This window comes from Engystomops pustulosus, chromosome 6 (assembly GCF_040894005.1).
Source record: "Engystomops pustulosus chromosome 6, aEngPut4.maternal, whole genome shotgun sequence".
Taxonomy (NCBI): domain Eukaryota; kingdom Metazoa; phylum Chordata; class Amphibia; order Anura; family Leptodactylidae; genus Engystomops; species Engystomops pustulosus.
In genome coordinates, this window is record NC_092416.1 from 167223051 (window position 1) to 167280833 (window position 57783).

The 57783-nt window shown below is 45.4% G+C and overlaps 2 protein-coding genes across 2 annotated transcripts; both read right to left on the minus strand.

Annotated features, from left to right (window-relative positions):
* Nucleotides 1–19302: 19302 nt before the first annotated feature.
* On the minus strand, nt 19303–32364 carry SLC25A10 (solute carrier family 25 member 10). Its single transcript, XM_072112256.1, has 11 exons — nt 32197–32364; nt 28850–28969; nt 26987–27101; nt 23952–24000; nt 23532–23573; nt 23207–23250; nt 23052–23122; nt 21660–21752; nt 20368–20445; nt 20234–20290; nt 19303–20148 (listed from the first exon to the last, which is right to left on the minus strand). The coding sequence occupies exons 1-11, from the start codon at nt 32284–32286 to the stop codon at nt 20047–20049; spliced, it is 861 nt and encodes a 286-aa protein (XP_071968357.1). The 5' UTR covers nt 32287–32364; the 3' UTR covers nt 19303–20046.
* Nucleotides 32365–44016: 11652 nt separating this feature from the next.
* MRPL12 (mitochondrial ribosomal protein L12) lies at nt 44017–53585 on the minus strand. Its single transcript, XM_072112257.1, has 5 exons — nt 53382–53585; nt 48564–48741; nt 44847–44930; nt 44618–44755; nt 44017–44449 (listed from the first exon to the last, which is right to left on the minus strand). The coding sequence occupies exons 1-5, from the start codon at nt 53435–53437 to the stop codon at nt 44333–44335; spliced, it is 573 nt and encodes a 190-aa protein (XP_071968358.1). The 5' UTR covers nt 53438–53585; the 3' UTR covers nt 44017–44332.
* Between the last annotated feature and the right edge of the window lie 4198 nt (nt 53586–57783).

Consider the following 57783-nt stretch of genomic DNA (forward strand, 5'->3'; position numbering starts at 1 on the left):
TCCCCTCGGCTTATACACGAGTCTATTAAAAAGAAATTTACCCACTTAAAAAAAATAAACATATATACTCACCCTCCGATTTCGGCGCGGCTCCCCGATGTCCCCGATGTTAGTGCGCCGCGTCTTCTTTCTTCTCCGAGGCTCCTCTCCTCTCTTCTTTCTTCTGTCATGGACGCAGCCATGTTTTCTTCGTGGCCGCGCATACTATGACGTCAGCAGCGGCCGCGTCCATGCTGGAAGAAAGAAGAGGAACCGCGGAGAAGAAAGAAGACGGGGCGCGCTGACATCGGGGACATCGGTAAGCCGCGCCGACATCGGAGGGTGAGTATATAAGTTTATTTTTTTAAGGGCCATGGGGGCAGGCTGGCTGTATACTACTAGGGGCTGCTGTATACTACTAGGGGCTGCTGTATACTACTAGGGGCTGCTGTATACTACTAGGGGCTGCTGTATACTACTAGGGGCTGCTGTATACTACTAGGGGCTGCTGTATACTACTAGGGGTTTGCTGTATACTACTAGGGGTTTGCTCTATACTACTAGGGGCTTGCTGTATACTACTAAGGGCGTGCTGTATACTACTAGGGGCTGGCTGTATACTACTAGGGGCTTGCTGTATCCTACTAGGTGCTTGCTGTATACTACTAGGGGCTTGCTGTATACTACATGGGGGCTGGCAGGCTGTATACTACTGGGGGCTGGCAGGCTGTATACTACTGGGTGCTGGCAGGCTGTATACTACTAGGGGCTTGCTGTATACTACTAGGGGCTGCTAAATACTACATGGGGGCTGGCAGGCTGTATACTACTGGGGGCTGGCAGGCTGTATACTACTGGGGGCTGGCAGGCTGTATACTACTGGGGGCTGGCAGGCTGTATACTACTGGGTGCTGGCAGGCTGTATACTACTGGGGGCTGGCAGGCTGTATACTACTGGGGGCTGGCAGGCTGTATACTACTGGGGGCTGGCAGGCTGTATACTACTGGGGGCTGACAGGCTGTATACTACTGGGGGCTGGCAGGCTGTATACTACTGGGGGCTGGCAGGCTGTATACTACTGGGGGGGTTTGACCAATGCATTTCCCACCCTCGGCTTATACTCGAGTCAGTAGTTTTTCCCAGTTTTTGGTGGTAAAATTAGGGGTCTCGGCTTATACTCGGGTCGGCTTATACTCAAGTATATACGATAATTTACATAGTTAGATCTTTTTCTTAAAAGTCCTGAGCAAATCTTTGAAAATTTCCAAACAAGAAAATGATGATAATGATGGAGGATGAGAATACTTATTGCATCTAAATGCTGATAATGTGTCCGACCAGTACAAAAATATTTACTTCAAAGGCAAAGGTCACATCTGCCACAAGAAGACGCCTGCTCAGTACTAATGCAGCGCTATCATTTTAGGTAAAATCATAGACACCATGGGGGGCGGCCATAATATAGTATTATAATGGGATGGATCCGGCACTGCCCCATACTGCCATATACACTTTCCTGTCTAATGTGGTGGACATTGAGAATAATATGTCACCAGACTATGATAATGCTATCTTTATTATGTTACTATTTATATTATATAAGACACATATAATTAAATGGATCCAGAACCGCTGTTCTGTGACTGTTTTATGTATCACACTTTAAAAAAAAATAGATTTGCCATAAATTAATGGATGATGGCAAAATAGAGAAATAGATATATAGAAAACAGATATATGATTGATGGAGAGATGGATGAACAGGTTGATAAATAGATACATAGTTAGATGATAGATAGATAGATAGATAGATAGATAGATATGAGATAGATAGATAGATAGATAGATAGATATGAGATAGATAGATAGATAGATAGATAGAGAGATGATAGATATGAAATAGATAGATAGAGATAGATAGATGATAGATATGAGATAGATAGATACCGTATATACTCAAGTATAAGCCGACCCAAGTATAAGCCCTAATTTTACCACAAAACTTGGTAAAACCTATTGACTCGAGTATAAGCCGAGGGTGGGAAATGCATTGGTCGCAGCCCCTTCCCCCAAGTATATAGCCAGCAAGCCCCCAGAAGTATATAGCCAGCAGCCCCCAGTAGTATATAGCCAGCAGCCCCCAGTAGCATATAGCCAGCAGTGCCCCAGTATATAGCCAGCCAGCCAGCCCCTGCCCCCCAGTATATACCCTGCCAGCCCCTGCCCCAGTACATAGCTAGCCAGCCCCTGTTCCCCAGTATATAGCGTGCTAGCCCCTGTGCCCCAGTATACAGCCTGCCAGCCCCTGTACCACAGTATACAGGCTGCCAGCCCTTGTGCCCCAGTATATAGCCTGCCAGCCCCCATGCCCCAGTATACAGCCTGCCAGCCCCTGTGCCCCAGTCAATAGCCTGCCAGCCCCTGTGCCCCAGCCAATAGCCTGACAGCCCCTGTGCCCCGGTCAATAGCCTGCCAGCCCCTGTGCCCCGGTCAATAACTTGCCAGCCCCTGTGCCCGGTCAATAGGCTGCCAGCCCCTGTGCCCCTTTACCGAGCCGGACCCCCGCCCCGTTGATGTAAAAGAAAAAATAATCAAACCTCACCTTTCCGGCGGCCCCCTCGGGTCTTCTGTGTGATCCCGCAGTCAGCGGCAGGTCCGTGCCGCGCACAGCGCTGACCTCAGCCGCAGCCGCTGACATCACAGTGTGTGCCGGCTGCCGGCACACACAATACTATTGCAGCGGCGGCGGCTGATATCAGTGCTTGTGACATCGCACAGACCGGCCGCTGACCGACGGATCGCACAGAAGACCCGAGGGGGCCGCCGGAAAGGTGAGTTTTGATTATTATTATTTTTTTTTTCTGCTGTCTTGTTTGACTCGAGTATAAGCCGAGTTTGTGTTTTTCAGCACATTTTTTGTGCTGAAAAACTCGGCTTATACTCGAGTATATACGGTAGATAGATAGATAGATAGATGCTGTTTTTTCTGTTCTTCAGATGGATAGATACAATAGGAAAGTCCAAACAGCACACTCAAAGCAACTCTAGGATGGGACTAGGCCTCAAGTCCTCCAATTATAAATGCAAGTAAATGAGCAGAGCTCCAGTTGTAGATAGATAGAGATGGTAAGTACAAGTGACATCCCATGATCAGGAGGACACTGCTTGGGGAAGAGGGACTCAGCTTGACTTGACCCTGACCTGTATTTGTCTGCCCAGCTTGGATTTTGTCAGATTGCTGCCTGCCCTGACCCACAACTATTTCTGGCTATTCTATGCATGTCCCTATCATCCTCAGACCTGACTTCACCAGCTGTACCAGTGGTAGCAGCCATGTCATTCTTCTGGAGTAAAGTCCAGACCCCCATATGGGGAGTCAACCTAGTCTAGTGGTAGCGTGGGTCTATAGATAGATAGATAGATAGATATTTGACTAGTGTATTGCCTACATGTTTTCTGTCCTTCCTCCTGTACTGTGTAAGGGCAGCCCCTCCTGGGTGACAGCTATTATTTACAGAATACATACCTGCTGGGCGCTGTGTACCAGGTACATGCCAATGCAGCCTCCCACACACAGAGGTCACAGCGCGCTGCGCACACTCATCCCTTGTTACACAATTGATTTACACCCATTGACTTCACGCTGGCTTCTCTATCACAAGTGTTTACTCAGCCAGATTAACCAATTAATCCACCGCGGCCTGGTCATCCCCGCTGCTCGCTCACCATATGCCCACCCACTCTGGGCGCTGAGCTAATGTTACAGGTGCAGGTGCACTTCTCTGCAAATATTCATGGTTATCACCGCGCTGTTGCGTACACGGATATTAAGCTAAGTGCTTTTCATCACATACAGTATTAAATTGTGTGTAGTCAGCGCTGCACCTTTATCCGGTACTCCATTAACCCCTTACTAATTGCAAGAGCCCTATGGATATAACTCCATACACATAACGACCTCCATATCCACCGACTTCCGCCGAACTGGCCAACCATCTAATGTGCATACGGATGTCACAACTTCCCAAAACAGGAGGTGGTGGAAACAAGTCGGTTGTTGAATTGCATCCTTAATGCCTCTTCACTTTGTGCTGCAGGAGACAAGATAGGCAGGATCACATATCAGAACATCCCATTTTACTGTCATATATGTTTAGTCTTGGTTTTACATTTGGAGTAGTCCACTATCTTGTCTATGGGACCCTGATACCTAACTTGAATTTCAATGGCCCCAATCCAGAATCCCCAATAGGGTCCCAAACTACAATGTACAGTTACCAATGTTTCTCATGCTGTATATGAGCGTGGTACCAATGCACCCCTTAAAGTAATTCCTTATAGTTAGATGGACCCTTTAAACCCAATTACTTTTCATGTATTGTAGATGCCATAATGAACATATACTCTACTTTACGGCAATCATGCAAAGTATCAGAACCCAATTCACTGCCCAAAATAGACAAAGACAAGAAAACTACGGCCCTGTTTTACCTACGTCATGAGACGTGCAGTGGGGTTCCATTGATCCACTCTCCATTGATCCCCATGAAATAGATGCTAGTAGTGCCCGTAATGGATAACCTTTAACGAGACATCTGGGGCCAATGATTGGGTTAGATCCTGGACCCACCGTAGGATTCTCTGGTTCTCTGGTGGGACAGTCCGACCATAAGGATAAGCCACCATAGCGTCACGTTCCCTGTGGTCTTTCAGTAGCAATGTCGGTGGCCCTGTGTTATGGAGCTCAGCGTTATAGAGTCTGTGATTTGTGCTTCCTGTGCCGTGGACTGGTATAAAACACATTTGACTTTCTGTTTAGTGCTCAGGGTGATTGAAGATGTGCAGCTTGTTACTTGCAGAGAGGACAAACTCCTATAACAACCATCTGTAATGGAGACGAGCGTGAAGCAGCAGCCAGTCATCCGACATAGCGCTCCTGCCAAGCGTTCTTATCTGTTCTGAATTTCCCAGGTGGATTATTGAAAATGACGGATTTCACTAGAATTCAGATGCCTGATATGTCTTGGTGCACATACTATTGTATGGATTCTTCTATGGACACATCTATGGAATCAACAAATGATAAGTAAGACCAACTAAGAACATTCCAGACCAAATCAAGTCTAAACTAGGGCTATCGTAAGGCACCCTGACAGTTTAAAGGGTTTACCAGGAATCCGTGACCCCTGGTTGGAAGTTCCCAGGGGTCACAGGACCTGTTCTGCCAATGAGTGGCCTTCTTGGACCAAGCGACAACAAAGGAAGTGAAGTACCCTTGGAAACAGAAGTGACGACTCCGGGTACGAGGAAGCTATAATAGGCACGCATCCTCTATGGCAGTGATGGCTAACCTATGGCACTGGTGCCAGAGGTGGCACTCAGAGCCCTTTCTGTGGGCACTCAGGCCATCACCAGAGATGACTCCAGGTATCTTCCTGCAGTCCCAGACAGCCCAGGACGTGCTGTGCACAGAGCTATTTTAAAGTGACAGCTGTACCTGGGACTATCTTCTGCATTATTGGTGTCCTCAGTGCTGGTATCAATGAAAACTGTGACAGAGAAGGGAGTATAATTCACAGATTAAATTTCTGTGTTGGCACTTTGCGAAAAATAAGCGGGTCTTTGTTGTAGTTTGGGCACTCGGTCTCTAAAAGGTTTGCCATCACTGCTCTATGGTGTGATCTGGACAGGTGGACTCCTGGTACGAGGAAGCTATAATAGGCACTCATCCTCTATGGTGTGGTCTGGACAGGTGGTTTGTCCAGTATTTTACGACAACCCGAATAGTTAATAGTAAAGGGAAAAGGAAAATAATAAACCACTTAAAGGGGTTTGCCCATGAAAGAAAATTCTCAAATTTTAACCCCTAGTGATGTATACACAATAAACATCATTTTTACCCCCTAACTTTACAATTTTATTCAGTTTTATTGCAGTTTTAGCTCCTATCACTCAGTGATGGACAGTGTAAGATTCCAGAATGTGGGCGGGACTCTCTGAGCAGAAACTTTATGATTCCTCTGTGCTATGAGATGCTGTGTGCTGACAATGTGCTTAGATTATCAAGGTACAAGGTTTGTATACACTTTTTTTTAGCTTCTGAACATTCACTAGTATCTGACACATAGAAATCATGCAAAACACGAAAATAGAAGTCTATGGGTCAGCAAAAAAACTGATGAAACATCGTTTTTTTTTCCAATGAGGCTGAAAAACCAGGTGTGATGTTTTCAAAGCAATGCTAATCCTTCAGGGGTTTTTTTGCGGATACGGGGGCAAAATGGAAGAACAACAGAGACACAACGCAGCGGATGCGCAACTGAAACGGAATATCAACACCAATGTGAAAGAGCCCTTGCACACACATTAGAAAAACATGAGGTAAAGTTGCCAACCCCTTTAAGTAACTTACCAATATACATGTGCACCGTGTTTTTGAAGTATAAAGTGAAACCCCTGGTTCCGAAATTTCTTTTACCTGATCAGCCATATATTCCGGTCCTTTCAGGACCTTAAGCATGTATTCATGAACACATCGTTAGGTCCTAGATAGAGATAGAGATCACATGACCCTCCATCTGGCGCTGTTTTTTGGACAGTAATGTCCGGCTGATGAGGTAAAAGACGTTTCTGAAGTAGGGGCTTTATTTTACATTTGAACTTTTAATAGATGTATATTGGTAAATTACCTAATGTCCTGCCTCTTACACATTACAAGATACTTGAAGTAAAGAGCCATATAATGAATCCTCATGCCATGGTCTATGACAGGGGTCAGGAACCTTTTTGGTCGAGAGAGTCATGAACGCCACATATTTTAAAATGTTATTCCGTAAGAGCCGTACCTTATGCACATGCCCCCCCCCCCCCAGTAGATAGGTAGTCCCAATGTCACCGGTGCCCCTGCGATCTAGGTCTCGGAACGTAGGCACACCAGTGCCCCTCTACGTGGCAGCGCCCCTTTTCAGAGCTCACTCAACCCACCACTTTCCGGCTCCCGTCATGGGTGGCCAGCGCGCGGACACTCACAGATTTAAAGGGCCAGTGCCCTGCTGATTGGCGTTGCCCACTTCCCGGGTTCCAATAAAGACCGGCGGCTACCAGATAGGTAGCCACAGCACATGCCCCCAAGTAGATATGTAGCCACAGCTGTCTAAGAGCCAGATGTAGACGACAAAAGAGCCATATCTGGCTCCCGAGCCATAGGTTCCCTACCCCTGGTCTATGATAAGATACCTGAGTACTGTACTTAAAGGGATTGCCCACTTTCAGCAAATAATTGATATGGTTTGTGTAAGGAAAACTTATCCAATTTTACAATATACTTTCAGTATCAATTCCTGAGAGTTTTCTAGATCTCTGCTTGCTGTCCTGCTATAGAAAGCTTCTATGTTTACTTCCAGTGGATAGAAATCTGTCCATGGTCATGTGATGGACACACAGGTGCACGAGCCATTAGTATCGCACAGCTCTGATTACTCTCTATGATACCAATGGCTCATGCACCTGTGAGACATCACATGACCATGGACAGATTTCTATCCACTGGAAGTAAACATACAAGCTTTCTATAGCAGGACAGCAAGCAGAGATCTAGAAAACTGGGAGGAATTGGTACAGAAAGTATATTGGAAAATTGTATAACTTTTCATTACACAATGAAATGTTGAGAGTGGACAACTCCTTTAACCGCTCTGAATGAGTCTTATAGAAAGTGAATGTTACCACGCAGCCAGTGGAGCTAGGAGTAGTGCGTCCATGACAGGCTGGGCTGGGAGGGAAGAAATGATGGGTGGAGTTATTGGGGCGGTTGGAGTAGTAGTGTGAGGTGATAGGGGGGTTTGAAGAAGAGGGAGGAGTTGTGAGGGGTTTATATGCCAGTGCTAAGAAGGGAGGCCATCTTTTGGCCAGAAAAAATTGTCCCACCCACCGTCCCTTAGTTGTTTATGTATTAGGGCCACTTTTGTGATCCAGGGAGTAGGGATACAAGTAGTATGTTAGTTCCTTGTAAGGATGGGGTAGTGGTAGGTTAGGGTGTAGGTTTTGTAAGGTGAGGCGGGTTCTTGACGACAGCAGCAAAAAATTGAAAGAGGTGGTAACACAGGCTTGAAGTTTAAGTCCGGTGGTTATGAGTTGGTTTGAATTTTGAGGCTCCTTTGAGGGGGAAAAACCCCCAAGGAGTTGGTGGCTTGAGTTAAGTCGCATCTGCTCTCGCCACTTGCTAGGAGTTTGGCGGCTAGTGGATTTCGGTAGATGTGGCTTTGGCACGCCGAGCGTGTCTTTGAGAATGAGCTTGAGGCAATGACCGGAATATCTGTTGATTATGGATTTGAGTTTGAATAATTTGGCTGTTGTCAAGAACTTCGCTTTTACCAAAAAGTATTTGTACAATGTTAAAGTATTTTGCATGTTAATAAAGTTTTATATCTTACAGATTGTCAAAATACGAAATAATAAAGCTGTGACCAATTCACCTTTCCAACATATTTGGTTGTCTGTCTTTTTTATTAGAGAAGGGGGTTGGTCAGGCAGGTTAATTTCTTCCTTCTTTGGTTCCGAGTCAGCCCTCGCCTCGGTCATGGAGCTGCAGGGAGCTGTAGGTCAGTGTAGGAGGGTGGGATTCCTAGAGATCAGACCTCCTGCCATTAGATATATTTTATTCTGTAATAATTTGTTATTCTAGGACAACCTCTTTATTGTAGGAACAAAGGTTCGATATTGTTTACAACCTGGAAACCTTGAGGAACATCTGACCCTATTCAACCTTTAGGAAGCCGAAGCGGAGGGTGTATATGGATGTGTACTCCAGAGTAAGTCGTTGGAGGCTTGAGGAGCTCCTTGGATCGGAAATGTTAAGGAAGGAAATTAGGCATTAGAAGAGAGAAGCTGGCATCCCGTAGTATAAACTCCCCAGACATGGCACCACGGTGTCTTTCTAACATGGCACTGCTATATTTCCCCTATGCCTCCTCTTAAAGCCTACACCATCATATTAAAGGGGTTGTCGAGGATTGGATATTAAAAACAGCTCTACTCCCGACTTATGGTGTCACTTTCCCATATGAGAAGACTATTACTATAAACCATACATTATAGTCGGGGGCCTGGAACAGACTTTGCACTGGGGTCCATCAGCTTCTAGTTACACCACTATTGCTCCAATAATATAAATGGAGCTGGAGGATAATACCAGACACAACCTATGGACAAGTAGGATGTTTATTCAATTTCGGAAAACTCCTTTCACCAAATTTTTCAGAGCTTACTGTATCTACTATTAAAACCTGTGGATGGAACAACCTTATACATGTGCCAGAACCAAAGTGAAATAATAAGTCATCCTGTTTTTCCATTGAAAACATATCGGTACTTGCCTTTTAAGAATGATTTTCAAGGAGACTGATAATGACGTGGTACATATCGCCCGGGACTTGATGTTGTGCCTACATAATGACAGGTAAATTACTTCCATTACCAGTCCATTACAATTATCCTATTATACCAGGTCCAAACAAGCAGTAATAGCAGCCAAGGTAAAATTGCTGATGTATAACCCACTGCAATGTATAGTAACAGCATTATAGATGACATTTTATAGGGGGTCTACCAGAGCCCGAAGCACCCTCCACGTAAAACCAGCATAGGGTACTGTATAAGTTCTCCACAAGAAATGTGGATGCAAATCTCTCAAGTATCAGCACGGTGGGACACAGCAAGACTTACTTGTACTCAAGTCAATTGGGGGCAGGTATGATATTTTGGCGTATGATATTTTTGGCTTTCAAAAGATCACCACCTTCAAATGTCCACGTCTTGCAGCACTTTCTCTGTAGATGGCCTTAGTTTAAAGGGGTTTTCCGATTTTGGGTAATTAGGATATATTCATAGGATATATAGATGATAGATGATAGATGCGAGTCCACCTCTGGGGGTCCAGCCTTATCTTGAAGGACATCTACCACCAGATCCTGCCACAGGGGGCACACACTATTATGTCAGTGTAGTTGGTTTACAATCCTTCATCCTGGAGGTAGATGTTCTTTAAGAACAGGGTTCTGCGTGGCTTCTCTCCCATCATATCTATGGGAGCGCCATAGCATAATGACCAAGCGCTCTGTCGCTGGACTTCCTTTCTCGCGATAGGTGCTGGTCTTAGATGTGGGACCCCACCATTTATCATGTATTTATGTCACATCCTATGAAAGTGTCATAAATACAGAAAATGAGAAGCCCCTTTAAGGTCCTCCAGATGGGCAGAATCAGTAGGATAAAGATTGTCAATGTTTTGGACACAATATTGAAAAATCAGGCATTGAAATATCAGCCGAACTGACCTACAGTGTGTACGAGGTAGGTGAATGGGTTAGCTTTTAACTAAATTTCATATATGGGTAAAATTAAATAAAATTATTATTATTGTGGGATCACATTTCAGTAATAGATCGCTGTCCGATCTAGAAGGAAAACTTGTGGAAAGTTCAGAAATATTTACACTTCACTAACATTCATCTTCAGAGTTTTGCATTAACAAAACATGTTGTCAGAGGGGGAGGGGGGCTGAGATTTTCTAGAGATAAGAAGGATGTGTTTTGATTGCCTTATTTAGTCGTTTTTCATGTGTTCAGTAAACAGCTCTCACTTTTCCACATTTTACCACAAAGGGCAATAACGTTATAGGAATGGGAAGACCCTGAAGCATGGAAACTATTGCAAAAACTAGAGCAGCCAATCAGGTCGCTGCTTTGAGTTTCACATGAACAGTATAGAGAATGAGAACTCGAATCTGATTGGTGAGAGAGTCTTTGTCCATAGTAACCAAAGTATACAGTATCTAACCCAAACAGATAAAAATTATTAGGGATCAGATTGGTTTCGAGGGGCAACAAGGCCACTTTCTACCTAACGCTCAGCATAGAGGATGCTCAGTATTCATGGGGACGTCACTCATATCCTGAATGTTATAAATACATCTGTGTGTACTGCACAGTAAGACTGGATAAAGACATATGTTCATCTAGTTCGGCCTACTAATTTTTGGAATTGCTTTAAATTGAGGTCATCACTGATAAAACAGTCACAAAAATAACCTAAACAATGAAAATCGTTGACCACTAAATATAATGATCAACCAGGGACACTTACTCCTAGAACCGTGATATTTGTTATCCATGGCCTCCTTCCTTCTAAAATCTACTATTAAAATTATGCTAATAAGTCAGTAGAAATTTAGGAGCCCCTCCATGCTGTAGCTTCACATGCTATTACACTGTGCAGGAACACTTCCCCCTCTGACTGTGTGAGATTACAGCAGGCATAGGAAGGGAGGGGGGGGGGTGCTGACGGAGCAGAGTGCTCCTGCTCCCCGCTCATGCTTGATTTTGATGGTAGATTTCCTTTAAAAGGGGTTTTCCATGAATCAGGGGTGGAAAAAAAAGAATACATGCTCCAGTTCCTACGTTGCTCAGGTACTTTTTCGGCATAGGACCCACCTTTGGCAATGAGTGGTCTCCTCAGAGGAGGTCACTTATTGACTGAAATGGGTGTCATGACCCCATGCGGTGCAGAATACCGGAAGTACAGAAGCAATGTGGGAATGGGGAGCCCGAGTGAAGGGTAGATCACCTGTGGGGGCACAGCGGCCATCATTATAGTCAGCAAATTTGTGGGTGGAGCTTATTCCTAAGAAAATAAAAAAAGTGCCTCCTCCTTCTCAGATCGTAAATGACACTAGTGTGAATGACACCGTAGCTGTACAGGCAGAGGTAATCCTCGGGTTGTGCCCTGCTGCTGGCTGTATCCTCCATAGTCCATGGTACAGCGTCTCGCTCAGAGTAAAGGTCATTCTGGCCTCAGGTCCACAGGACAAATATCTCCACTAAAAAGAAAAAAGAAAAATCCATGACTCTTAACCAAGATATTCTTCTCTCTCCTGACAAATCGAGCCAATGAGTTATTGTTTGTTAATGTAAGCAGCAGTAAATATTTAGGCTGGCACGGTCCCGCTCCCTTCTGTCCATGCCAGCGGCCTCCAGGCTGGGTACTTCAGAAGATAACTCTGGCCCCGTGCCCTCGCACTGGCTGGTTCCTTCCAGAAACTCACTTGGATGAGAATTAAGGGTTTTTTTTTTTGTAACATTTATTTTTAGCGCTGATGCTCCACATACCCCCCTCTGCAGGTGGTATCCCCATGAGCTGGGAGTGTTACCCATACATATTCCAGGGCTTAGAGGTTGGCATTGCGTTGCCTGGAGGCAATGGTTTGTTATAGGTATAAACAGGATGATAAGACTACAACCTGATAGACAGACAGCAGTCACCTTGTACTTATAACGCTGCAGGGGGGGTAACAGAAATGGGGCAAGGGCCAGGGTCATTCTCTATAAATAATATGTAAAAGTGGGCGCAGATGGGCAGATCAAACCATGAACCAGTGGAGTTTTATAGGTTCCCCCTTCTAAAAAAATAAAAATTAAATGCAGTTACCCATTCTAACTCTTCTTTTACAACACCATTGTAACTTGAAAAAATGGATTTCGGGATTTAGCTCAGTTACTTAGCTAAAGAGGATGGCATCCATATGAAAGGGTGTAGCCATAGAGGATGCCATCCATAGAAAGGGTGTAGCTATAGAGGATGCCATCCATAGAAAGGGTGTAGTCATAGAGGATGCCATCCATAGAAAGGGTGTAGCCATAGAGGATGCCATCCATAGAAAGGGTGTAGCCATAGAGGATGCCATCCATAGAAAGGGTGTAGCCATAGAGGATGGCATCCATAGAAAGGGTGTAGCCATAGAGGATGGCATCCATAGAAAGGGTGTAGCTATAGAGGATGCCATCCATAGAAAGGGTGTAGTCATAGAGGATGCCATCCATAGAAAGGGTGTAGCCATAGAGGATGCCATCCATAGAGAGGGTGTATCCATAGAGGATGACATCCATAGAAAGGGTGTAGCCATAGAGGATGCCATCCATAGAAAGGGTGTAGCCATAGAGGATGCCATCCATAGAGAGGGTGTATCCATAGAGGATGCCATCCATAGAAAGGGTGTATCCATAGAGGATGCCATCCATAGAAAGGGTGTATCCATAGAGGATGCCATCCATAGAGAGGGTATAGCCATAGAGGATGCCATCCATAGAAAGGGTGTAGCCATAGAGGATGCCATCCATAGAAAGGGTGTATCCATAGAGGATGCCATCCATAGAAAGGGTGTATCCATAGAGGATGCCATCCATAGAAAGGGTGTAGCCATAGAGGATGGCATCCATAGAGAGGGTATAGCCATAGAGGATGCCATCCATAGAAAGGGTGTAGCCATAGAGGATGCCATCCATAGAAAGGGTGTAGCCATAGAGGATGCCATCCATAGAGAAGGTATAGCCATAGAGGATGCCATCCATAGAGAGGGTGTATCCATAGAGGATGCCATCCATAGAAAGGGTGTAGCCATAGAGGATGGCATCCATAGAAAGGGTGTAGCTATAGAGGATGCCATCCATAGAAAGGGTGTAGCCATAGAGGATGCCATCCATAGAAAGGGTGTATCCATAGAGGGTGCCATCCATAGAAAGGGTGTAGCCATAGAGGATGCCATCCATAGAGAGGGTGTATCCATAGAGGATGCCATCCATAGAAAGGGTGTAGCCATAGAGGATGGCATCCATAGAAAGGGTGTAGCTATAGAGGATGCCATCCATAGAAAGGGTGTAGCCATAGAGGATGCCATCCATAGAAAGGGTGTATCCATAGAGGATGGCATCCATAGAAAGGGTGTAGCCATAGAGGATGCCATCCATAGAAAGGGTGTAGCTATAGAGGATGCCATCCATAGAAAGGGTGTAGCCATAGAGGATGCCATCCATAGAGAAGGTATAGCCATAGAGGATGCCATCCATAGAGAGGGTGTATCCATAGAGGATGCCATCCATAGAAAGGGTGTATCCATAGAGGATGCCATCCATAGAGAGGGTATAGCCATAGAGGATGCCATCCATAGAAAGGGTGTATCCATAGAGGATGCCATCCATAGAAAGGGTGTAACCATAGAGGATGCCATCCATAGAAAGGGTGTATCCATAGAGGATGCCATCCATAGAAAGGGTGTATCTATAGAGGATGGTAATATAGCAATCACACACCAAAGAGTCTCTGGTGCCTAAGGAGGAGCAAAAGATCCCCTGCCCCCATGGTCGGCTCCAGATTTCAGAAGGCCCCTGGGCGACAGATCCTCTGTAGGCCCCTTTGCAGTGAACTCACATGGCAGCATTAAAAATTAAGAAACTTAAACAGTCTCCTGTTCCCTAAAACATTCCCTAGTTTATCATCCCAAACAGCCCCTCACTCCCTATGGATTCATTAGATACAGCTCCCCTCATGGATATTTTATATAAAACCCCCTCAAACCTTTTGGATTCATTAGCTACATCCCTCTTCACCAGGTTTTAACCCACTAAATTTCCAGATCCCTCAGGTAGGGGTTGAAATGTCCTTTCTAAACTCCCTTTTTATGTGACATCTCCTTTGCCCATAAAACAAATCCACTCCACCCCCCCCCCCCCCCCCCAAAGTCAGACAAATATGACTCTTCTCATCCCATTCTCCAGTGAGATGAGTCAAGTTTAGTGGTTGCAGGGGGAGTGTCCCTTCACGCCTCAATCTTTGGTTATGTAGCAACGCTTTTTGTGTCACATTAAAGATAAGAATCTCATCTTTCATTTCAGTTCTCTGCGCTACAGAACTGGACAATACAGACAGTAAAAGAATAAGTGTGAATCTGCAGCTCACATTTCCCACCGTGTCTATAGCTGTCTGTATCTCTGTCTTAGTAGCTCAAAATTCGTTGAAAACAGCCTGTTTCTAGGTGCTACAGAACAGAAGACAGGGGCTTCTGAAGTGTCGCTACTCCTGCAACCACTAAACTTGACTCATCTCAGTCAACTATGAGAAGAGTCATATTGGCCTGACTTCAGGGGAGATTTTTTATATTTAAACGCATGAGATTTCACATAAAAGAGGGAATTCTAGAAAGGACTTGACCTAAGGGAGCTTGTAGTCTAGTGGGGTAAAATCTGGTCCTCTTTAAGCCCCCCTAGACCTCCATGATTTCCCTCCATGTTATACTCTGTAACATGTCCATTGCAATATTATGGTCACCGCTTATTTTATGCAGGAAATAGATAAACCAATAGACAGACAGTGATACTGGATTATAGGGGAGATGGAGGTCCGGAAAGCCGCAGAGAATTTAGGTTCTATTGGGATTTTATGATACATTGACACACAGTGCCACCTGCTGACAGTATTAGGATATTGCAGTCCTCATTCTGGTTTTTTCCAATGGTGCAAAGGTGTGTGTCACAAAAATTTACTACATAGCGCCACCTATTGGGTCTGTATGCAATGTCCTTCATCAGCCCCTAGGGCTGCCATGTAAGCGGTCAGCACCCCCCCCACACACACACACACACACACCGCCATGATCGCGGCAACTATAGGGTTAACCCCTTAACCCTTTTGCATTTCCATTTTTCACTTCCCACCTCCAAAAATCTAGAACTTTTTAAATTTTTCCATGTAAAGAGCTCTGCGAGGGCTTGTTTGCTGCGTAACAAATTGCACTTGGTAGTGACGGTATTTAATATCCCAGGCCGCGTACTGGGGAAAAAAATTCCAAACGCAGTGAAATAGGTGAAAAAATGCGTTAGCGCCATTTCCTTGTGGGCTTGGTTTTTTCACGGCTTTCACTGTGCACCACAAATGACACATCTCCATTCTTTGGGTTGGTGTGAACACGAGGATAACAAATTTATATAGGTTGTATTGTTTTTAATACATGTAAAAAATTATTAAAACATTCTGTACAAAAAAAATAAAAAATCTTTTCGCCATCTTTCGGTAGTAATAACTTTTTCATACTTAGGGGTACTGTGTGAGGTGTCAATTTTTGTGGGATGAGCTGGTGATTTCTTTGCTACCATTTAGGGGACTGTACGGCCTTTTGATCACTTATTACATTTTTTTATGTGTTGCAAAATGGGGACAAAAGTGGCGTTTTGGACATTGGGACGCTATTTTCCAATTCAGGGTTCAAGGGTGAGAATAGCCATTATATTGTAATTTGACAGATAAGACATTTTGGAACTTGAGGATACCTAACAAGTTTCTGATTTTTACAGGTTTTTTTTTACTAATTTTCATACCCCCTAGGGTACTTTAACTCTAGGTCAGGGCCACATCTGCCATGAGGCGAGATGAAAATCTCGCCTCAGGCGGCAGAATGCGGATCCCTGTAAAGGGGAACGAAATTCGCCGCTCTAAAGTGGGCGATTCGGGCGCCGTTAACGCCCGAATCGCCCACTTGCTAAATAAATCGCGCCCGTCTCTTTAAGACACAGGCGCGATTTATATGCGGAGCGACGCAGCGCATTTCTGGCAGCTGCGTCGCTCCGTTCCAATCAGCGACACAGGCGTCATGACGTAACGCCGCCTGTGTCGCTGTGCGGAGCCGGGGCTCACAGGAGAGCCGTGTGAAGACCGGAGCCGTGCCGAGGGAGCAGCTGCCTGCAGGTGAGTATGATTTTATTATTTTTCATGTACTTTCATTAATTAAATGTGGCCAATAAGGGGGAGTGGGGAGGTGTCGTGGGAGGGGGGGAGTACTGTATACATTCTATGTGGCCATAATTGTTGCATACTGTGTGTGTGTGGGGGGGGGGGGGGTGCTGTATACATTATATGGATATTATTGGGCCAGAATTGTTTTATACTGGGGGGGGGGTACTGTATATATTTTATGGGGCCAGAATTGTTTTATACTGGGGGGGGGGGGGGGGGTACTGTATATATTTTATGGGGCCAGAATTGTTTTATACTGGGGGGGGGGTACTGTATATATTTTATGGGGCCAGAATTGTTTTATACTGGGGAAGGGGGGGTACTGTATATATTTTATGGGGCCAGAATTGTTTTATACTGGGGGGGGTGCAGTATATATTATATGGGGCCAGATTTCAGCTGGGGGGCTGTATATGGGATACAGTGTATTACTAAGCTGGGGGGGGGCTGTATATTAGGGGGTGCTATATATTCACATTGGTCAGGGTAGCACTGTATGTAAAATCATGTAACATAATAACAGGGTGGGATATATTAGTTATAGGATACCATAGATTACTTTGCATCATTTAAACCAAACATTAGGGGGTCTGTATTAATAAATTGGGGGTGTTGTATATTGATTGGTGCTGTACACGCTATAATTCCAGTAGAAATATATATATATATAAAAGGGATATTTTATATGTGGGGAGAGTGCGGTCAGTTGTGTTATGAGGGGTATATAATATTTAGGAGCACAGTGTTGTTATCCAGGAGACTTTATACTGTAAGTGACTGTGGTATTTTTAGGGACGCCGGGTGGAGATGCTGCACGGAGCTGAAGATATCCGGCAGTGAGCTCAGCAGTGATATGTCATGGATTGGAGAACCCGGAATAAAGTCCTCCTGATGGAAGAGATTGTCATCTATAAGGTACTAGATGCCACTAATGCCTCTCAGATCCTGTAGTCAGTCACAGTGTCAGGGAGCTGCCTGTGGCGATGTTAGTTGTTAGTAAAGTCTTCAACATTTACTTAACGGGGGGGGGGGGGGGGGGCAGCATTTTAATATTTGCCTCAGGTAGCAAATATGCTAGAATCGGCCCTGCCCTAGTTTGTCTGATTGATTATACCATATTTAAATATTTACATATGTAAGGATTTTACACATGATGTATTACACTGTGCTACTGGCATCTTCAGCAAACATACATACAGCATCACAGGGAGCGACAATCTAAACCAAGGTAGCAGCACCGCGGCCTTTGACTGGGTAAACACCAGCACTGATCATGGGTGTTGCCGATGGGAATTTGCTGCAACATGCAGCAAACACCCACATTCGGGCTCATTTAATTAGGGGTCCGAATGCCGCACTTTCGTCGGGTTTCCCGAATATTTCCGTTTTGCGCCGACATGCCCCGGGATCTTGGTGCACACGATCAGATTTTTGCGCTTCGGCGCCGGCTTTCACGTGACAGAAATGGGGGGGTGTAGCCGTCGGAAAACTCGTCAGATTCGGAAAAACGTGGAATTTAAAAAACGATGTGTGTCGCAAGATCAAGCACTTACACGAAGAAGGTGAACTCCGGCGGACCTCGGCGCAGCAGCGACACCTGGAGGATATCTGGCGCACAGACCTTATTGAATCCCGGCAGACCCGAATCCTCGTCGGGCAACGCGCAGCGGGATCGCGACTGGACCGGGTAAGTAAATGTGCCCCAATGTATGGAGAGGGCTCAGCCTGTAAGCCCTCTCCATACACCTGCAGCCGACATGTGACATACAGCTACGTCAAACGTTGGTTAGCGTTAAACAGCCCGGCTCTGCTTCAGAGACTGCATAATCGCAAAGATGTACATGTATATGAGGATGCAGCAACAGACCACATTTCCTGACATACACGTTCGTCTTATTGCATCAAGGGAAATCTACCAACAAAATCCATCATGATGAACCAGGGACATTACTCATAGATCCGGGCACCGGGACTGTGATAATCATCTTATATGTATTATCCATGGCTTCCTTCCTGCTAAAATCATCTTTTATAATTATGCTAATGAGTCAGAAGGGCTATGAGGGGGGTGTCATATTCACATGCTGTTACACTACTTACTCCCTCTGTTTGAGATTACAGCAGGAAGATGGAGGGGGAAGTGCTAAAGCAGCAGAGGGGGAGGCCGTGAAATAATCTTTGAAGCTACAGCACTGAGGGGCTCCGGTAACACCCCCTCCACGCCCCAGAAACTGTCTGGATCAAATCATGATGGATTTTGATGGCAGATTTCCTTTCAAGACTATCGTGGGGATGATATGTGACCTGTGCGAAGGGAGAGGGGCTAAACTGTGACATCGCATATTGTGATAAGTGGTGTTATTTTTATGCAGGTGTTATCTGTCGTTATAATACTGTATGCAAAACAAATGCCAAAAAGTGATTTTTATAGAACAGGAAGTGTCGGCCTATAAAAAGGCCATGTACAAGGATTATTAATGCAGAAGACTTAACTTTCATTAAAGGGAATGAAAGGGATCAGAGTACAAAACTCACTTTCAGGAGATAACTTGTTGATCATCGATTCCCGATCGTGTTCAAATGAGTTCAATAAGGGATTTTTATTGTTGTAGTCGGTACATAAGGCCATCTAACAGGATGTTAGGATTATTAGGTGGTTCCAAATTTTATATTCCACAATTTACAAAATAAAAAAGCCCAAAAGATGTAATAAAACCGTTCATTTTATTTATTATATTACAGTAAAATACAGAGATACTGATTTGAATAACACTATTGTTTCCATTCCTGGCGAAATTAACCATATGTTTACCTAATCACAAGTGCTTCCTATTTAAACATACGTCATTCCAATTCATTAAAAAGACACAAGGTTACTGACGAGACAATTACGCAGGCCAGGCATGTATCCAGCCAACCCGATCAGCAGGTAAGGACAACATAGAAGGTGTTACGAGTTATGACACATTATTGGCTACCACGGAGTCGGTTTAACACTATTAATCCAGAGAAACACATTGTGGATCTGCTTCCATTGTGTCCAACCTCTGGAAAGATTCGACAATTGGCGGCTGCGCCTTTGTGCAACTTTGGCACCAAAATACGATTCTAGTCATAAGGTCAAAGTTGTCTATGGCTCAGGTCACATACAGTAAAGGGTTACTGGGAAGTTTCCTAGTAGTGGTATCTAGCGAGGAATCATGAATGCCCCATAATAAGTAGCAGATCTACATGGTTCTTAATCTAAGCGCTAGTCGTTGGGAGAAGTCTTCTCCTTCACATGATCATTGCTGTTATAAATTCATCCGTTTCAGTCTTGGGCTCCGACTTCACTGAAGCATCTGCCCACAAGGAACCAATGATCGAAGGACACTTGGTCCACATGTCCCGCTCAGTCATGGTTGCAGGATGGAGCGATGTAGGACCAGTCATGATCCCACAAATCAATATTATGCAGGAACGCGGATCCCAAAGTATTTCCGTAGCTGCTCCAGGAAGACGAAGGTTAAGACAGTGTGAGGGACCAGTCTGATGCCCGCTGGAACCAGACCCTGAAACCAGAAGTGAGATGGTTAGATAAATGGAATGTCCATTTCACCCAGTTTAACCAGAAATCCACTAAATCAGCACAATCACCTTATAAAAGGCCAGGGGTCCCAGCTTTGCCGTTTCCATCGCGCAGTGTGCAACCCCCTAATGTGGAAAAAGCAGAGGTTATAACAGAGTAATAAAACTTATAATGCAGCCGCCTGTACAGACACCGATCTTACCCTGTACTCCCCCTTGGAATTCATCAATCGTGTTTTTAAGACATCCAAGGGTTGACAAAGGAATGTAGCGCATCCGCCCTGCATGGGACAAAACATTAGGAGATATTACTGCCAAAGCTTCTTGGGCTACTTAGGGGGTAGGGGGGGGGGGGGGAGTATGCGACTCCAGTTCTAGTTTAGTAGGGGGTCACCGCTTTGAGAACCTGTGATCAGACAGGATATGTGGAAGAATTCCAAGGTCTGGAATTGAAATCTATGCCATGTTCAGGCTGGTGCAAGGTTCTAGTAAATTTGGCCAGCCAAATCGTCAATGTCCTGGCCCCCCTTGTACCACAGCCTGCTGCGCTTTCAAAGTAATGCATGCAGCGCAAAAAAACTAAGAGGTGATACATTGGCCTCTATACCTACAAATTCAGGGACATTACCCCTTAACGACCTGTAACATAACAGTAGGCCAGTAAGGGAGAATAGAGAGGGCCACTGACTGAGCCCTCTGCATGTTGCAGCAAACACCCATGATCAGTGCTGGCACCAATTACAGGATTTAATCCTTTTTTGTCCATTCCGGGCTGGGATCGTCAATGAGCTGCTCCCCTAACAGTCTGGAATCTTTATGAGACTACAGGACCTGTCTATTGTGAGATCTAGATCTGGTGGGTATAGTACTGCAGTATATAGTATGAGCGATCAGACCCCCTATATATCTAGAATGACACCTTTTCGCCATTTAACAACTCATGAAAACTATTTATAAAAAATGGTCTCCAAAATAGCTGCCATGAAAAAGTTTGCTTGTCCCGCACAAATGACACCACACAGCTCTGTACAGCAAAGTATGAAAAAGCGTGCACTGCCGAGTGCGAGTGCTTGGCTCCTTCAGGTGCGTGCACAGACTCATATCTATGCAGAGTGCAAGTGCAAGGCACCCTGCCCCATTAATTACTGCGCATGCGCTCTGCATACATAGGAGTCGCAATCAGTAAGGCGGCGCAGCGGTAGGTAGGGAGGGACAGCAGAGGCTATTATGTCGGGAGTAGCCTTTGCTCCCACTCCATGGAGAGGCTACTCCATGCCCTAGTAGCCTCTCCAGAAATTAGCATATTAGCTAGATAAGCTGTAGTTTAGTGTACATAGTAATTTAGCATCAGCTAAAGATAGATGGGGGTTTAGAATGTAGGTGGCAACCTACCACCAGATCTTCCTTAACAGGTAGATTTCTGATGGTGGCTTCCTTTAAGACGTTGCGAGAGAAGGGGAAAAAAAAAAAAAAAAAAAAAAACACAACAACTTACAGCAATGGAACTGGCCAAAAAGTGTGTGAAAATGTTGTCAGACAGAAAACCTGTTGTCAGGACCAACTGCTTGGCTTGGTCATAACAGGCGAGCTGCAAAACAAGAGAGAGAACAAGGAAATACAAGTCAGAGAATAGGAAATCACATGTTCTAGGGACATTGAGAAACCTAGGATGACCTTACTCCTTCCCGGCCACCAGATAACCTAACACAAAGATGGCACCGGGGCCAGTGCTGGCATCATCAGTATAGTATAGCTATTACACAGGCTGCCTGGTCCTAAAATAATCATCAGATCATTAATAGGGAACTCAATGATATCATAAGTAACGGTTAGAAAGGTCTTGGATGGTACATGTCTCGGGTCTGCAAACAGCTCGGGTCACGAAAAGCTAAAGGTGATGGACTGCCCAATGAACATTAAAAAAAAAAAAAAAGTGTCATTTCACAAAACATATGATAGGTTTGATGTTTTTTGTGAGTTCTAGGGTATGGGACCCCAAATGACCACTGCCTGGAGGTGGGAGAATCGCTCAGCGGAGCTGTGCAGCCCTCTCAGATTTCTCTTACTTTAGGGTTAGTGATGGTCACACTATACTGTAGGTCTCATGAGGTCATAAACCTCTCGCCCATCAGAAATTAGGGATTCAGCAGTGAGCTGAGCGATTCTGCCCCCTCCTTGGTACAGTTTACAATAGATATTTACTACCGTAGGTTTGAACTTCTGACATTAAAGGCGTTGTCCCAATTTATGGTTGTTATCCACTATCCACAAGACAGGGTATAACAACCCTGCAGCAGGATGGTGGTCCCATTCTTACTAAATAATGGAGCAGCATGTGTCCTGCCACTCTTTTTAATTCTACGGATGAGATTTATTAGAAGTGTCTGATAGCAGGACCAATAAGAGCTCAGCTTTCGTTTTCCCACAGCTGTTTAAGAAAATGAAAGCTGAGCCCCGATTGGTTGCCATTGGCAACTAGAACAGTTTTACCTCAGACACTTCTGAGTGCATGAGTGCATCAGCTATTGCTGAGCACAACGCTCAGGTATCTCTAGCACTCTCATAGTCATTGGATGGGAATGCTGTAAACACCCAAGGGCTGTGCTCAGCAACTTCAAATCCTCTCATAGTATTGATTGGGGCCATAGGACAAACGTTTGCCCAGCCACTCCACCAGTTAGAAAAGGACCCCTATACTTGTTATCAGTGGGGGGGGTTCCAACAGTCGGGCTCCCACCAATCAGATTCCTGTAACTAAAAGGGATACAATCACACGTGGGAAAATCCCTTTAAGGTACACTACAAAGTTTTCTGCTCATTTTGAGAGTAGCCGGTTTGGCACAACTTTAATTTATAGTAAAGTACATATATGATGTAGCAGCCTCACCTGTCCCACTGTTACTAGGGCTCCTCTGCTGGACGCCATGGTGCCCCCTGAGAAAAGCTTCCTGAAGCCCTCTAAATACACAATAACAATATGTTATCCAACACAAGGTGGGTGCAGGGAGCCTTCTGCTTCCACCATTACCACAGTACAGTTACCTTCTTTGATAACTCGGTACATGCCGTCCAGCGCATGAGCGTAACTGGGAAAAAAAAAGGGAGGTCATGAGTAAATAGAAGAGTCATAAATCACACATACTTATACCACAAAGGAGTAAAAAAAAAACTAAAAATAACACCATACTTCCACCCTATGGCCATTGGATGAACTAATAGGAAGAGCCGCACAACTCCTCCATTCACTCTCCACGTGCGATTCCTTTGGATTGAAGTCAATGGCACAACGGTAGGTTGGCTGATCTACTGTAGGTGGCCGTGGTCTACTGGGCTATATGTGCTCAATAAATCTTAAAGTAAATCTTACTTGCGTCTTAAATGTGCCGGAAGCTTCATATCATTCTGCATCCTGAGGGGGAAAAACAAACGAAAAGGAATGAAATTGTTAAAAAAAAATATATATATATAGAATTACATGAAATGTACATGTGTGCTTCCATAGACACACCCCCTTCTAACAAGCCACACCTCCTGGTTTAATGAAGCAACACAACCTATATGTGCAAGTAGACAATGAGGCGGTGACCCATACAAACAGAGGATACATTATATATATATTTTCTATATAGGCTCTTTTTGTAAGAGCGGGGTTTACCGGTTTCTACAATAGCGCTCTGCCACAAGTCCTCTCCATACTCCCTTAACCAACTTGTGACGTACACAAGTTGTTAAAGGGATAGAGCGATATATAAACACACACATGATAATAAGCTACTATGCTACTGACCTGACATTAACCATATCTGCAGGTGTCCCCACAAATCCTCCTGTAAAACCTAAAACAAAGAAATTAAAGAAAAAAAAAAACGTCAGACAGAAGCAGCCGATCCCCCCGACACGTCCCCCCTGTGATCCAGAGACAAGGCAGCTGCTGACTGTGACACTGAACATACAGAAGGATGGATAATCCCACAGGCCGGAAGCTCTATACAACATCATGGCTAATGGATACCAGGATGAGGGACGCAGCGACGTGCGTGACACTCATTATAACATAAAGCTATTATACGGTAGGAATCTGTGTCACATGGAGGCTACGAAAAGCCACTGAGAAGTTCCAGACCCCCCAAAAAAACCTCACACCATCCTTCCGGATTATAGTTCTGTAATGTAAAATGGGGTCAAAACATAAGACATGGGGGAACACAGGGGATAAATGTAAATTTGATCCCTGCCCTAAACCCACTCTCGGTACAGCTGAGTACAGTAGGGGGTTGTCCTACACCGAAATAGGCAGTAACTACTTTTCAGGACCTGAAGGCTAGAAGAAAATTCACTTTAGGATAAAAAGGTGTTAATGAGGTTGTAGCTTTATCATTATTAGCCTTCCACATAACGATCCCCATCGCTGCCAGCATGTTACATTACAATGCCACCATTATTCTGCGGGTACTCCCGGGCCGTCATAGATGAATGGCAGTAATAACAATTGGCTATTAAAGATAATTGTAACAGCATGAAGTGACAATGGTAGCAGTGTAATGCTCTGCAGTCACAGGGTTAGCAGCTTAATCTTGGTAGAAAGGACCAAAAGTCCAATGTATTCCTGGTATAACTTATCCTTGGGCATAGGGAGAAACCTGTCAATCAGCAACTGGGTAACATGAGGTCGCATTAACAGCTGTACAAGTTTTATAGACGCTTGTACAGGCAAATTTCCTCCTCTCTTCATCAGTGTGATACAATACAGGATTGGGCTGTCAGGGAGATCGCCCGATCAGGATCCTAAAGTGCCAAACAGACAGGACCTTTTTGTAGCTGCTCCGGCGCTAAAGGTCATGTGACTGGAGCTTGGTAATTCAGTATAGGCCGCTGATACTCCAGTATCAGTACCAGTATCCAGTACATGACCTTCCACTGGGCCACGAGCTGCAGCAGTGAAGGAACATGAAAAAAGGCTTCAGCTTGTGGCCTGTTTGAAGGTCATGTGACTGTAAGCTCTTGCGAGCAGGGTCCTTACAGGTCATGTGAGCGTAAGCTCTTGCGAGCAGGGTCCTTACAGGTCATGTGAGCGTAAGCTCTTGCGAGCAGGGTCCTTACAGGTCATGTGAGCGTAAGCTCTTGCGAGCAGGGTCCTTACAGGTCATGTGACCGTAAGCTCTTGCGAGCAGGGTCCTTACAGGTCATGTGACCGTAAGCTCTTGCGAGCAGGTTCCTTACAGGTCATGTGACTGTAAGCTCTTGCGAGCAGGGTCCTGGCAAATCAGACATCACAGACCCCAGAGACACGAGATACGAGAATAAAGCATCAGGGATCACACACACCCAGGTAACACGCACTGTACACCCATTTCCCTATACATTGGCTGCAGGCTCTTCCTACAAGTCAGCGCTTGCAGGTCGAGAAATGTTCCTTTAGCAAGAGGAAGCCGACAAAACAAAAACCACACCACGTCTGGTATTAAGAAGGAAAGTTAACCCTCTAGTCATCCAGCAATACAAATTTACTTATGGTTCAGAAAGTTGGAGTCTCTAATCCACATTAGGCCTTAAAGGGGTTCACTTACTTTTGTGTAAACTGTTAAGTTTCCATACATATTCATGGACAGGGGGGGCAGTATATACATCCCTTTATACTGAAGCGCTCTTCACCTGCTATTGTGTTATGATGATCCAGCTCTCCCCCAGAAGGAAGAACAGTATCTCAGTAGTGCTAACAGATTATATAGAGTATATAGATTAGTTGACTTTGCAGAGTCTATAAAATAGCGACCATACAGTATTTTCTCTATTGGTACATAAACTTGCACTGCCCTCCTACTACAGGACAGTAGTTTAGAAGGAGACTACAGCGTTTTTAAAAAGGAGCAGACCAAAACGTGACCATCAGAATCCATCCTGATAAACCAGGGACATTACTCAGAGATCCAGGCACCGGGACTGTGGTAATCTTCTTATATGTGTTATCCGTGGCCTCCTTCCTTCTAAAATCAACCTTCACAATTATGCTTAGGAGACAGAAGTTCTCTGTGTAGCATTACCAGAGACCCTCCGTGTTGAAGCTTCACAGACTGTTACACTGTCTCCCCTCAGTACTTTCTCTCTCTCTGCCTGAGGTAATCTCACAGTAGCAGAGACAGTTTCAGCACACAATGTGAAGCTGCAGCAAGGAGGGGCTCTGGCAACACCTCCACAGCCCTTCTGTCTCATTTGCAGAATTGTAGAAAATTGCTTTTAGAAGGAAGGAGGCCATGGATAACAAATGGTGCCCCTGGTTTATCATGCTGGTTTTTGTGGTAGATTTCCTTTATTGTCCTGATAAATAAGATACACCCTCTCCTGATAATCCTTGGCTATATAAGACCTGATCGTTGTCAGTAAATAATGACCGTCACCCGGGATTTACAGCTTCCTGGATAATTAGAAGATCCTTTCTATGGGATAAGGTTACTGTGGAGAGGGATTAGTATCAGTTTTATAATCCCTTCTACTTGTTCACAAACTATTGCCTGCCCTAAAGGTCATACACCTGGGGTAACCGCCCAGGCACTAGGATAGCGCAGGGATGGGATTCATCTCCCATGAGGCGACATGTTCCAAAATATCCATCCGGATTTGTAGATAGGAAATCAGCCTGGTGGTGGCGATAGTAAGAGCTGCGCTGGACCGGGGCACCTATACATTGATTTTCTATATTATAAGGACCGAACCATTGCTCCATCCGTAGAGGTGGAGGATCTTCAGTAATGTCATACAACCCCTCTGATGCCTCCACCACAACTGTGCTGTATCCAGGCCATAGAAAACATTGACTGGACTTACCCCCAACTGCCCCCAGCAGCACTTTCTGGTAGAAGGGCAGTGGCCCCTTGTTATCCTGGGCCAGACGGTCTCGCACAGTCTCATAGATGGCAAAGCGGGTGAGGGAGTAGGTGATCTGTAGGAACAGGCAGAAATGATCACGAGGAGTCAGTGTGGGTACACATGGTACAAGCGTGCAGCCGCGCATGCGCAGGAGTTGCTTACTACCAAGCAGAGGAGACCGGGGAACCTTAATGAGGTTTAACACTGATACATATAAGGTTATCACTTGGGAGGGAAAAAAAACATGTCACAATTATTAACTAAGTGGGAAATTATCGAGTAAACCTGACATGGAAAAGCACTAGGATTTACTAATCGACCGTAAACTAAACTGCAGTGACCAGTGTCAGGCGGCTGCCGGTAAAGCAAACAAGATAATAGGACACATAACAAGCAGCATAAACGCCCATAACAAGAACTGGTTCCTCCACTTTACAAATCAGAACAAACCAGGAATAATGGAGCAGATAAACGGATCCTGAGGAATATTAACAGTGTAAACTATAGGGCTTGGTTGATACAACTTTACACTGTTTATCCTAAGTTGATACAATTTGTTACATTGTTTACACCAGGAAAGGCTTCAACTATTAATGCACTTTTTTCCCCCCTGATGAACGGGAAAGATCGACTTAGCAAAATACAACCAGAATTTTAGTGGCTACCCATAACGTCTGCACGGTCCAAATTTTAATTTTCGTTAAAGGGGTTGTCTGAGACCGTCAAAAAAAAAAAAAAAAAAAAAAACCCGGAAGCCGTGCTGCATTCAAGTTTCCGGCCGCTCGAGATGGCAAGCCACGCCCACCCTTTCCTATTCCCAACGCTGTATAAGGCAGGACGAGTGGGTGTGGCCGGAGATCTCGAGCGGCTGAAAGCTCAATGTAGCGCGGCTTCATTGTGAACAAACGGGCAAGGTCCAGAGAGAAGGCAACGCAGGACTCCAGGATGCGCAGTGGAGGTAAATAAACGTTTATTTTTTTTAAGCAGCCCCTGCTCGGCCACCAATGTTTTTTTAACAGTCTCGGACAACCCCTTTAATTTTCTGGTGGTGTAAACTAAGCCAAATAATAGGAGGAGTAAAGTTAGACCATATTTTGTAATACATCAGGCACAGTTTCAGACAGTCAAGGGGTCAGCTGGGCACAACGACCCCTATTCTCTGGATAGGGGATTACTTGCTGTGTGGTTGGGGTCCTAATAGTGGGCCCCCCACCAATCATGAGGATAGGGGTCTGTATGTATTCTAAATGAATAGAGCAGCTGGTTGTAGATGTCCCTGCTGTCCTGTTTATCTCTATAGCACAGTACTAAGACATTTCCTGCAGCTCCATTAATTTGGGTTAAAACTGACGCCATTCTGTCGATCAGTGATAAATTGTTGGAAGTCCTAACCATGTGACTCTTTCTAATCAGCAATTTTTTCTCTATCCACAATCTATAGGCCACTTCCATCCACGCCAGAAGCAGAGAATGAGGTGACAGTGTGTGCGCTCAACCTACTGCTGCTTTGGGGTACGACATGGGGCACCACCACCAATCAGCAAGTTATCTATTATCCTGTGTATAGGATATAACGTGCTGTGACCGGACAACCCCTTTAATAAATGTGGAGGAAGACACGTATGCCCTTGCTTTTGTAGTTTTTTTTTTTTGTTTTTTCTGCTTTACCATTGGCACTCGGCGGATAGTTTTTGAAAGATGGCTTAAATTGGCGCAGTTTTGAGATTTCTGTGGTGAACCGGGCAGTACATAAAGGTACAACAGTAACAATGTAGTGTTTAATGTTAACACATGGCGCCGTTTGATAATCTCGCCACTCACCTGTCTGAACAGCGACGCGCTCAGTCCGTTATACAGGGCAAAGAAACCGTCGTTTTTAATCACTGTCAGGGCCATGCCCGTCATCCTCATCTTCACCTCCTGCTGAGTCTGCAGATGGACCTGCAAGGTAAAGTCACGTGAGATGGAAATCACCAGCCGCCATTATATGCTTACTACTAAAAAAAAAAAAAAAAAAAAAAAAAAAAACACAGCTCAAAGGTGACGGAAGGTCTCAAGTGCAAAACTTCTTAACTTCTTCCCACATTGCACAAGCTGCATTGCCACACACCTGCCCCCATAGGTGCAGTCACCTGACGCAAGGGCGAACGTGTGAAAATCAGAAGCAAGATGTAATCTAAGTGATGGGCGCGGTGCCATATAGTGCATTTATAATACCGCCATCTATGCTGCAGGGGAGATCTGAGGACAAATCTGAGGTCATATCTAGAATTCGGATGTGTCTCGGTGTCTGGTCACAATGACACAGCACAACGAGCACGCACATGCACACAGCTCTGCTATTCACATACACACACACTACTATACCACACACCAGACATTCATAACACTAACATTACATAGCAGAGCCCACTGTGTGATCAAATGGTCACTCTAGGGTCCTGCTGTGAGGCCGACTTCAAAATCCAAACTGAATATGGCACCTAATTTGCCCCCCCCAAATGTTCCCCACTTATCCAGAGCAGCAAAGAGGACCCTAAATTAGGTCATGGCAGTAGAGGACTTTTGACCGAAAAAAGAAGGGTTGCCCCTTTCTAAAAAGAGCGCCACATGTGTCTATAGGTTGAGTGTGGTACTGCAGCTCAGATCTAGCTGCTAGGCTGAAAACCAAAACCATACACAACCTGAGGACGGGTGTGGTGCCGTTTGTAATCATGGACAAACCCTGTGTCCTTCAAGCTGTCGTACAGGAAACAATTACCATAATCACCCAATTAAGGTACAATGTGAAATATCCTTTTCCCAATTTCCTCCATTTTGTGAAATCTCGCCCAGTGACCAATAAAACAAATCTTCTAAAGTCAAGTGAAAATGAGCAGAGAGGAGTCATATTTTGGATAAGATAAGTCAAGTGTAGAAGCTGCAGGGTGTCACTTCAGATACCCCTAACTTTGGTTCTTTAGAACCTAGACACATGATGTTGTCTGATTAAAGATAAGAATGTCATCTTTCAAATCACATGCGGCAAGTGGTTCTGTGATCTACAGAACTGGCAATATTCAGCATATCCGACTATTCCCTTAGCTGCCAGTATGCCTTATTCTGTAGCACATGGGACCACAAGACCAATGCAATCTGAAAGATGAGATTCTTATCTGTGACATGACACCAAAAGCATGTTTCTAGGTGCTTTAGAACTGAAGATATGGATGGCACTCCCCTAGCAGCCTCTAAACTTGACCCATCTCGAGCAAAACATGACTCTTCTCTGCTCATTTTCAAATGACTTTGGAGGAGATTTTTTTTTTTATAGGTAAATAGGTGAGATTTTACATAAAAGAGGGAATTCTAGAAAGAACATTTCATACCCTATGTGAGGGGGGACTGTAGTTAAATGGGGGAAAATCTGGTGACAGGTTCCCTTTACATTCTTCCTCAATTGCGGATTTGGAGGTTGCAGCTGGTCGTACAGCAATGTTGTCATGTATTACAGCCAAAGACTACCATTGTTATTGTGCAGCGATCACATAAAAGATGTATGCATGATGACTTAAGTATGTATATTACACCATATACTGGACATACCCTTTAAGACCAGTGGAAGGACACATATATATTAGTGACTCAGCTCTGCTACATCTGCACATAAAGCAAACGCGGATGTGATGCCTGTGACCCTGAACGTGCAGAACAATGACAGCACACACACGTGTGCTCACACCCCGGCACACGCATGGAGGCTGTATATATAGATATACATTACAGAGTCATTCATTGAGTGTCACTGATATGTCATCGGAGCTGCAGACTCCGGACTCGCCTCTTCCCTGTAACATCCTGGACGGACAGAGCGCACATTCATCCACGCAATTACACAGCTTAATAAGCGTCCGTTCACGCGTTACATGCAATAATCAGTATAACATGACCGTTTATGTAACCGCAAGGCAGCAGACGTGATAAGCGCTTAGGACACACACTACATATTACAGCACCATGACTGCAGGGGTTACCACCAGGATGAAGGATTGTAAACCAAGCACACTGACATACTAGTGTGTGCCCCCTCTGGTAGGATCTGAACTTCTTTAAGCCCCTTGTTTTTACAAAAAAGGCTTTTAAATGTATGCAAATGAGACTGAGGGGCTCCAAACTCTATTAACATCTATGGAGCCTGGAGCCCCTCAGGCTCATTTGCATAATTGTTTTTGCATAAAGCTTTTTTTGCTTAAAAACAAGGGCATAGGAAGCTTAAAGAAGTGCAGATCCTGCCAGAGGGGACACACAGCAGTATGTCAGTCAGTTTACAGTCCTTCATCCTGGTGGTAGATGTACATGTGACATATACAGACATATAGAGAGCAGCCGACATGTAACAGTCACAGATATGGTCAGCGGCATGTAGTATGTATATGCAATGTTAATGTATAACGTGATGTGTCATACATGTACTAATATGTATAGATAGTAATGCTGCACACATACTGTCAGAGCTGTCATACATGCAGCATACATTGTGGCACTTGTCAGAACAGCAGGCGTCATACATGTAGCATGTGTAGTAATGCTGCTCACATGTATTATTATATAGTAATGCAGCACATATATGTAGTACACATAATTATGCTACACACATGTATAGCTAGATCTGCCAAACAAGTAGCATGTGTAGTAACCCTGCACACACAAGTTCTTGCACCTGTGCCACCTGTCATATATGTAGTCTGAATAGTAATGCTGCACACATATGTTATTGCACCCGTCATATATGTAGTCTGAATAGTAATGCTGCACACATATGTTATTGCACCCGTCATATATGTAGCATGTAAACAACTGCAGCACACATGTGGCATGTATAGTAACACTACAAACATGTTACACCTGTCATACATGCAGTATGTACCAATCTGCTGCACACATGGTGTCACACAAGTAGTAAGTATAGTAATACTACACACGTTATTGCACCTTTCATACATGTAGTAGGTACCCATCTGCAGCAATCATGGTGTGTAGTGTGTATAGTAATGCAGCACACATGGTTGTCAGACATGTAGTATGGACCCATCTGCAGCACACATGGTGTCACACATGCAGTGTGTATAGTAACGCTACACACATGTTATTTATGCAGCACAGCTGTCAGGCACCCGGCCTGCGCTCACCTTGATCAGGTCCAGCGGGTGAGTGCAGCAGGCCGCCCCGCAGGACGCCAGGCCCCCGAAATACCAGCGCGATATCCTGCGCTCCGCCATCCTCCTGCCTTCTCCCCGGGACCCGGCCGCGCCGGACAGTCCAAGGGCCAGGGGCGGAGCCTGAACTGCTGCGACGGAACCAATCGGAGCGAGACGACTCCATGGCCCCGCCCACCGCGCTGCCAAACCACAGGAGGCGGCATGTTAAAGTGGCGCTGCCAAGAGGTGGGGCCCACCGGGGGACACGTGGTGCGTGCGGGGCAGAGGGCGAAGCTGGTGAAAGGTCACTGCAGGCTAAGAAGAAGCCAAAGCTCAAGACGCGTCTGTATCGTGTCCGTGTGCAGTGTATATAGCCGGGCTCTGCAGCTGTGACACTACAACTCCCAGCATTCCTTATAGACCGCATTCTATACAGTAACCAAATCAACGTCCTCGGGCTCTGTTCAGACGCGGCATGTTGAGAAATGTCTGCACCTGCCAACATCTCCATTCATATGGATGATTTTTGCAGCAGCTGCCTGAATATCTGCATGTCCTACCCACAGACATGCAAACCTCCCAATACTTAGAGGAGGGGAAGGGGGCAAGGATGCTGCAGGTTTTTAAATGGAACCTGTCATTGGGTTTATACCTAACAATCTGATGACCTGTGGCTTACAACACACACAAATCCAATATGTTTTCCACCAAAAGAAAGTCCAATTCACCTAGCGGGAAATCTACCATCACCATCCATCTTGATAGACCAGTTACACTTTGGGCGCATTCACATGATGCGTTGCGTCACGTTTTTGATGCATCCAAGCCGGACAATGCAGACTGCACACACGCAAGCGTGAAAGGGGCCTTAGTCATAGATCCAGGCACCGTGACTGTGGTAATCTTCTTATATTTGTTATCCATGGCCTTATTCCTTTTAAAATTATGCTAATGAGCCACAAGTGCTCTGGGGGTGTAACCAGAGCTCCTCTGTGCTGATGCTTTACAGACTGTTATACTGTGCATGAGCACTTCCCCCCTCCCCTGCCACTGTGAGATTACATCAGGCAGAGAGAGGGAGAAGTGCTGAGGTTGAGACAGTGTTACAGCACCAAGCGACATTTGGTAAAAACCCAGGGAACCCCTCTGCCTCATTAGCATAATGATTTTAGGAGAAAGGAGACCATGGATAACAAATATAAGAAGATTACCGCAGTCCCGGTGCCTGGATCTATGAGTAATGTCCCTGGTTTATCAGGATGGATTTTGATGGTAGACTTTCCATCCTTCTATTATGCCCCCTACCTGTACACACATTAGTTTCCCCTAATTGTTTTAATACCTATACCCAGTGATACAGACCCCTCCACATTATATAATACCCCCTGGTGTGTATGGCATGGATGAATATACCATACGGCACAGTGCAAGCCCATGTCATGTTATTGGTCTGTTCACACACAGCAGATTTTCTGTAGATGTTTCTGTAGTCGAACTTGTATTTCATAGGTCTGTTAGTGATGGGAGAACTACAAGTACCAGCACACCCTGCTTGTTTTCTTCCATCTGATCTGGGACTTGTTCTACAAGTGACTACCTCTGGCCTACATGTAATTGTACTTGTTTACTATGTACGTGCATGACCTGGGGGTTACAGAACATAATGTCCTGGGTGGTAAACAATCGTAGTGTTACCTATAGATGTTATTTTACAGCAGGCTGTACGTACGGCCTGTACGGGATGTGTATGAAGCTGAGCCCCTATAGCAGTGGTGGTGAACTTATGGCACAGGTGCCAGAGGTGGCACCCGGAGCCTTCACTGGGGGCACCCAGGGGGCACAAAGTTTGCCTGACAGGACACCAGGGCCCCACTTGCTGTCCCAGGTAGCCCAGTATGTGGCACACTTTGCGCCTAGGAATGAGTAGGTATTGGATTATCATTGGAGCTCCTGCTTCAGGGCCTGCAATTTTTCCTGTTCTGGGGGACCCTTAAGGGAAGCTACAATAATAATCCAAATTTCTCCTTTCAACTGTATTAGCATCCTCAGGACGCCAATACGATGGAAAGATGTGGCGGAGCAGTTAGCTATAAGTTACTGCTATGTTTGCACTTTGTGATAAATAAGTGGGTTTTGGTTGTATTTTGGGCACTTGGGCTCTAGAAGGTTTACCCTTGCTACATATACTGTGTTTCAATTTTATTAAAATAAACATTTTTCTTGTTTTTATCGATTTTCGCGCCTGCGTTTTCTTTGTGTCCCGGAGTCCTCTGATCTCTAGTACTGTACACTGCTCCCAGGATCTCAGCATCACGTATAGAGAAGGTGCTGTATATATAACGCGCTCTGTTCAAGGTCGCAGGATAAGGTCTTATAAGATGGTCGCTGTGTCATGTGCCTCCTCGTCCCTCCCTTGTGTGTTATTTTTGTCATCCGGTGCGTCTCATTAGTGTTTGTTAGCTGTAGACGTTTCAGTACTCCTGCAAGGGGTCAGGGAATTCCATTCATCTCAATTGCTATGACATTCATTTTGTGTATTTCATCTTTTGCTCCCTGTTATCAGCCATTTCAGGATTGGCTGTATTGTTCTTTGTTGCAATGTGATGACTTGTCAAGTCCAAAAAAAAACTTGATGCCCCATATGGATGGCAGAATCTGCTCAGGAATTATTCAGACACAGCAGAAAACACTAGACTTTTATGTGGCTATTGGTGTTCTTCTAGATTTTATTGCGTTAACATTCCGTTTTGTAAACAGCATTGCAATTAGGCAAATCTTCTCTCCTCCACTGTTGTATTGCTTTTCAAAACTCACTGGGGGTAATTTACTAAGGGCCTGAATCGCTTTTTTTCGTCCGGATTCCCGAATTTTTCCAATTTGCACCGAATTGCCCCGGTTTTTTGGCACACGCGATCGGATTGTGGCGCTTCGGCACTGGCATGCATACTACGGAAATCGGGGGCGTGGCCGTCGGAAAACCCGACGCATTTGGAAAAATCGTGGTATTTAAAAAAAAAGTGTCACTTGACACGCACTTACCTGCACCAAGAAATAGAAGGTGAACTCCAGCGGACCTCGGCGCAAGCAGCGACATCTAGAGGATGTCTAAAAACGCATGCGTTTTTTAATGCACTGCTTAAAAACGGACCAAAAACGGGTTCAAAACGCCATGTGTAACATCACCCTAAGGGTACATTCACACACAGTATGCCCGCCGTGTGAGCATACCGCCTTGTGCTGGAGAGGAGGAGGTGGCCCCTCCTCCCTCCATAGAGAATGGCCGCACGGCCGCACACACGCCAAAAGATAGAGCATGCTCTATCTTTTTGTGGTGTGCGGGCCAGATCGGTGGCACACATGTGGCACCGTATCTGCGCCGCGCCGCTATTGCCGTCTATGGGGATGTACATGCGGCTGCAAATTTGCGGCCGCATGTACGTCCCCGCAGACGGCCATGTGAATGTGCCCTAAGGCTTCTTTCACATGAACATATGCAACGCCCAGGCCGGGCCCATAGAGGGCCAGCTGCAAGGCTGTACGCATGGCAAAAAAACTTTTTTCTGGCGATACCACTCTAAAGTGACGCAGGTGGGTACTCACCGTTCCGTATTGTGCACAATGCACACCTATGGCTCGTACAGCTAGTGAATGGTCAGGTGGACGAAACCTATGCTCTATAAGATGTCTGAGGGCGCATTCACACAATGTGTCGCGTTTTGCGTTGCGTTTTTGACGCATTCCACTGCCATCAGCCTTGATTATATGCTAAGGTTACATTGCGTTTTAGCAGATGCGGTGGAAACGCAATGCAACCCTAGCATGTAATCAAGGCTGAAGCAAGTGGAATGTGTCAAAAACACAACGCGACGTGTGAATGCGCCCTGACACAAGTAATAAGGCTGGTTTGTTTAGTTCAGGAAAGAAGGTCCTCATGTAGACTCCCAGTCACAGCTCCACTTGCTGAGTCATGCTGAACTTGCCTAGATGTAAAACAAAGCATCTATGACCCCAAATTATTGGGTTCACAAATGTTATTAGCAGTCTAGATTCTTGTCTGATCACTGGTCTGAGGGCCTCACGCTTCTAGGATGGTGGTGCGGGTGCATGTGTATATCTGGGAGGCCTCTTGACAGGAAAGTCTGGGGATTTCTTTCTCTTTTTACACAAAAGCTTTTCCTGTGAGGATCTTTAGTAATATCAGACAGAAAACCCCTTTCAGACCCCATTGCACACCAACTTATGGGGGCCTGTGATATGTCTGCACAATTTACAGCCATATCTATGGCATCCAGTCACGGTGCAGTGAGCACACAGTTTCTCATCGCACCGCGACCGAGCCGGACAGAGGCCATGCAAAGTATAGGACATGTCCTATGGCTACTCCACTTTCTATGGAGAGGGAAGGGATGAGGAGAACTTCTCATGGCCGTGTGAATGAGCCCTATGTAGTATGGCGGGCACACGTCTTCACTGGGGAGAGGAGGTGGTGAGCGCCGGTCACCCCTGCCCCTCTTCATAGAGAAATATGGGGCACAGCGTACGGCACCGTGCGCCCATTGCCGTCTATGGGGGACGTATATTGCAGCCTTAGGCAGTGTGAATATAGCCTAAGGCTGTAATCACCTCAGGATACATTGTGATAGGCCAAAATTACTAGAAGTGACCAAATTACTGTAGATATCACATGTTTTGGTCTTATCATTTGCACATATATGTGGAAGGAGCTGGAGGTTCTCAGAAGATAAAAACTGTGAGTCCTCCTCTGCTTTCCTGGACATAACATTGTGATTGTGCCCTTGGAGGGTAGTAGTGGGCAGCGCTGAAATACCATCCAACTATTCAGATGTCACAGCGCCATTGTTGCCTGTGGAAATATCCCAGATGACACCAGTACAAGACTGAAAGTTCTTCTATCCTAAGGGATTGTAACTACATAGGAGATAGCAGGTAGATTGCTAGTCCCCCACCACTTACACATCATAGCTGGAAGCTGCAGCGAGGACCAACCATGGTCTGAATCTCTGCAGAACATCTGTGGCTAATCCGATATGTGGCCTATGGCCAAAGGATCTATATGGGATCTGATAGAATAGTCTATCTAGGAAATCACAGGAACTGAGGAACAAAATAGCAATGACCCCTAGACTTCTAAGGGTTTCCCATATAAACTCAGAGTTGGAATGGGGTCGTGTGAATGGGGCCTAAGAAAATATTGGCATCACTTTGCTTTGAGAGGGAATATACCTTCAAAATCAAGCATGATAAAAACTTACTCATAGATCCAGGCACCATGACTGCACTAATCTTCTTATATTTGTTATCCATGTCCACCTTCCTTCTAAAATCAACTTTGAAAATGATATTAATTCCCTGGGTTGTTACCGGAGCCCCTCCGTACTGTAGATTCAAAGGATGCTATACTTTCTAACCCTCAGCACTTCCCGGCGTAATCAGATGAAGTTTCAGCACCCATTTGGGAGGGGGAAATGCTCCGTCACAGTGAAACGCCTATGAAGCTGCAACACGGAGGAGCTCTGGTAACACCCCCCAGAGCCCTTAATTAGCAAAATTTTAAAACTTTACTTTAGAAGGAAGGTGATCATGGACAACATATATAAGAAGATGAGTGTCTGTCCCTGTTTTATCATGATGGATTTTGACGGTAGATTAATATGGAGCTGTTTACAGACAGTCCTGACACCCTGTAGCCTGCAGGCAGACTGTCTCATACGTGAGGACAAGTGGCCTTCTAGTTTACTTGGATGTCACAGGTTTTGCTGTCATTTTATTTACAGGGTACATTTCCCTCCTAGAAAAACTGGTTTATCCGAGGAAAGTGTAAATTATGCGTCTCCGGAGGGTTTTCACCTTTTATCCGTGACTCCCAGCAATGTGTTTATGACCGACTGTGAACTTAGACCAATACAATATATTAACCCTGTAAGCAATTTTGGTAATATAGAGAATATACAGAGGCCTTTTTTTTTCTTCTTTCCACTCCCGCACCTGTGTACGTAGCTGTATGGGGGCTTGTTTTCTTTGTGTAACAAATTGTACTTCCTAATGTCAGTATTTAATATTCAATTTTGTGTACTGAGAAGCTGGAATAAAATTCCACATGTGGTGAAAAGAAAAAATGCATTTGCGCCATATTCTATGTCTACAGTTTTCAATTGACACCTCCCCTTTATTCTTTGGGTCAGTACAATCACGGAAATACCAAATTTAAATAGGTAGCATTAAAAAAATTAAGAAAATTATGGGCCACATTTATCACTTTTTTGTGCGCCTAAGTGTAGTAGTTGCGCCTAAATTCTGGCGCACTGTTTTGCCAGAATTATCACAAGCTACAACCATCTGTGATAAGTATATTTTCTGCCTCTTATTAATCACTTTACTTTAACACAGTTTAGGCGCAATGTTAGATTCAGGCACTTACATGTGATCCTGCTACAAGCTCCTCTCTGCTTCTCCCACAGCCCAGAATGGAGATAACACTCACAGCAGCACCCAGGTGTGTGACACCCAGCACCCAGTGATCTCCTCAGCAGCACCCAGGTGTGTGACAACCAGCACCCAGTGACCTCCTCAGCAGGGGCTTCTCCTCGAGGGGATCCCCCAGTGCTGGTCTCCTGCTGCACCCCTGTAATTCTGCACAGTATCCTCCTCAGACACTGTGCAGAATTACATGGGGGACACTTGTTTGTAGTATCTGCAAGCTTCTGCAAACTTGTGCAAACTTCTCTTGCTCTTGCTGTGAGCTCAGGAGTTTGCAGAATATTTTGTAAATAGAAGGTGATGAACTGTAAATAGAGTCTGCAGCTCCTGTCTGTAATGTATCTAATGTATCTATTATCTGTACTAGTGTCTGGCTGAGCTCTGCTGCTAGAAATGAGCTCTTCTGCAAAGGGGCTCAGTGCTTTCTTCTCAGATAACGCCACCTTCGGGCTGGAGTGTTTTTGCACCCGTTTTTGCGCCTAAATGCAAAAGTCGCACGTGATGAATATCATTAGGCGCAGCAAAACATCTGGAATTGAACGATAGATGAGGGAAAGGTGGTTATTTTAGCTGCGCGGCTAATTTGACGTTTAATCGCAAAAATGGCGCAAAAACGGTGCGCCTAAACGAAAAGGCGCAAAAACAACAGAAAAAACAAGTGATAAATGTGGCCCCAAATAGGTAGTATTAAAAATACATAAAAAAATAGTCCTTTGGTCCAAAAAATTTTTTCTACGCTAATAACTTTTTCAAACGGCGTTATGCAAAGTTGTTTGTTTTTTTTAGATAGCGATCGGACATTTTCATTGTTCCCATTTTGAGAACTGCCTCTTTTTATTCACATTTTAATGTGCTGTGAAATGGCTGTTTGGACATTTTGTCGCCTTTTTCCGTTACAGGGTGAAACACAGGGAATTATCGTTATTATACTTTGATAAATCTGGTATTTTAAGACTAGGGGATATGTTTATGATTTTATTTGTTTACTTTTATATCAGTTCTAAGGAAGGGGGGGGGGGGATTTAACTTTTAGGTTTTTATCAACATTTTTTAAAACATGTTCATACTGATCTATAACAGTCGGCCAACTGCAGACCACGGGGCACATTTACTTACCCGTCCCGTTGACACCACCGATCCGGAATGTCCAAAGAGGATTCAGAGCTGCCGCGATTCACTTACAGTGTGCGCCCAATTTCTTGAATGTGTCAATTCCCCGCTCAGGTCCGCTGGAATTCACCATCTTCTTCCCGGTGTATGTGAGTGCTGATCTTGTGACACAATTTGAATTTTAAATCCCGCGCTCATTGTCTGACGGCCACGCCCCCCGGTTTGTGCCGCATGAAAGCCGGCGCTGATGCGCCACAATCCGATCGCCTGCGACACAATCCCCTGTGCGATTCAGCGCAGCACAGAAATAGTCGGGAAACCCAACAGAATCGCTGTAAATGTGCCCAATGTCTCATGACAAGCCCGGAGTCTCATATGGACTCCAAACTATCACTGCAATGGATGAGCCTAATGGGCTTCGGGGGGGGGGGGGGGATGGACACTTTGTGCTGTAGCTTGACAGACTATTACACTATTTAAGGAGCTTCTCTCACCCTTCTCCCTCCCCACTACCTCCCTCTCCCTTGTTTTAATCTTACTGCAGCAGAGATAATTTCAGTACATGGTGGGAGGAAGAATTGACCCTGCACAGTGTAACAGCCTTGGAAGCTGCAGCATGGAGGAGCTCTAGTAAAATCCTGAGAGCTCTTCTGGTTCATAAGCATAATTTTAAAAGTTGATTTTAGAAGGAAGGAGGCCATGGATAACAAATATAAGAAGATTACCCCAGTCACGGTGCCTGGATCTATGAGTAAGTGTCCCTGGTTTATCATGATGGATTCTGATTTTAACTCATGTGTGACCACCTCTTTAAAAACCAGAAGCCTTGCAGGCTTTCTTGTTTGGAGCACTAAGGAGTGTGTTAACACATGACCAAGACTGAAAGACAATATTTGGGCAGATTTATGAAACATATTATAAGGTAAGACAGTCTTATACTGCACAATATTTACCGTATATACTTGAGTATAAGCCAGCTTTATATCAGCACAAAAAATGGGCAGGCTAACTACAAGGGCAGGGGGGGACTGATGGCTGACTATAGGGGCAGGGGGCTGGGTGGCTATATATTAGGGGGGGGGGGTGACTAGCTATATACTGTCCTGGCTGTGACCAATGCATTTCCAACCTTGAGTCAATAGGTTTTCACAGTTTGTGGCAAAATTAGTATGTCTCGGCTTATACTCGAGTATATACGAGTCTGATGGTGGATGATAAATCTGTCATAGTTTTACACAGTCTAGTCGTATTTTGCACCTTAATCTGTTGGGTTAGCATTATTTTTGGCGCACAACCTTATTGAAGCTGGGCCACGCCCCTGTGTCATAGTAGTTGTACAAGTGCCATGAAAACTACCTACAACCCTTTATAAATGTGGTACAGACAGAACTTTGAATAAGTCTCGGAGAAGTAATTGTTGTTGGCCACTAAGCTGGGAACAGTTATGACACCAAAGCCAAACAATTTTAAGTCCCTCATTCTACAGCGAGAAAGATTATTCACAAATTGAAAACATTTTAGAATCTTCCCAGCACTGGACGCTGCCGAAAATTTACTCCAAGGTCAGATTGTGCGATGCTCAGAGAAATTGCAGAAATAACAAATCTGCACATGTTGTGGATTTCAGAAAGAAATCTGCCTGCATCTCCGGTTCTGAAGCTCACAGTACCACAAGCCTGATGTGATCTGAAAGAAATCCTTAGCTTTAGTATGACACCAGCAGACTGTTTCTAGTACTATAGAAATGAAATAGTGGCATCTAAAATGACAGTCGCCGTGCAGCCTCTAAAAGTGACTCATCTCAGGCAAAATATGACTCTTCTCGGCTCATTTTCACTTGGCTTTAGAGAAGAGATTTTATAGCTAAACGATGAGATTTGACATAGTTTTTTCTAGAATTACTTCTATTTCAGACACTACCACTAAAATCCATCCTGATAAACAAGGGACACTTACATAGATCCAGACACCATGCCTGTGGTAACCTACTTATATTTGTTATCCATGGCCTCCTTCCTCCTTAAATCATCTGTTAAAATTATGTTAATGAACCTGAGGGCTTCCCTCCTGCTCCCTCGGCACCTGTGCAGTGAGACAGTGTAACAGTCTGTAAAGCCACAAATATAACAACATTACCACAGTCACGGCGCCTGCATCTGGGAGTAATTGTCCCCGGTTTATCATGATGGATTTTGATGGTAGATTTCCGTTAATGGGGTAAGATATAGTGACTGTGTCCCTTTTAAAGGGGTTGTCCGGAGGTTCAAAAACATGGCTGCTTTCTTCCAAAAACAGCACCACACCTGACCATGGTTATTGTACCATAGCGATATAGAGATGGAGCCGAGTTGAAACACTGTGTACTAACCGTGGTCAGATGTGATACGGTTTTTGGAAGAGGGGAGCCATGTTTTTTAGCCTCCAGACAACCCCTTTAAGGCTTTACAGTAAGGTCACAGGGAGTCTGAGCTGTCTTATTGTTTTCAATATATAACAATACAGGTTCTCAATGTAAAAATTGCAAATTTTCACTATGTACCTATATAAATGATTAAAGATGAGCGGAGCCAACATTGTCCAAGGGGGCCAAATCATAGCCATGGCCTGAACACAAACCTCGGCTCCACATCCTATATACATGAGTGGGTGATGGAAGTAATAGGGAGCACTGCACAGCTGCTGGGCAGTCACACAGGAGAATCTCCTGTACTGGAGGCAGATGTTCATGGACCGCTGTGTGCAGCTTCATTACTGCTCTCCTGCACTGGATTACACCAAGACCCTAATCCAGAACAAGAAGGAACATCTGGGATTTTGTTCAACTATTTATGTTACCCGAGATGAAAATAAGGCCGCAAGTGGCTTGCGTGACCAGCAGTATACGACACTACTTCTCCCAAATCTATTGTTCTGAACATCAGTTTACCAAGACAAAACAAAATCATTTTTTCAGATAAGGAGTGATTAGCAAAGCAGATGACAAAAACTTGATGGGAGATTTTGCTTCACCTCAGCGTTTCAGGGGTACAAAATATAGCGCAGGAGGAGCTGAGCGGATTGTACACAGTGTCCTATCTGCAGGCAGCATGTTATAGAGCAGGAGGAGCTGAGCGGATTGTACACAGTGTCCTATCTGCAGGCAGCATGTTATAGAGCAGGAGGAGCTGAGCAGATTGTACATAGTGTCCTATCTGCAGGCAGCATGTTATAGAGCAGGAGGAGCTGAGCAGATTGTACACAGTGTCCTATCTGCAGGCAGCATGTTATAGAGCAGGAGGAGCTGAGCAGATTGTACATAGTGTCCTATAGTCAGGTAGAATATTATAGAGCTGGAGGAGCTGAGCAGATTGTATATACAGGCAGTCCTCGGGTTATCTACAACATAGGTTCTGTAGATTTGTTCTCAAGTTGAATTTGCATGCAAGTCGGAACTGTATACATTATAATAGTAACCCCAGCCAAAACTTTTTTCAGTCTCTGTGACAATTGGATTTTAAATATGTTGGATTGTAATAAGAACCAGGATAACAACCAGAACAAATAACTGCAGACACCTTTTGATAACGGTTACAGCTGATCATCGTAGCCTGAAACAGTAAAGTACAGTAAATTACCAACTTACAGAGGTCTGTTTGTAACTAGGGGTCGTCTGTAAGTCAGGTGTTCTTAAGTAGGGGACCAGCTGTAGTGTAATATCAGCAGGCAGCATATTATAGAGCAGGGGGAACTGAGCAGATTGTACATAATGTCACATCTGCTGGCAGCATGTTATAGAGCAGTGTCACACCTACCTCCCATAATTATAACTCTATTCTTTAACATCTTGTAGGAGAATATAGAAGGGTTATTATTACACTGTCCTCCCAGCAGGCAGAGAAATGGTAAAGTCCATAGAAGTTCATGTTGCTGGTCTCTAGATACATCATTGTTAGAATAGCTGTCAAAATCTCATCTCATACCTAAAGGCAAAGTCTCATCATTCTACTTTGTATATGTGTTGTGCTTAAAGCAACACTCTAGGAAATCACTTTCTTCTTCCCTGCACCCCTTACCTAACTACAATCAGTGAAGGTCTCAGCACCCAGATACCCCAATGAACAAAACCAGCATGTCACGGTGACACATGAAAGGTACCAAGTCCAACTTTGATGCATCGATGTAGCGGAGACATGAAAGCAGCAATGCAAGGATGGAAAAAGGGAGCAGCCTGAAGGTAAGAGTTTAATGTATAAAACAAGATTAGATAATGACCAGGAGACAAGTGATTTGCAGTGAAGTGCTTTACAGGTCGATGTACACGGAGGGGAGTGGACCCCACCAGACTATACAGTGGTGCTGTTCCCTTCATTGGAGACCTTACAGCAGCACTCCCTTAATTTCAGGCGGCGGGCACAAGACGACACGTTTTGTTGATGTCCTTGGCCGGCCACGTCGGAGGGGGGTCTCTGGAGTTAGGGGTCCGGAGGAGGTAAACCCCAAATAATGACCCATTGTAACTGTCTTATAGAGTCCAAGTCCTTCACTCCAGCACAACCTTCCCTCCCGCAGCCTCCAGAGCCGCCTTTATCTTCTCCGCTTCCTCTTTGGCCACGTTTGCTCGGATTTCCTGCGGAAGAGCCTCCACCATCTTCTTGGCCTGTTACGAAAAAATGAAATCGATACTGAAACTTTGATCTAAATAGTTCAGGTAAGTGATCAGTATCTACAGCTCACATGTAACCCAAGAGCAGGGTGTGAAATGTACTGACCCATCAATAGATTACATAGCCCATTAGTGCAATAACTTCACAGGCTGGGGACTTACCTGCACTAGGTTGACGCCCTGCACGCAGTTCTTCACCTCCTTGATGAGCTTGACCTTATCCGCGGCGTTCACCTCCGTCAGTTTTACAGTAAAGTGAGTCTTCTCTTTCTTCGCCGGAGCGGCTTCTTCTTCTGCGGCCTAGTAACCCCCAGAGAATATTCAGAATATTTATATCTTTTCCCGTCATATGAATCATCGATTCTTAATCTATTCATCAATATATTGTTACCTGCGCAGGCGCTGGGGCTCCGGCTGCACCCGGCATCATCGCACCCATTGGCATCATAGCCACATCCTGGATGTTCAGTGTTTTCTAGAGGAGATGGATACAAGGTTATAATGCTGTACGTATGCCAGTAATCATAGATTATAATAGATATAACAGATGTTACAGGGGCAGGACAGTAAAAGGATCTAGAAATTTCTGTATAGAAATACTGTCTATAGAAGAGGGGGTGCAGTGTGCGAATAGTCAGTACTGGGGGTAATGAAAACCATCCACAGTGCAGCTCTGGTAGAGACTAGAGCATAATCCTTGACTAGATCCTTATATATTATTATATGAAGGTTGCATGGGGTCTGACTGATCGTTAGTAAGGTGGCCCACCCATATATGGAAAGCTGGGTGCTCACTTTTTGTGGGACTGCAGGTGATATCCAAGTGCTGGATAAAGAATGATGGAATGACGACTTGTGAGCAACTAGGCCGCTCCATTCATTTTGGGTCATATTCACATGCAGCATTTTCCAACACAGCGAAGAGGAGCCTCTTACCATTGCAGAGGCATCAAGACCTAAAAACTCATGATCTGGAAAAACCGATCCAAAACACTTGGGTCTTTCGCCATCACAAGTGTTTAGGTCTTAAAGGGGTTGTCCGAGACAAAGTTATTTATCCTGTTTGTTCTATTCTATTTCGAAGCACAATTGACATGCTGCATGTGAACATGGCCTAAGGGCAGAAGCGTCCTCCTGTTCTTCTGATCAGTTAAGGTCCCAGCAGTCAGATCCTTTACCGATCAGCAAGTTATCAGACGCTTCCCACATTTCTTTATTTTATTTTCAAAGTTCAAAAAAGAAAAAAACAGAAATATTTAGTCTACGTGAATGGAATCAGTCTGATCGTTGGGACTCAGAAATCTTGAGTCACAGTGACCTCTACAGGTTATTTCTAGTACTGCACTACTTGGGAGGACCTATCTATTGTTACTGTAAGAAATTAGGCAGCAAATCAGTGGCAAATGTGTAACGTGCAGATTTTTTTTTTAAGTGTCTGCAACATATGGACAAATCTTAAAAACTCATAGCGATTACCAAATGAGTAAATAAATCAAGCAGCAGCGAGCCCACGAGACAGTCACTACATTTAGATGGAATTAACCCTGCCCCTTGATCGGGAACGGTCTCATTAGTAGGACCAATACCAATCTACATCTTACCCCCTAATCCTACAGCCTCTCAGTGTGTGTTCACATGTGATGTCTGCACCGAGTTTACAAATACAACGCAAACACCCAGGGCAGGGCTTGGTCCGAACGCACCTGCACTTCCAATGTAACGCATGTGATTGGTAACCAGCACCCAGTGGTTTTCACGTACACAATGCAAAACGCCAATGCTTGCTGCCCATCGTATGCATTTTACTGGAAACACAGATGTGATTGGGCCAACCCCTGCTCCTGGCTTTTTGAATTGCGTTTACAAACACAATCCAAACGCCACATGTAAACGCACCCTTAACCACCATGAAGGTAGCGGACTAGATGCACCAATAGATGTTCTCCAGTTGCACTGATCAACATGGTTCCTTCAAGTCACAGACAGGAAAAAAAAAGCTCTACATTTTGAGGATTTACCAAAAATCTTCAATATTTTGTTTTTTGAAATGCATGAACCCCCTTTGGTTTAACCCTCTTCCTGATATGTTGAAATGCACATGCCCCCTACAGATAGCACGTGAATCGCCATCAAACAGCTATAGCTCTTGAAAGGTGTAAGTCTAAAAGGAATTATCTCTTCTTTAAAATTGCATCAGGATTGTGTTTGCAAGTGTCATAGAACCGGGATATTTACTGTTAAAGTTGCAGTCTAGATGCGATTTTTATTTTACAGTGGTTATCTCCAGTTCTAGGGCACCTAAAAACACAATCCTCTTTAAAACTACACCAAAACTGTTTTTTTTTAAGGGGCCTTGGTTCAGAAGAAGTTAGAAGAGTGCACCCACCTGCAGCCTAGCAGCATGGAGGAGGAGGGAGCTGCAGGAAGACTGACCTTATATATACACACATTAAGCCACTTTTGTTGTTACACATCTCCTACCAGACTTCAGGTAGTAAATCCCTTCCATCAGTGATTTCCCTCTGAAGCAGTTTTGCCTTATAGACATATACAGATGGGTGCCCTCTTCCAGGCTTCAGTGATTTCTCATCAATGTCTTACTGAACCATTCTTTTCAATGGGCTTTTTAACACTTCAGTTTTTTCCCGCTGATCAGTGGACATTGTAGAACCTGTTTTTTTGGTTGTTCACTGAACACATTGCATCAGTGGGTAAAAACTGAAGTGTGAAAAGACCCAGTGCAAAGAATGGTCCAGTAAGAGATCAGTGACAAAGCACTGAGCCAGAAAAAGAAAACCAATCAATGTGTTCCTAAGCCAAAATGGTTCAGTGAGAAATCAAGTCCACCCTTGACTGCATTCACACAGCCATATAAGGGACACTGCACCGTTCCATAGCCGGGAGAAAGATAGGACATGTCCCATCTTTCCCCGGAATACAGAGCTGTGCGCCAAACATCACTATGGAGAGGGGCGGGGGTGAGCGGTGCTCTGCAATCTCCAGTACAACCTGACTTCTTCTACGAATAGGAGACAGAGCTAACAGCTGGAAGCACATACACCTGCTGTGTCTACATCTGAACCTTGGAGGGGGATTTTACAAAATATGATAAGTTTTTTGCCCAATTTTACCTCTTATTAAAATACTTAAGTCGTTAAAATGACGAAACTCGTGTAATTTATTTGACCTTTTTTAGTCATTTTGTCTGTGAATTTGATAAACAAAGAAAGACACTTTATAAGAAGCATCTTATCAAGGAAAAATGTATATCTTTGGAACTGCTTTATGTAGCACACACCACGCTGCACAGAGTTGCCAAATCAGTCCCTGTCCCCAACAGGGCTCACAATCTAATCAACCTTCCAGTATGTTTTGGAGCGTGGGAGGAAACCCGTGCTAAAACACAGAGAACATACAAACTCTTTGCAGATGTTGACCTGGGTGAGACTTGAATCCAGGTCCCCAGCGCTGCAAGACTGTAGTGCTAACCCCCCAGCCACTGTGCATATTGTCATAAGAACTGCATCAAGTTGGCCACATAGATCAACAAACTTTAGATATCTTATCATAATCTATTACCTCATCCCTTGTCCTCATGACAGACTGTAGTTTTTTTTTTCTACTCTAATCCGTTTATGTGACTAGTAGCCATCTCTGCACTCACAGCAGTCAGAAAATGGAGCGGCAGGACACGACTGTTCTATCGCTCTTAAAATTAGTGAGAACGGGATCCCCTTTGTCCAGATCGTGGGGCATCCTAGTAATCAGATCCCTTTACAATGCCCTATCCTGTGCCCTAACTTAGAACAGCCCCTCTAATAAGATCAGCTGGTCTCCGAGGATACCAGAATAATACAGCACCATTCTCTGTGTAGTGGTCAGACTAGGTAACTGCAGATCAGCGGTTATACATATTAATAAGAGAAGCTGCAATGACCCAGTTAAGCCACTACACGGAGAACAGACAGGGCCCTAGTGGTTACATGTAGTGATGTACAAGATCTCGTCATACGCAGCAGCCAAGTCCATTCCGCTATATAACAGGTCACTTAACCCTTTTCTGTATAGTGCATAGTGCAGTGATATGTTGGGGCAGGCATGTACTTACCTTGAGCAGTTCATTGAGATCGGAGACTTCCAGTAGAGTGAGGTTTGCTATTTGGTCTACCAGTTGTTGTATTTTTGGAGGGTAAACTTTAGGCACGTTGTCCAAAGGCGGGCTGGCCAGGGGTTCATTGTGAAGAGCGCTGGACGTGCGTAGATACCTCACTGCGGACAACTCTAACCTGCACAACAAGAACCAGAAAACTGAAGAGGATAACAGTATATTACACTATGGTTTACACATATTTTGGCAAACAAAAATTGGGGTCCCACCATAACATCTTTTTGGCTAGTGCCTGTACACAGTGGGGCCCGGTAACGCGTATGACAGGCTGGGGCTCAGTTCCATTTAAATCTATAAGACAGAGCTGCAATAACTTCTCAGCCATCAGCAGAATAGATAATGGACTCATTGCCCAAGAGAAGACTAATCTGAAGAACAGGGGGTGGGGGTTCGGGTGTCATGTCATTCCCGTTTGGACGCAGCCATGGTTACACATACGGCTGCGTTTGAAGTCCATAGCACTGGCAGAAATGACGCCATAGCGCCCATTGTGGCTGCTATGAGGCCCGGCCGCTCAGCCAATGACAATAGTTTACTGCACTACAATTGCTAGGATGTCCCATCAGTTCTAATTGCAGCCCTGCTGTCCTGTTCTGTTCAATTAGTCTTAACCAATAGATTGTAGGATTAATTCATCAAACTTCAATGGGACATCCAGGATCTGCTTGTCCTCTAATTCATGACTGAAGTCCCATATAAACCCAATGAAACACAGGAAGAACTTGTTCTCGGTTCTACTGACTTGTATAGAACTTTCCAGACACCACAGAGGACAAGCCCAACCGAGGAGTCCCTGGTAACACACGCACGTCCCTCTGTTCTGTCCATCATAGAGCAATGTGCTTCTCAAACATCTAAATTAATGTCCAGTAAAATATCCCCTTTAAGCAAAAAAATTTGCAGCCCCAGCACTTCCTATAGCTGATGGATTTGCCCCAGTTGTATCCACTCAGGTAATGTGACATTTTAAAGGGAGTTTCCCCAGTAACAGAACATTTCCCCATCTAAGGCCCTTTCACACCAACGTTTTGTTTCCCGGTTGTATGTTACCGATACTGTATGGCTGTGCCACCCTCCGGCGAGGGTACATGGGTGTGAAAGAGGCCCAAGGAGGAGGAGAGAAACGTGTAATCACTGGGATGTCCCATCACTGGAAATCCAAAAAACCTGAAGAAATGAGGGTCCCCAGGTCTCCTGTGTTGCACAGAGGAAGGATCACCTCTATTCACTATATGACTGATGGAGATGCCAGAAGTCAGCGCTCCAATCTGTAGTGTCGGAGGTCACACACACATAGGGGGATCTGGTTATAGGACCTCCAGTGATCATCCCCAAGGTTGTGGATAAGGGATAAGTGTTATAAGATTCGGTAAAATACCTTCCTCGCTGTACACTAGAAACGCCGGACTGTGCTGGAGGCGGTCCACCGTATTCATGAGGGGACGGGATTATGGAGGGTGACTGCCGGATGACGCACGGCAGTCACCGCTGGTCAATGGACCATCACGGTCCGGTGTTTCTAGTGTCCAGCGCGGCAGTGTCTGCTAGCACTAGCAGTGTAACATTGCTGCGTCTGTTTTAGCACTAGTAAGCAGCTCCTAGTGCCGTGTTTATAGGTGACAGGTCCTCTTTAAAGGGAACTTCATCACATTTTCACAAATACAGCTAGTGGCAAGTTCCCATAGAGCCCTAGTAACTAACTGACACCCTTCTTTTAGCTAAAAATGGGTTACCTTGCATCCCCATATATTCAACTTTATAATTTTACCTGGTATCCAGAGATAGCCTGTCAAGGTTGGCGTGACACCAGCAACTTACCCCCATGCTTTCTCAGCATGCAGCAGTAATGGCATGTGACCAGGGTGGCATCATCACAGGTTCTTTAGCTTCCTAACAAACTGTACACATGCATATATCTGATCACATGAAGTCACAGTAGCCTCCATGGAAAGGATTAGATGTACATGCAGTGATTTTATGGTGCACAGTTTACTAATGTTAGGAGGCTAAAGGACCTGAGATGATCTCACCCTGGTCAGATGACATTAGGGCACGCCCCCAACTCACTCTGCCAGTATCATCCTCACTACTGCCCGAGTAAGATGCTATAAATGACGCATGGCAGTTGTCAGGATAGCACTACCAACCTCTAAACAAAGAGGCTCAGCAGCAGCAGCGCCGGATCACCCGGGGGAAATTATGAAATTACCCATCATATTATATTGATACAGGACATCCCCTTAAGTACAACCATGTCACACAGCAGCAAAGGCTGAGCCCTCTTTGGAGCCGGGTAGGACTTGGATGTGTTATACAATGGAGCCGCAGTGTGATGCACATGTGACCATAATCCAAGATTCTCCAAATCTGCCATAGGACACATGAATCCCTCTGCCCCTCTTCCTGTCAGAGTGTGATGCCCCAGGTGTGGTACTCCTGACCCCATTCATTCTCCATATTGTGATGGACCCACTCTGTTACCTGCAGCAACAGGAGGCGCCCTGCAGTATACAGCAGCCAACCCACTATACACAGCAGGCCCTCACTATGACCTGCACCCACTATACACAGCAGGCCCCCACTATGACCTGCACCCACACTACACACAGCAGGCCCCCACATGACCTGCACCCACACTACACACAGTAGCCCCCCTATGACCTGCACCCACACTATACACAGCAGGCCCCCACATGACCTGCACCCACACTATACACAGTAGCCCCCCTATGACCTGCACCCACACTATACACAGTAGCCCCCCTATGACCGGCACCCACACTATACACAGTAGCCCCCCTATGACCGGCACCCACACTATACACAGTAGCCCCCCTATGACCTGCACCCACACTATACACAGTAGCCCCCCTATGACCTGCACCCACACTATAAACAGTAGCCCCCCTATGACCTGCACCCACACTATACACAGTAGCCCCCCTATGACCTGCACCCACACTATACACAGTAGCCCCCCTATGACCTGCACCCACACTATACACAGTAGCCCCCCTATGACCTGCACCCACACTATACACAGTAGCCCCCCTATGACCTGCACCCACACTATACACAGTAGCCCCCTATGACCTGCACCCACACTATACACAGTAGCCCCCTATGACCTGCACCCACACTATACACAGTAGCCCCCTATGACCTGCACCCACACTATACACACCAGCCCCCCTACTATGACCTGCACCCACACTATATACACCAGCCCCCCTACTATGACCTGCACCCACACTATATACACTAGCCCCCTACTATGACCTGCACCCACACTATATACACCAGCCCCCCTACTATGACCTGCACCCACACTATATACAGCAGCCCCCCTACTATCCACTGCACTATACACAGCAGCCCCCCCTACTGTGCCCTACACTATACACAGCAGCCCCCCTACTATCCCCTGCACTATACACAGCAGCCCCCCTACTATCCCCTGCACTATACACAGCAGCGCCCCTACAATCCCCTGCACTATACACAGCAGCGCCCCTACAATCCCCTGCACTATACACAGCAGCCCCCCTACTATCCCCTGCACTATACACAGCAGCGCCCCTCCTATCCCCTGCACTATACACAGTAGCCCCCCTCCTATCCCCTGCACTATACACAGCAGCCCCCCTTACTATCCCCTGCACTATACACAGCAGCCCCCCTTACTATCCCCTACACTATACACAGCAGCCCCCCTTACTATCCCCTGCACTATACACAGCAGCCCCCCTCCTATCCCCTGCACTATACACAGCAGCCCCCCTCCTATCCCCTGCACTATACACAGCAGCCCCCCTCCTATCCCCTGCACTATACACAGCAGCCCCCCTCCTATCCCCTGCACTATACACAGCAGCCCCCCTTACTATCCCCTACACTATACACAGCAGCCCCCCTTACTATCCCCTGCACTATACACAGCAGCCCCCCTCCAATCCCCTGCACTATACACAGCAGCGCCCCTACAATCCCCTGCACTATACACAGCAGCCCCCCTCCTATCCCCTGCACTATACACAGCAGCCCCCCCCCTACTCTCCCCTGCACTATACACAGCAGCCCCCCCCTACTCTCCCCTGCACTATACACAGCAGCCCCCCCCCCTACTCTCCCCTGCACTATACACAGCAGCCCCCCTACTCTCCCCTGCACTATACACAGCAGCCCCCCTCCTATCCCCTGCACTATACACCAGCCCCCCTCCTATCCCCTGCACTATACACCAGCCCCCCTCCTATCCCCTGCACTATACACAGCAGCCCCCCTACTATCCCCTGCACTATACACAGCAGCCCCCCTACTATCCCCTGCACTATACACAGCAGCCCCCCTCCTATCCCCTGCACTATACACAGCAGCCCCCCTCCTATCCCCTGCACTATACACAGCAGCCCCCCTACTATCCCCTGCACTATACACAGCAGCCCCCCTACTATCCCCTGCACTATACACAGCAGCTTCCCCCCCCTACTATCTCCTGCACTATACACAGCAGCCCCCCTACTATCTCCTGCACTATACACAGCAGCCCCCCTCCTATCCCCTGCACTATACACAGCAGCCCCCCCTACTATCCCCTGCACTATACACAGCAGCCCCCCTACTATCCCCTGCCCTATACACAGCAGCCCCCCTACTATCCCCTACCCTATACACAGCAGCCCCCCTACTATCCCCTGCACTATACACAGCAGCCCCCCTCCTATCCCCTGCACTATACACAGCAGCCCCCGCCATTACCTGCACCGGGAGGAGGCGCTCCGCAGTCTCCAGCAGCAGCGGGCGGCGGGTAACATGACTAAAAGCGGGAGACAGACGACGAGGACACCACGGCTGCACGCTGCTGTCACCGGCTGTAACACATGGAGTCCTCCACACTGTGACCTACCCAGGATGCACCGCGCGGCCGCTCACCGCAAAACTTTATTGCTCGCGGCGTCGTGAACATTGGACGTCACAGCTCTGAGGTCTGGTACAGAAGTAGAGGGGACGGGAGGAAGCACGTGCTGGGCGAACGGGTGTAACATCCCCTATAGGACATAGATGTTAATTCCAGGCCTAAGATTCATGGGGTTTTATTATAGTTTTATTTTACACAGTTCTGTACATCAGCGCCTACAGAACCTGATCTATAGAAGGCTCCTAGGGGGAGGTAGAGACTCCAGAAAATTCCACATACAATGTTACTTCTGCATAATATAGACAAAATGCGGCCTTATTAGGGTGAAGACACACGTGGCGTTTTTGGGCCGTTTTTAATTGCGTTTTCAGTGGAAAATGCATGCGTTTTTGACAGGTTTGACCAATTATCTTAATTCAAACCGCATGCGTTTTTTTCCGATCTGAAAACGCTCTACTAAAAATGGCCTAAAAACGCCACATGTGTCTTCACCCTTAGGCCGGCGCCACATGTGGCGCTTTGTCTGCGCTTGCAAACGCAAAGCCGCGCCCACCGGGGCGGGCCTCGGCCCCATCGCATCGGCGTTTCTATGGAAGCGCAGACAAAGCGCCACGTGTGGCGCCGGCCTTAAGGTCGGGGAAGCCATATTGTTCTGACGCTGCCGTGAGCTGCTCTCTGCCTCCATCCCCCACCCCTGCATTCCAGGATGAGCTCACACAGAGACTTCCTGCCGGCAAGCAACACTTACATTGTGAGCAGAGTAAAGCTACAGACAAATAAGATCTTTATCCAGTAGTGATGAGAATTACGGCTCTAATTAGTGATCTGGCTCTTTAGGCTCCACTTTTAAGAAGAGCCGGCTCTTCGGGCTCCTGAACAGCTCTCTAAATATATAAGGCCCCTTCCACACTAGCGTTTTTCACGCGCGAGTTCTGCGCGTGCTTTTGACGCGCAGAACTTGCATTGCACTCTGTCCCATTGTTTCCAATGGGTCTTTCCTCATTTGCGTTGTTTTGCACGCGCGTGCTTGCGTTTGTTTTGACGCGCGTCAAAATCGCAGCATGCTCTACTTTTGCGTTTCCCGCGCGTTTTTCCCGCCCCATTCAAGTCTATGGAGATGCATCAAAAATGCATTGCACTCGCAAGCATTGCGAGTGCAATGCGTTTTAAATGTATGGGTTGCTAGGTGACATGAATAATTCCCCTGCTCGAGATCGAGCATTTAATTAAAGAAACACAGTGAAGAACAGTGAAGAATAGAATAAAAACAGTGAACACAGTGAACACAGGATCATTTAAGTGAAAAACACAGTGAAGAACACAGTGAAGAATAGATTAGATGTTCGGCACATCTGCTTACTTGTCGGGAGATACGCGCGGAACGGTGCGAACAAAATAGCATGTGAAGAACAATATATATTCTTGTCGGGAGATAATATACGCGCGGAACAGTGAAGAATAGATTGCAGATGTTTGCATACATCAGAAGACATTCTTTTTCAATTAAATAAAACATTTTATTCCCGAACCATGGTCCCTTTGAAAAAGTCCCATTGACTTAAAAAACGCGCGTGAAAAACGCAAAAAAACGCGAACAACACACGCGTGAAAAACGCAAAAACGCTAATGACTCCAAGGAAAAATGGAACAAAAACGCAGCCAAAAACGTCAGTTTTTCACGCATTGCACCCTGATGTGAAATGCAACGCTAGTATGGAAGGGGCCTAAGAGGGAGCCCCGTTAATCACCACACACCACTCCACTTTTAACCCGATTGCATTGGGTTAAAGGGGGCATAGTGAGCCAGTTGGGGCGGGGTTACGTGAGCCATCGGCCGTAATTCATGAACAAGAGCCGGCTCGTTTAAAGGACACCTGTCATCAGGTTTCTGTCACTAGTCCTGTCACTAATACCTGTTGGAGCAGCTCACAAGGATCCCATCCCAGCCTTTATCTAGTTATTTCATACATTAATCATTGTAAAATCATCTTTTCTTTATTATGTAAATGAGGTTGGTCACATGGTCAGAGGCAGTGATGTCACCCGTGTTACTCCTCCCTGCTCCTCCCCCTGCTCATGTCTGTGTGTAATGTATAGTAAAGCATTGCTAGTGTCTGTGCTGCATCTGCTGACATGCTGCACCCTCCTAATACACATGTAGAGACACAGACATCAGCCAGACAGGTACCTGACATGTTCTTCTATAACATGGCTGCCTGGAGCTGTTGTATCTCTCCTATACATACACAGGCAGCAGAGGGCGTGGCCGCCAGCAAGCACATGGAGTAACCATTACTGCATTATACAGGCTGTTAGTCATGCACTGGGGGTGTGGCTGTGCCTCCCACTCATGAATAAGCTGGACAGCTTGAATATGCTAATGAATCATTGGACATTTCACAGGTCATTTGCATACAGCTTTAGGACCTCATTGCTTAAGTTTACAGGCATGTAGAGGGACAATGAAGGGATAGAGGCAATGCTCTCTAATGGCAGTTTATGAAAATCTATTTCGATTAGGGGGCTATTTTTAAGAAGAGCTGAGAATGTTATATGCATCTCATGATCCCTCTATTTCTATGTGTCAGATACAAATACAATGTTCAGAAGATAAATGAAAGTGTATATAAACCTTGTACCCTGATAATCTAAGCACATTGTCAGCACACAGCATCTCATAGCACAGAGGAATCATGAAGTGTCTGCTGAGGCTGGTGCCACACGTACCGCTTTGTCTGCGTTTAAAAACCGCAGACACAGCCACACCCACCGGGTCCCTGTGTCCCCGCTCACACTCAGGAATCTTACATTGACCATCACTGAGTGATAGTTTTATTGGTGTTTATCTCCTAAGTCAAATTGTAAAGTAAGGTGTTCAAATAATCTTTATTGTGTAAACATCACTAGGGGATTGAAATTTGCGAATTTTCTTTCATGGGCAAATCCCTTTAAGTGCCATAATAAAGGATAGTATTTGATGACACACCTCCAATTTCTTCACCAATGACGTCGTCTGCTTCGGTTCGTTGTCCTGCTGGAACTCTACGTTATCCTTTTCATATCCGTAGCACTTGAGTGTTTGTAAGATACTTACATATAGCTCAACACTGAGGGCGCGTTCACACGTTGCGCTTTGGTTGCGTTTTAAAACGCATTACAACAGCTGAGATTAGGTGATTTGCCTAATTACATTACTCTTAACGTATGCGTTTACAAAACGCATGCGTTAACACATTGTTAATGCATGCGTTTTGTTAACAGTGTTAACACATGTAAATTGTAATGTAATTAGGCAAATCCTCTCTCCTCAGCTGTTGTAATGTGTTTTAAAATGCAATGAAAACGCAACCAAAGTGCAACGCGTGAACGCACCCCTCAGGGTGCGTCCACATTTAGTTTTTCAGATGCAGTTTTCGATTTAAAAACAAGGAGTGGATAGAAAAAGAAGAGGAGGAGCAGCTTCTCTCCGTGATATGTTCTCATCCATTATAATCCACACCTGCTTTTGGCTTCAAAAACTGCATCTGAAAAACTGAACGTGTGAACGCAGCCTGAGACTAACCATCGATCCTTGTTAAGTATCCATCTCCTTTTGCTGTGAAACCACCCCATACGATCAGGCTTCCCCCACCCAACTTATTATTTTCTTAAATCTTTTGTTCCATTGGCCCCCTTTATCTTTTATTCTTCCAAACCCATTTGCACCAATCAGAGCCCAGTCTATTCACTTTCTTCTCATCGCTCCAAATCACCCGTTTCCAATCTCTACTGGCCACTTTTTAAACTTTTTGGTAAACTCAAGGTGACACTTCTTATGTTGAGGGTCACCACCTTTATTCAGGCCACCATTCTGGACTTATGTAATGTACTCAATATGCAGCTCGCGTGGCTGCCACGGATCTCACAATAGTTAAACATACAAGTCTTGCCTAGTTTGTTGCACTAAGGGTGATGGCACACATGGCGATTTGAACACGTTTTTGGCCTGTTTTTAAGCAGTCCGTCAAAAAACGCATGCATTTTTGCCCAGTTTCAATTAAGATAATTGGTCAAACCTGTCAAAAACGCATGCGTTTTTTGACGGGCTGCTTAAAAACGGACCAAAAACGCATATAAACCCCATCACCCTAAAATTCATAGGGGGAGATTTATCGAGCTGCCTACGAGTAAGAATGTGTTTAGTTGCCTATGGCAAACCAATCACAGCTCAGCTTTCATTTTACCAGTGCTCATCAATATTTT

Bases quoted from the DNA above. Each gene is read 5' to 3' on its own strand.
- SLC25A10 (XM_072112256.1), bottom strand. From the start codon at position 32,286: ATGGCGGAGCGCAGGATATCGCGCTGGTATTTCGGGGGCCTGGCGTCC. The intron at 27,102-28,849 runs GTGAGTGGCGAG...CTGTTCCTACAG, and splicing joins GCGCGTCGCTGTTCAGACAG to ATCACCTACTCCCTCACCCG. The intron at 20,291-20,367 runs GTAAGATCGGTG...TTTCCACATTAG, and splicing joins ATTCCAAGGGGGAGTACAGG to GGGGTTGCACACTGCGCGAT.
- MRPL12 (XM_072112257.1), bottom strand. From the start codon at position 53,437: ATGTTACCCGCCGCCCGCTGCTGCTGGAGACTGCGGAGCGCCTCCTCC. The intron at 48,742-53,381 runs GTAATGGCGGGG...CTTGTTGTGCAG, and splicing joins AGCGCCTCCTCCCGGTGCAG to GTTAGAGTTGTCCGCAGTGA. The intron at 44,450-44,617 runs GTAAGTCCCCAG...TTTTCGTAACAG, and splicing joins AGGGCGTCAACCTAGTGCAG to GCCAAGAAGATGGTGGAGGC.